Source organism: Styela clava, chromosome 1, assembly GCF_964204865.1.
Source record: "Styela clava chromosome 1, kaStyClav1.hap1.2, whole genome shotgun sequence".
NCBI lineage: Eukaryota > Metazoa > Chordata > Ascidiacea > Stolidobranchia > Styelidae > Styela > Styela clava.
In genome coordinates, this window is record NC_135250.1 from 27709157 (window position 1) to 27781245 (window position 72089).

Below are 72089 nucleotides of genomic sequence, written 5' to 3' on the forward strand. Positions count from 1 at the left end.
AGAGCGCAGGCTAAAGAGATATGGCGAGTGTTCTCCCACAGCTTTTTTATGGAATGATATATATAAAATTGAAGTTACTTTAATAGTGTCTTTTCCCTTTGTTCAAGGTAATAAACAGTAAAGACAATATCGTTTCTATTAAAAATTTTCATTTTATCTTGATCTCTACCCGAACTGGAACCCATGCAACCCGCCTCGCATAGGGTCACACAACAGTTCGGTGGATCACGATTCACGACTCAAACCTATGCCACTTATCGCTCAGTTGCTCGGTCAAATTTTCTAATCATTCCTAACCTCAACTGGATGATTACTAGTCTGTTTTGTTTTATATTGTGGAGGGGGTGTTTTTTCCAATCTCACCTTTTCGCGTTAGTGGCGCGGGCTTTTGTACAAAAGATCTCGGTTTCTTACATAATGCATTGTCTCACTTAGAACTAGTTTGATATGTTGCATCGTATACATCAGGGGTCACCAAACTACGGCCCCCGGGCCGGATCCTGCCCGTGGCGTCATTTTATCCGACCCGCAATAACACGCAAAAATGGCTGAACTTTTTTGATAAGAACTGTAATAAATATGAAAAAATAACACATGTCAATCACTAATATTGAGACTATTTCGGGATTTTATTCTGGCCACGGTCATTGACACCGCCGAAAGATCGTCGCAAATAAACGCTGGAGTTGTGCATGATAGTTTAATTTGCACTACGAATAAAAGGGGGGAGGCGGAATTTTTAAAAGCGTCGAAAGCTGAGAAATGTATGCGCTAATGAAAAAATTAAATACCAGATATGTTGTTTATTTTATCTAAATTATGTCAAAATTTCATGGAATTCCAAGCTACAGCAGGCAGTGCGTAGTCGTTTTTAGCAGTAGCAGTATTCCAACACGGCGTAACAGTACTTAGCAGACGTGAAGCGTACATTATTTTGGCGAGAAATAGCCGATTTTGTAACATTCCATGACAGCAACGTTTTGATAACAGCTAAACTCAGGATAGTTGTCTAGATATAGAAATCTTGTATATTTGTTTTCCTAGGATGTTTTTGATCTATATTCTGCGATATAGATAGAATTAAATATTCAAGTCTTCAGAAATGTAGAATATATATTGTTAAATAAATTGGATGAATTTTCCAACTTTTGTGAATTTATTTTATTGCATTGACAAAAATATTCATCCGGCCCGTTTCAACCCAGTTTGAGTCATATCCGGCCCGCGGTCAAAAAAGTTTGGTGACCCCTGGTATACATCAATATAATGTCACGTTATCACATTGTCATCAGCATAATACAAGTCCAAACGGACAGGGTATTTAAATGTGTCTGCAATAGGCCTGCAGACTTAGTCCTTAGGGAGTTATTATATTAAAATCACAAATGGATGCGGGTGTCGCCCTATACTATAAGAGCAAAATGGTAAATATTGTCAAAAAAATTAAGGTGTATCAACCTGCAACGCACGGTAACAATTTGCTCTTTAGTCAATGGATCACTTGATAAGAAATGTGCTGCACTTCTTATAGCATGGCGTATTACAGGCACGGCGTTCTACCAGGGTTGTGGACTTAGAATTGGCATATTATTTTCACTCGAGTCGAAGTTGTAACTTCAAACTCCTCGGAGTTGGGGTTCGGGGTGGAAATTCTGGATTTCCGGAGTCGGGATTCCTGGATTCAGACTTTCAGTTCCAATGGTTATCAAAGAAGTGAATATTCTTTATGAAACTAAAACAGTATTAGGTCTGGCATATGTTCAGGTGCTTGTGAATAAATTTCGATTTCTCGGAGTCGATTGTAAATTTTCCTTGACTTTGCAAGACCTGCTTTCAATCTTATAAAACAGTTATATTTTGAATGATATTTTCTATTTCTTCGAGTTTCAAACGCCCTTCCAATGTATGTTTATACAATGAACACTCAGTATGATACGGCTTTACTGAATTGCAAATTCGCTTCGTATTATACCCGAGGGAATATTAAATCAACAGACATAATTATCTTTGACCTCACACTCGATTGATATTGGATCTCAAAACTGGTAAGGATTATGATCGACGACCACGCGAACGCTAGGCATAATCTGTTATTTTTAATTAACACGATCACAACTTCAAGATAGCAAAATTTCTTGATATAAAATTGTTCAATCTATGATTATCTGGTACAGAAATGTGAAACTTACCGAAGTGTCCTATGGTATCTTTGTAAACCTACCTACACACAGGTCGACAAACTGGATAACGAAGTAAATAATAATCTATACAAATACTATTATTAATATATATATAATCCAATAAATTTGGATGTATTATTTAAGCGTAAATCCGATTAAAGTCGCCAAATTTCGGAAGAATCCGAATTTGTTTTACTATATATATTATATATAATCACATTTCTCGATCACTACGTATACAGTGGCAATATTACTTTCTATTCCTTTGATCCAATATTTGCATTTCCACACTGCATTGCTTCACTCAGATGTTTGAGCACGCGCACAGGTTCAACATCGTAATTTACCTTCAAATCCCGACCATTCAAAATATGAACTTCGCTTCCAACATTTGACTGGTACAGTACGCTCCCAAGCTTTTCATATTTGTGGGGGTGGGTGGATTCAAAGTTAGGGGGTGATACATATTCTGTTATTAGCGATAAAATTATTTATAACCTAAATAAAAGTGTTATGTATTTGAATGGCCATCTTGCCCTGGTATATACACCGATTTTTGGATATTCAAATAGCCTACAATTATATTTTAGAGGGTTGTTCACCCACTATGAGGAGGGGGTAACTGAACTGGTATATATACATTTGGAGATAAGAAAGGGTAAGCTTCATAATCGCTCATCAAAATTAAACGTAATTCACTTATTTTCTATGCCATGGACACGGTTACAATCCGCAGGTAGTAACTTCTTCGATCTATGGTTTTCCGGCTTCACATTACTGTATTATCTGAGTAAACACAAGACCGACAAACGGTACAGAAGAGGAAATAATGAAAAATATACATAATCCTATCACAGTAATAAACTCATTAGATTGGGGTATCTTATTTTAATGCTAATCCAATTGAAGATCGCGGCAAACTTTAGAATTTTACGAGTTGAAAGATTTTTTTTCATCACCCGACATCAGAAGTACGCAAACACCTAGTTGGCGTAAACCGGATATTTTCATTTGATCAATTATTCAAATAAAGTTGGCAAGGGAGAACGTCCTTTTATGAAGATCTAAAAAACAAAAGGATTCCACAGCAATTTTCGCGCACTATAGAATTTCACACTTACTTTTACAAAATTAAACCTCGAAAAAGTGGAAAGTGTAACACCCTTCTTCAGTGTGAATATTTGGTTATGAGCAACCAAAGCTGCGTGAATCCAGTTCGTTACAGCTAAACTTGCGAGTACCTACAAACAGAGTTGAAGCCAGAGTTTGATATGTCTCCACTGTAGTCGTATTTTCAAAGTGAAACTCTGGAGTAATAGTTCATAAATCCCGAAGTCGAAATTTCACATTTCCAATGGTGGTAAAAGAAGCATTCTAAACATTTCAATAATGTATGAAACTTTCGGTAGCTTACTCCCCTGCACACTCAACAATTGAACCTGTATTTAGCACGAATATCATGCTTGTCAATATGGGCGGTATCAAGGGGTGTCGACTCACCTTCTCTGTAATAAAACTGAAACTTTCAGAATGGATTCGAATATTATTTCTGAATCTTAGGTTATTGGAAGCTATGTAGATATTTTTTTACTGTAATGAATTGCCAGACGCATAAATTATTGAAAATAGAATATATCAATCAGCCAGTTCGCCGAAACATATTACAATAACAACTCACTCAAAAGTGTGGTAAGACGGAAATGCATTTTAAAAATATGTCTCCGATAAAAAAAAATTGATGGATTCAAAATAACAATATGGCGGCAATTCGAATTGTCGTATGAACCAATCCGAATAATTTACTATTCGAATCAAAATGCCCAGCCCTAGTAGTTTCCTTACCCTGACCAAACCTAGAAAAAAAATCCAATTTTCAAATATCGAATTTATTACGATGAAAAAAGTACTGATTGATAAAATTACTAAAAATCTACAGATTTTGTGTTAAAAGACGCTGATGAGCAAAAGTGTTGTAAGAGAAATCAAATTGTTGAAAATGACAATGAAATGGGACGGCGAGATGAGTTATTATAATAAACAAGAGAAAAATGATCGGATGTATGAACACGAAAGTTGAATGACTAATACCGCCACCACACTACTGTTTGATATGATATGGGTACTGCTAAATACCACACTTTCTAGACATTCAAATACAATTATATTCATGTTAGTAATTGAAGTGTGGCGTTGAAGAGGAGATTAATTTTGGATGTGTGGGTTCATCCCCTACCCCTGGGAGTCCAAGACGAATTTAGTTGGATTGAAGAGTTAAAATCTGGCATGGGTTCTTATTGCGTTTGACCATTTTTTTGTGAATGATACAAATAGACACATTCGACTGATTTGCTGAACCTTATTTAAGTGAACACATTATTTCAATGTTTTTTGTTTCGAGTTTCAATTTGATACGTCTATATAAAACATCGGCATTAGAATAGCGGCGAAAAGAATGAAATACCGAAATATGAAAAATAGATTGCAAAGTAAGAATATGCGAAGATATATACATGGCAATTATTGGGGGAGGGGGGGTCTGAATGTTCAAATTGCCAAGTTAGATTGTCAGCGGGCCAGGAAAAGGTGGGTTAAAAAGGGGTTTAGCCACTAAAAATTGCTATGTATGACACGGGGGCAGGGGGTCCTAATTGGGGGTACAAATGTACAATAAATTGCTCCTCCAATTAATTTTTTCATTGAGTTTCTGGGGATTATTGAACATTGTGTGATAGTCTTATGGTCCGTATTATTGATTTGAAAACCCCAAAGTGGCTTACAAAGTAAATCCCATAGTTTATTAACGATATGCGGAGGCCACACAAATAGCGATGTCATATGCGATTCATATTCCTAATTATTGTAAACCAAGGTCATGATTATTACAAAGATGACCAAAGAAAACAACAATCTGTTATTTACTGGAGTCAAATTGCCTTAAAGTCAAATTGCCTTAAATAAAAGCATGAAGATGCCAGTAATGCAACAAATTCTACCAGACGATTATTTTACTGTAGTGGAAAAAATTCATAATGCCTTGATAAAAGTATGAAGGTATATACGACAATAAAAGTGAATGATAAACAATAACTGGGATGGATTTTCACACATAAAATAAGCAATTATAACTGCAGATAGCAATGGTACCTATATAATGTCACAGTACATATATAAATTAGAAAAATATTATTCAATAAAGGCACCAATTTGCTAGTACAAATACCTTACAGAATGCAAAAAATAGCACCGTCTCAAAAATACAGAAATTGAAAATGACAAATTGCCAGCACTCAGGAAATACAATAAACATTGGAAAAAATAACAAATAAATTGATATTAATAATAGTTTAATTATTAATAATAATTTTATTTAACTTAAGATACCTTACATTGTTGGTATATCATACACATGGGCAAATACTCTGAATTGGTTAATAATATTATTTATAACAATTAAATCCTGACATAATTTAACTTCAACTAAATTTCTTAAACATTGCTAATTATAGTAGGTACACATACAACAAACTTCAAAATAATTCATGCCACAAAATATTTGAGAGCAATGAAAGTATTTTTAAAAATTTAAAATTATGAATTGCCTAATCAAAATATAATATGAAGGTATTCGAAAAGACAAAAAATAACAGTTATAGAAACATATCAATTCATGAAGAGCATTCATGATGATATGATGAATACCAGAATTTGGTTCTAGATATTTTTATGAAATTTACACAACCAATGCACAATGGGTTACATTCAATAACAAATCAATAAACTGTTTCCTTTCCCAACATCTTGGAATTTCTTATCAGATAAATGACATTCCAGGAATCAGACAATAAAATGTCTGCATTCTGCAATGCTTCAACCACAATAGGGATGTTATCTGACTTGAATAGACAGTAGCAATGACATCAGACATTACACAGGAAATCAATCTTATGTTATACAGACAAAAACACTTCAGTAAAAGATTAGCAGAAGATTAAAAGTGAGCTGAATGGTCACAGATTCTCCTGGTTTAATTTGTAATAGCTATAAGAGTCCATATTTTTTCATGCTTAATTGAACCAACTAGTGTCTACAGAAAATGATGGCCAACAAATTTAATAAAAAATGAAATCAATAAATTTTATGTAATTAAGGCAATGCCCACCACATCACTAAGGGTATAATTACGGTAATACATGTTTAGGCAATGCCAAAACTGAGAATGTTTTTCCGCTTTCAAAAATAGTTGCTCGTTGCATATCTGCGCTGTTTGTGATTTGGAATAGCTACGAGAGTCCATGTTTTTCATGCTTAATTGAACCAACTAGGGTCTACAGAAATTGATGGCCAGAGATGAAATCTGTGAATTTTATGGAATTAGGACAATGCCCACCTCCTCACTAAGGATATACAGAGTGCCCCTAAAGTCTCGTAACAATTTTAATTTTGTTATGAAGTCAGTTCTCAATATATCTTTAATAACCGGGTTTGTTGTTTTTTAATCAGTGATTGTTCAAGAATTTTTACTTCATTTAATACATCTGTGAGGGCCAATACAATATATGGTATCGATAAATTTCCTTTGCAATTTTGAAAAAAAAGACTTCATGGACGCCCTATAATACATGTTTAGGTAATGCTGAACAGGAAAGATTCTTGCTCCTTCAAAAATATGCCTGTTGCATATCAGTGCTGCTTATATACAGCATAAACTAAATAATAATTCCCTATTAACCAAGAGATGAGTATTATGTCAAATAATCTATCAAATTAGTAGAGCGATAATTGTAAGACTTCAACATGACTGATATTTTGAAATACAGTATTGATAACACCCCAAACTCAACCACATGAATTTAAAAATCAGCAAAAATAAAAGAAACTATCCAAGTTCGAGGACTTTTATGAGTAAGCTGCCTACTTTTCTATCCCAAGTAAATATGGAACAATCTAACACACAACTCAAAGGCATAAAACTGAAAAAAAAGCTGTGTTGAGAAAATGGAGAAAAAGCATATTTTGAATTATTAAATTTCTGCGACATTTTATTGAAATACTGTGGCGAATATAGCTCCAAATTAAAGTTAGGACCAGCTTAGGGCACTTATTTTATTTGTAATATTTTCAAGTAATTATTTACAGCATGAATTTCGGTACTGCAGAAGTGTGTGTACAAGTATGGAGGTAACTAATTTTGTTCGCCGACTTTACATCAAGTTGTGTAAAGGGACTGAAACCTATGGGCAGGGAGTATATTCACTTGGCTATCACAGATAGTCCCAGAACTTGCGTAAATAGAACCCTAAATTGGAATAAAATTTTGGCTTAACCCTAACCTGGTACACACACTACGGGCGTACCTGAATTTCAGCATTTACCAGTTTATCTTGAAAAGTATTCATTATTCAGGGCGATACATCAATCTATTTCCAATTACAACCTAACTACTATAATGGGACCTCTAACAACAGCCTAAACCACTTATTATTATAGATTAGACACACCTTAGTACAACAAGGTATTACAATGTCTAGTGTGTTTTGAAAATTCTCCGAATTCCTTACCGCAGGTCAACCATAAATATTGTAAACAGTTCAATTCAAATCAAAAATAGCTGGCAAATTTGCCTCAAAATAATTAAACCGCGAGGTTGGGATTTGATAGAATATTAAGGATAGTGCACTTCGGAAGTGTGTGTACCAATATGAATGGAGGTAACTGATTTTGTTCGCCTACTTTACAACAAGTTGTGTGACTAAAACTTATGGGCAGGGGGAATATTCACTTGGCTAACACAGACAGTCCCTGAACTCCTAATATAACTGAAATAAGGAAAATCGGAATAAAATTATGGCCCAACTCTAACATGACTCACATACTACGCAAGTACCAAGGATAGGACTACAACTAATATTTAGATTTGACTTGTCTTATTTGGTGTTCATACTGGCCTGTTATCTGATATAATTTTATTTTGAATATTCCAATGTCTAACAGACTCACAGAAAATGGATGTGGTAAAAATTTCAAGACGAATGTGTTGAGAAGGAATGCAACTAATATCCACTTTTGATTAGTTTTATTGGTCAGAGAGCTATATATCCAATATAATGTCTGAAAGGCTCATGCTGAATGCATGTCATTTCTTTTTCGGGATACCTTATTATGTTTGTTTGAGGAAGTCTAACTTTGGTCAAATGTAACGTTACAGAAATATATTTGTGTTAGTGTTCTGCAAGACTCTTATTAAATCCTTCAAAATAGCAAATTTTGGTTTTTGAAATAATATATAAATATTGTTGTGGTGTAAGTTTAAAAGTATAGTTCTTGGCATGGAACAAATCAGTTTCTGTAGTATAGTTTTATTCTTAATCTCCAAACTGCAAAAATCCTCTAATTTAGATTTTAATCAATTGATAATTTTACAAACATGGAATGAGCATCGCTTATTAACCATCTTTGCCACACAACAATAGGTCAAATGGCAATTCCTAAGAGTTTTCTAACGTTCCTTGGGGAGAGAAGATTTCATGGTGCAAACTGTGAATATGAGAGCTTTAAAGGTCTGCCCATGGAGACCATATGTTATTAGATTACAGTGCCAGATATCTCACAAAAACCAGGTCAAATCAGTTCAAATATTTGCAGTCACACCTTTAAATCTAACACATTTACCTTAGAAATCAAAATCCAAAGCTTTGGGAATTTTCTGGTATTAAAGTGATTTCAATCAAATCCAAATCGAGAACTGTTTCGCACAAATATATTACATTCAACAGAAGGCATTTAAACTATTCCAAATACTTGACAAATTATTCTAAAATTGTTTTTTTTGAGTTGATATTAGCACATTATTTTAATTTTTTCATAGGCTTATCATGCCATTTGCTCCAAACAAGGCCATGTACGATATCTGACATCTACCGAATATGTGGAGAGCTACTATTTATTGAAAGGATCCAAAGCTATTTGGTTCGGCATTACTTCAATTTTTGACAAAAGTTGGCCAAGCCCAATTTATTTTCTGACCAATCGACCATTATGATTACGCAATATTTATAAACTATCCAAACCCCTCAAGGCATAATTTCATAAAGGTCATTGGAGTATTAAGCTTGTAAAACTATTTTAAAAATAAAAGTCACATAAATTTGTTGGACATGTAGAATATTCAAGTGAGGTTGGATTTGTTGGGACACTCTGTGTTTAATGTCAAAATTATTATTTTGGAATGTATTCAAAACAGTAAAATGTTCAGTTTTGAACATCCATGCTACTACATAAAGTCAAATTTAATGATAATATACTTAAATAAAATTCGACTAAATGTTATTTTCTCATATCCATGACTTACATCAGATAGGGGAGATTTATCAAAATTAGAATGTCATCCGACACCAATCTATAAAGAAACATTAGCAGTTTAAACCTCAAATATGTAAAGCATTGCCGGTACTTAATCTTGCAAGAAGCCTTTCAAGCAAACAAAACCTAATGAAGCTCATCATTCAAAATCCTTAAAATCAAAGCCTAGCGAATATCGTGGTTGAATCACAATGCAATTCATCATAAGCAATTGCGAGTCGATTTTGGGTTCAGCTCATTTATAGAGCAGTTATTTTACGCCCATAAAAAGCTCTGAAACTCTTTAATAATATTTGTATATTTAATATTGAAATTTAAATAAATCTTGTCGAAACTGAGCTTTAAAATGACGGAAAGAAATAGGCCTATCCGAAATACTTATTAAGAAATTGAAATAAATTTAGATTGTTGAAATATTTAGATTAAAATAGATTCAAATGGGAATTTAAAATTTTAATTTGTGAAAATTATTATTTTAGTGGGGAAATGCATGAATTTTGAATAGGGCAGTTATATCAATTTGTAAAATCATATGGAGTAAATTTTATGATCTTATGCTTCGAAAGTAATCTAACATCGAAATTCTACAATAGAGTATAGTATTACCATAATTTAATATGTCACTACAATGTAACAGAACTTATTTACATAAGCAATGTATATCACCACCACACCATATGCTATCAAAATAGAATTCAGACATATAGGCTGCCTCTCCTTAACCACAATTGCCAATACCAAGAGAGTTTGAATTTATAAAAACTGATAAGAAACTGATGCCATATGTTGCTTCTAAGAAATTGTAAGAGATGACATGATACAAAACCTTCGAAAGCAGGCTAAATTTTAATAACATAGAAATTGTTTAAAAACCAATAAAATCAGGGATAAAATTATCAAATTAGTAAACCAGGCCTCGAAAAAGCTTACATGTAGAATGTACCAATGTAAATTTTAAATGATTTTTTTTTTATAAATACAAAGACCTTAGTAAGCCCATACTCATCAAAAATGAAACCAGAAATATCAGGCTCATAGAAATGCTAGCTGAATTGAATAATGAAATACATTTAAAATAGTTGAATTCACTGTAAGTACTTGATTTTGAACAATAGTGCATCTCACAGCCAGATAAAACTTGACTTGGAATTTACAAAATAATGAACTATCCAAACATAGCCTACTATGTCCTTTACTATGCAATGAGTTGTGAAAATTACTCAGGTATTAAACTTAATCTAAAATAAAACATTAACATATTTCAGACTCAAAAAGACTCTTGGAATGTTCTAAATTAGATTATGTTCAACTTCTTCTCATATATCAATATTGCAAATACCAGTACATTTCTTGTCTTCACTTTTAAACAGTTATATATATAGCGGATTAGCTTGGCCTGAATTGAGTAAATTGACAGATTCTTATAGTATAGCCACCAAGTTCGGGGTACGGTGGTGTGCTTAGGTTCAAAATAATTTGATTTTAAATTAAAATGCCCATAAGAAAAAATCACAACATTGGAAAGTGCTTACCGTATGTGAAGTACCAGTATCTAAATGAATATCAAAAGCTTGCAACGAAAATAATAAACAAATAACTTGAAATATACCTATAATATGATTTCATTATATCTCATATAATTATGGTAAAAAATCATGGTATTATGTATGACTCAGTGGGAAGCCTATAGTAATGAGATGAACTCAAATTCCTTCCGGGAAGAAAATGTATCTAATGTATCGTACAAAGAAAATTACAAAGCTCATGACAAATAGAAAGATCTTTTCATTCCAATAGTGTTAATAAAATGGACTGAATGTGAAATATTTCCAGTATTGGATGAGTCACCTATTTACAGTTTGAACAACTGTTTTAAAATTTCATGAAGTCTTATTTGCGGCGATGGTCTAGCGCTGAAACGACAACTGCGATGATCTAATGCAATTTAATAAATAAATAATGTGTTTGACAATTCTAAGGGTTGGGTTTCTTTGTCCGTTGGATTGTTGTAATTTAGATTGATTTCACAAGGCCCAATGAATGAGATGCTGAAAGAGAACTATATTGCTGCAGTAAAATCAAAACAGCTTGTCACATTTTTCCGAAATTAGAACCAAAGTATTAAAAAAGTGCTATTTTATTAAAATGTTGAAATGTAACATACGTAAGCTGATTTAGTTGTATTGATATTGAATGAACCATAAAAGGAATTGAATTAATTTTAATACCTATTTGTAGACATGATGTGACTCTAAAAAATGTTATTTCATTGCTTTCCTCAACTAGGGAGAATATAGACACGACAGAAAAAAACCATGCACCGAATGTAAATTGACAAAAATATTCTTGATAAATCATTCAATTATGTTTGAAATAAAAAATATAAAACTGAAATGAAGGTTTTAAATTAGCACCACATGTTCCATAAAAATAAGACAAGTGATAGGTGCTAGACTTGTTGCGCAACGGTTTTGAGAATGGCACATATTTGACCTTGATTTACGGTAAGTCAAGTATAGGTATGCTACCAAGGGAAACGTACTCACATGACAGCTGTGAAGTCGGGGTTATACATTCAAATTAAATGACAAGTCGAAATTTCCCGGAGTTGGATATTTAGAAAGCATCAAGTTTACTAAGATGTCTCAATGCAAGTCTATTACGGTAATTGAAGTACCTTGCATATGCGATAGTTTGATATCAAAATTTGATTTTTTGAGCCGAAGTTGGAGTCAAGATTTTACAATCGCGAGTCCACAGCACTGATTTATACATAAAAAGTTTTAATTGCCACAATGATTTTTGCTCACCTTACAGAACACTGACTGAGTAAAATTCTAAATTGATGTGCTGATGCAGAAATGTCTGTGACTCTGTCAATCATTTCCTGCACTGCATTTACAGAAGGCCATTGCTGGGCTGCATTTTTAGTTGCCGCAACAGTTCGTTTTAATGAAGTACATATTTCTGTGCAATGTCCTTTAACTATATCTTGCATTTGTTGATGGTGTAACCGTCGATATAAAGTATCTCCAAAAAAGACAAGTTCGTGGGCGCAAAGAATAACTTGCTTGCTAAGTGCGACAAATGTTTTCGGCGGGTCGTTATTATCCAAACACGAGTAAAATCCTTTTATTGCTGATACAAGGCTTTCAACAAGAATTGGTAAATCTTCAACCATGTCTTGGAGAGTAAATTGGTCATTAGTTATTGAGTTATTCTCGTTTGTTTTACCGTTGATAATCTTGGGGACGCCATGTTGTTTATTACTCATTTCCAAAACTTGTAACACTTCGATATGTCGCGTTTTCACCTTTATTGAAACCTCGTTGATCACGCTTGAATTGCTGTTATTGAATGTACCATCTTGTATGGCTTGACCCTGGTCGTCCAATGCAACATAATCATAATCCTCAAGCCAGGAGTCTTCATCTGGTCTTGTGATAATAGTAGTGGGAGACCGTAGCTTTTGGGGAGGTAGATCTGGTAAAGGCCTTGTTTGAATAATCTGTTGTGCTTTGTAATTCTCAAAAGCAGTTGGAGGCCGTGTCTCCACTTTCTTGAAAAGGTATTGCGAGTGTGTGTGAATGAACGCAGCTATCTGGCGAGCATCGTCTGACACAGCACGGGATGTCATAACGAAGCTATCAATCTCATCAGGGACCCCGAAGTCTGGATCATTTGATACTACTTTACCAAGACTCCAATATGCTTGATCTAATGCAGTAAACGCTTGCTGTAACATTAAATTATCTTCTTCCAGAGGTTGCAAAAGTTTATGCATCCCTGTTATAAGAGCTCGGGGTAAAGTTACAGATAGACCTCGCTGCTGGGCTGCATTAGCATTAGCCATTGCTCCTCTTGCGAATTCAACATATTGCCCAACTGCTGATAGAACGACCTCGAAAACTCCTTTTATCACACCAATTTTGCCAGAAATGTTTTCTTTTAACCTCCAGCCTTCATAGACGTGGGTTAACAGCACCGAAACACTGTCTTCCAGAGACTGTTTCAATTTTATAAGTTGGTCAATGGCTGATGATAACTCCAGATTCAACTCCGTATAGTTGGCGTTCGCTGCAATAATACTAGAAAGAGAATCACTTGATGAAGTTGATTTACGATCATTTTTATATTCCGCTGAACCGACAAGAGATAGACGTTTGATGACGAGATCTAGTGACTCGTTTTCAGTCTGTTGTGAAGTTGATAACGGTTCTCGTGTGATTCGTGGCGGCACATCGTAAACATAGTCTTCAGATTCTTGTTTCAACAAGCTACGATTTCCAGGATGAAATTTTGAGTTTGTGCTAACGCTGCTCAAATTCAAACTCCCATCTGTGACATCACCAGCTGAACGATTAGATGATGGGACATCGTAAATTAAATCCGGTGAATCAAGACGATCGGAGCTAACCACTTTCGATGAAGGAGTTGAAGCTTGATACATTGGAATCAAACCGCTATCGACCGTATCTTGGCCAAACGGACGTGACGGAGGAATATCATATTCTTCTTCGTCTTCCTCTTGTTGTACGAGCATTGCACTGACATCTAGTGGTTCAGGCCCTGACATTTTATTAGACACGGGTACGTCGTATACTTCCTCGGGCTCTAAAGACCGATTTGGTGGCACATCATAAATTTCCGATGGATCATACTCACTGGTTATGTTGCTTATATTCGCAGGAGCGATTAGATTAGAAGGAACATCATAGACTTCTTGTTCAATTGTAACCGTCCGATGTTGAGGTGAAGACGTTAGTAAATTTTCATTGCTCAATTGAATGTTTGATGTATGCAATGTAGCATGAACTGGTGGGACATCATATACCTCATCAGGGTCAAGATCGAGTTCCGGTCGTGACCCGAAATGCCTCGAAACCGGGACATCATAAACATCATTAGGGTCATTATTATTGTTATTCTGATTATAATACTGGTGAGTTGGGATATCGTATTCTTCATCTTCCACATTTATCAAAGGTTTTTCCAAAACAGTTTGTTGCGAAATACCTTGCATTAAGGGCATCAAGCGTAAGCGATTCCCCGGTGCAATGCCTTTCCGGCCATTCAAAGAACAAAGCCACCATCCATCAATTCCTGCAGTATTTTGCTCGATAACTGTAACAATATCTCCGCGATGGAAATTAAGTTCATCCTCTGTCTCTGCCAAATTATCATACAATGCTTTTGCAAGAATGTTGCCAGCAGTCATTTTGCAATTCAAATTTTAAAATGGATAGGATATTAAAACCTATATAATTTACATTTTAGCCAAACTATACAGAAAAAATAAGTTTTGAATCAAGTGTAAACATTTTTTTCTTAGTCCTGTAGACAGGAGTCAAAAATACGGTAACGAAGAGGACAATGAAACACAGCGGTTTTTATTGGTCTATGTTCAGTTTAAAATATGTTTGCCATCCGTAATTTTGAACTAGAATTTAGCATAGACAGTAAGCCACAGTTCTCTGATTCCAAGATGTCCCGGCATTTAGTTTACTAAAACAATCACGGAGAAACAATCATCTCAGGAGATACCGTACCGGTACATGACTTGTGTCGTACCAGTAACATAAGGGGGTGGAGGCTAACTCGCCATGAGGGCTAACTCGCCATGGACCACTCGCCATGCGACGGCGGTTAACGGGTTAGCCTGCAACTGTGTGGAGGCTCTTCTTGTAATGGGAGATGGAAAGGTGGCTGTTTATACTAACAACTTCAATAGTAAGGATAAATATATTAAATTAAATGTGTTTGGTTACAATACCTACTGTGCAAATGGTAACAAAGTGACAAGAAAACGTGCTTATATGTCGGAAGGCATACCGGTACCGTACGGTACTCGACGCGCAAAGGATGTCTCAACTTATCATTTTCATCTAAGCATGCTAAATATATCATCATATTAATTGATTGTATGAGCTCTGAATAACCAACAACGCTAAATATATCAAAAGTTCTATTTTGCTACCGGCAGTCTCATTTTATTCTAACAGCCGTTGATTGCGAGCAGAGAGGGAGAGAGAGAGCTAACTCGCCATGTCTATTTTCTTTATAATTGACGATCGACATCGCGAGTTCGAGAGAGAGAGAGGGCTAACTCGCCATGTCTTTATTCTTTATAATTGACGATCGACATCGCGAGTTCGAGAGGGCTAACTCGCCATGTCTTTATTCTTTATAATTGACCATCGACATCGCCATTTCGAGAGAGAGAGAGAGAGCTAACTCGCCATGTCTTTATTCTTTATAATTGACGATCGACATCGCGAGTTCGAGAGAGAGGGCTAACTCGCCATGTCTTTATTCTTTATAATTGACCATCGACATCGCCATTTCGAGAGAGAGAGAGAGAGGGCTAACTCGCCATGTCTTTATTCTTTATAATTGACGATCGACATCGCGAGTTCGAGAGAGGGCTAACTCGCCATGTCTTTATTCTTTATAATTGACCATTGTTACCATTTGCACAGTAGGTATTGTAACCAAACACATTTAATTTAATATATTTATCCTTACTATTGAAGTTGTTAGTATAAACAGCCACCTTTCCATCTCCCATTACAAGAAGAGCCTCCGCACAGTTGCAGGCTAACCCGTTAACCGCCGTCGCATGGCGAGTGGTCCATGGCGAGTTAGCCCTCATGGCGAGTTAGCCGTCAGCCACATAAGGTACCGTACCGGTACTGGTGGTGAGCGTATTCCTGACACCTAGCACAGTCAGACAGTAGCATGATCCGCCACACCCTGATACTGCTGAGCTTGTACCGTACCGTAAATTATCTCCGACTCAATAGCCCTGGTTTGGAGGGAATATTCATTTTCACGAGGAGGAAGTCTTTACTATATAATCAAACTGTTCACAATCTTTCCACTACTTCCTTTTTTCTCTGGGCAGCTAGGAGGAAGAAGATGAAAAGCCAAATTGACAGCCACCGCCCACCAGACCGGTACCGGTACCGTCAGACCGTACTGGCAGTCTATAAAGAAAAAGTATAAGAACCGATCGGCTGATAGACTAGTGCAGTAAAACAGACAACTAATTCACTTTCTACGGCATTTACATTACGGTACATACTTATATTCAGGCTACCGGTGTCTACTAACAGACTAACACACCAAAGGCGTGAATCTGTCCTAGACTGCTAAAAAGTGCACGAAAGTAGGAGGAAAAGCAGGCGGCCAGCGTTACTGAAATCAGCGTACAAAATCAGACTTTTAAGACTGCTCTTTAGCGAAGCCTAACGGCGACTACCTTTAATTCACTCTGGGAAAGAGAGGTCAAATCTTGTGACGGGTACGGTAACTTTTATTTACAAGGATGTTATTTTTTCTATGGCATAAATATCGCACTCAAGATTAACAACATGTTCAATTTTGGTTTTACTACAAAGACTTTCAACCAAGTAGCACTACTCAGTAAACCTCGGTGACAGCAATCTAAGTTTGGTCCACACAATCTGTGAACCATTCTAGTAAAGTGTTGTTGCTAACCAAAAAAATGTTGCTTAGCGCTTCAACCTTTCAAACTTTTTATATATGATAAAAAGTGTTTATAACTGTGAAAAAACTATTGCAACTAGAAAATGTAAATTGTCGAACCACTTAAAGAGGTGGCAAGTTATCATAAACTCATATTTTTAAGTGCAATTGGATTTATGTGTTATCGTGTGTGAAAAAGTGATGTTTTTATTAAAAAAAAACTCAAACTATATATAGAGTATACTACAATTCAGCTACTGAACAGTGTTAGCATACAACATTAAAATTGTGGAGAAGTGGAAATGAATGATTTACTTATTTGGCACGGTTGACAATTACCGACTTTCATACGACTCATCAGGGCATGACGACTGCTGCCAGGACCACTTTTTGGGGGGATGCTGCGATTTTGCAGTGTATTCTCATGTGGTTGGGCGGTAGATGATCCAAGAGATGCTGTACTAGAGATGCTGTAGGTTTTTTGTAATATGTCAGTGTTTTAAGGTACACGATAGACTAGTTTGACACGATATCCGTCCTCTGACGATACTGCAGTACCGGTATGAGTGCACCACTAGCAGGTACGGTACCGGTACTCAACCCAAACGACAAATAGACCGTGGTACTGTGCATGCAACTTAACATAAGTTAAGTAAGTATTAGATTTATAATAATAAAAAGACTGTTGAAGCAACATTTACGCACAGCGAACTTTTCGAAGCAGGTACAATGGTTGAGACTACGGGAAATCCCGGGATTTGGACTGTTTTTTTCAATCCGCATTCCGCAATCATTTCCAAAAAATCCCGGGATTATAAGATTTTGTTATCCACATATAGATATTCTCACAAATGGTTGGGTATACCATTTTATTTAATACTTATTTTGAAAAATAACCATTCACGCTTACAGTTTGAGTGGAAGTGGAATTATTGTGCGAAATTTTTCGCAAATTGTACAAAGAAATTATTATTTGACTAGTAGAATTGCCATTATTGCCGACTTATTTAATCATAATTTGAACTCAAAATAGCATTCAGTATTCACGCAATGACTTTGCTGGGCTTTTATTCTTTATTTAATACGTAAATAAAGCAATCACACTTTAGAAAAGTAAAATCAAAAAGGTGAACTATCGTCTTCATAAATATCCGCATTCCGCCGTCAGAAATGATAATATATTTAGCTTAAAATTGGGAAGGTTAATTTACAAACGATGACAAGAAAGATCAAAGGCGACTCAGAAGTTAAAAATCGGAATAAAACCCCCAATTCAACCCGATTTTCGACAATTATTCGATTTCGACAAATTATTCGATTCAATGAAAATATACTATTTTGACCACCCTTGTGATCTGTAATCATGCCAGTAATCTGGCGAAACGCGAGGTAATCCAAACACTGATGCAATGAAACTTAATAAAACCTTCATAAATGTAGTAAATTGCACTACTTCACGAAAGCGTGGTGGAATGGACAATTATTTCATATATCGAACACAAAAATGGTTATCTTTTTCGGATAGTTTTTGCGGTCTGTAAAGTCGAAAAAGCGTTTCGACATAGTAAATGATATGATCTTTGCCATCAAATTATGCTTGGGCCTTGCACACGAAATTCATAACGTGAAATGATACGTATAGCTGTGAAAATTGTTTATAACAACTTTAAACCTATTTAGTATTTTAAGGCTTTAAGCGATAATAATTAATTGTTGTAATGAAATACAGTTTGTTTGCCACTTTCATTTCTCTCGCGACTGCCGACAATAACACGAAAATAATTTTGGCAATGGGAGAAACATTGAATTGTAACAAAAATGAATTAGGTTGTGAAAAAGTGAGAACACATGCGATAATAATAAGGGCGTAACGTTGAAGGGCGTGCAAAACCGAAGCGCGTGGTTAGCGGTGCGTTAGAAGAGACCGTATTATAAGTACGGCCGCGCAACTTTTACAATAATGTGAGGTGCTCCGAAGACGCTCTCGTTTACATTAATGTAAGAAAACAGTTCTAATATCGGTAACTATTAACCATTTTTCGCGTTCGACTATCGCACTCTTAATGGCTAGTAAATATTCGAGTTTTGTGATAGGTGTGCCGCTAATGTTCAAAGAGCTAAATAGTGTGCCACGATAAGAAAAAAGGGTTGGGAACTGTCCTAGATGCTCTAATACTTCTGCTTCGATATTACATGAAATAAATACCGGTACGTGATTTTATTGTCATGCAAGTTGTTTAAATTTTGATTGCGGTAATTGCCAACATTGTCTCCGAAATGAAGATTTCCATCATAAAATTACGACGTAGAAGAATACGTCACAGATATACCATTTTGAACACTTACAATTCAAACACACAGAAAAACTGACAAAGTAAAACACCACCGATTTTGTGGATGTAGGATATATTTGTACCAATTCAAGCATTTAAAAGAGGCACAAGTAAAACATCTACTTTCACGAAAAACTGAAATTGTTTTGTTGCTCATCCCAGTCGTCGTCATCTTCGTTTCCCTCCATATTGTCTGCAAAAGTATAGTTAAAACAAACATATAAGTAGCCTACTTAGTCATGTGTGGCGTGACCTAATGTTAACATTTGTATTGCTTTTTCGTGTTATGTAGGATTAAAGGTAACGTGCACTGGAGTGGGCGGCATAAAAACCTTGAATGCACATAAATATATTTCAATTCGATAAGTTCCAATTCTTTGAATTGACTCCCAGCACCACTGCGTAATAGACCACGATGCAGGTCACTTTACTGCTGTTCCGCTGCGGAGTTTGATTGCACTATTTTTTACCGGCTTTAATCCGTTTCTCATAGCCATGGTATGGAAATATTCACAGTAGTTATTTAACTTAAACCTCATGTATGGCATAGCAGCATATGGAATCTTCTGAAAGTGGTATTAACTTGGATATCATCAAACGGTTTCGATGTGTATGGCCGTGCCCGTACCACTCATGTTACTGAGCGACACTGGAGTCAGAACAAAACTCTTCCAAATAAGACGAATAGAATACTCTTTTCGCGCGAGTTGAAAATATTCTTACTTCGACTGTCGACTCAGCGTTGGCGAAATTTACCACATGTCTATTTATTGATGTTATCGCGTTTAAATATTTTGTACGATGCACAGTCAACACATTTAAAAAAAGTTTCTTTAATAAATTTATTTTTATAACCCTCAACTAATTCGTGATTATGATATTGCCCTTGACATATTTTACACACTTGTTTACAAAATCTTGAGATGTCACATGATCACATTGTGCATTTTGGGAATTTCGTTTCGTCGTTTCGAATTTCTGTGCAAAAAACTTCATGCTTCAAAATTCAATATATATATTATATATATATAATCATAGACAAGCATCCAAATTGGCTATTGCCGTACATACAAATTATATTTTACCACCAATACGACGGCGAAGCCAAGCTTTTAGCTCCTTCTCAGGTACATTTCTAATCCTCGCTAGCCATTTCAGCCACGATCCGCTATTCTTGTCCTTTGCTCGGGATCTGGAATGAATTAAATAATATGCAATTGAACAATGTTAAAATTCATTTGTACTGTTTGATCAGTTTGAAATAAGATAGCATGATATGGCGACATTTCCCATATTCAACTCTAAGAACTCGACGGTTCGTTGACTCATTTCAGGTAAACGTAGATGTCCAACTGGATAATTTCAATACAATTCCTTATATTTAGAACCTTTCCAATAGATATAAGATTGGAACTAGTGAATGGACTAAAAAGCTATGGTTCGCCATGTATTTGAGCCGCTCAGTGAATTCCCTTCTTTGTGATGAAAAATGGAATATCCGTCTCTCTCCCTACCTGTCCTATCAATACCTCAATGGGTCCCTAACATACCAAATCGTGTCATCAGCTCAATAATAACAACTAAAAATGTGGGCAATGATTTATCGACGAAGTTTGTTCAGCATTCGAGAGTCAATTAAACATGTCTACCATCAGTGTCCAGAGAAGATACTTAGGCCATAATTTTATTCCATTTTTTTTTTTCTTATTTTATTTCTATTACGAGTTCGGGGACCGCCATCTTGGTTCACGTACTACGGGAATACCCCCAGGAAAACCTGTAACAACTGGTGTTAGATGTTCACGATTCGTATACATGGTTAACCATGGACAAACTAGGATATCATCTTCTATTATATTTTAAAGCAAAGTCACTTGCCCTTGCATAGGAGCAATGGAGTATAGGAACAAGACCCCTGTGTTTCTATTTATTTTGCTGTCTTGTTTTTATCGAACTTATTCTGTATCACTGTTATTGTAGCATATATATATTACAATGCACTTACCGCCACAGGGAAGTCGTCGGAGTCACGACGTATAGAAGGATGAAAAGCAACAAGGTCAGCTTAAACATAACGAAAGCTGAGGAGTTACAATCTGCAAGTGAAACGTAAGTTAAATTTCAACCAACTGATCTACCGTGAGGTTTGGCTGTTTGTAAATATCTATTATTTTATTTAATAATCTCATCGAACTAGACTAGACTATAGATATAGTACGTTACATTCCTGATCATATATGTAATTGACATTCTAATACTATTTTCGATGTTGCATTTTGTTTTTATATGCTTGCTTGAAAGTTGCTGGATTTGGGCTCAAGCCTGTTAGCCACATCACCACTAATTTTCCGGTTTGTTTTCTTTTTTAGGGGTTTGAATAATCTTGCTAATCCAAAGGTAAGATGAACAGATCAGAAAATTAGTGTTAGATAATTAATCATAGGTTCTAGTAGGGATAGTGCTATTTGTTTTTTATATACCGTCACTACCGTTTCTCAAAATTCGATCAATAATTTGGCCCTTCATTATCGACAACTCTGAGAGCAATACATTTTCAAGCGAAGTGCCCCGATTTAAGTAACCATACATACAAGTTAAGCAAGGCTTACAATACTTAACTCCCACGCTGCTTAAAGCTTACCGCGATTAACTCCAACCAAAAGACTTCACGTAATACCTGTTGGCGAAATCAATTTGAGCGATACATTATGATAGCAGTATGCTATTACTCAATGCTTTTACCTGCTCTGTTATGTCACGCATATTCTATAACAACAACATTTTGCAGGTCTGGGAACTAGGTGCAAAGTGTTATATCAAGTTATTCATGTACTGACTTTCTGATCGGTTTTATTCCAGCTCTGTTGAGAATAAAAGCCGACGAAAATGGGATTAAAAGATGTGTCTTTTCTGTAGCCTTGTTTAGGGTGAAATCGTAAAAATAAATGAAATTGATAATGAGCCAGAATTGAATATAAAGTATATTTATTCACAGAACGCTTAAATTCAGTTGCAGCTTGCAAGCAATTAATATTTAGTATATATATCAAGCCCACCTTCTGAAAGATATTCGGGCTATTTCCTCAACGTTTGTGAGTAGCCCACTGGAAGTAAAAACAAGACTAATGGTTGTAATTTATACATTTGGCTGATTAGTGGCAATATTTAGGCAACTTTGATAAATGCATTAGAATATTTCAAAACCTATTTGTATGCCGGTTTTAACTCGAGCCTGAAGCTAGTGCGAGTATTATCTTAACTAAGTATGGATCGACGCGCTACTGTGGTTGACGATTTGAGTGTCTTCCATTGCATTCTCTCTTGGCCAGGCCTGCCCAACCTTCTCAGTGGCGGGGACACTTTCACATGAAGAAATTCATTGCGGTCACAACGATTTACCAAACTCGAATACCAGCTGATTCACATCGGTTGCGCGTCCCTGAATTAAACGCTTGGATTGCACAACGCACTGGCTGATTTCAGACGAGCACACGAGAACACACTTCCGTCAACTAAGACGTCAAAATTGAGTGTTATTTTTGCGTCATGATATTTTTTTTATCTAAATACTTCCAGGGACAATGATACTGTTTCAACTTTTAATGAACGTGACGTGCGCTAATATCGCGTGAGTTTTGACAACTTTTTAGTTTTGTAAATTTCGAAACAATAATACAAGCACCTAATTAAGTAACTATGATTTCGTAGTGGATATATTAATTTGAATAAGTAGAAATGTTATTAGTCAATGCGGAATTTAACAGATACGCTGTGACGACATTTAAGAAGTTTTATATAACGAAAAAAAATAACATAGACACGATGGAAAAATACAAACAGAAAAAGAGACGGCGAATCCCAGATCCAGTAGCAAAGACTTTTTATTTTACAGGGGCGATCAAATCGGACACGATGGATATTAATCAGAATAAATTAATTCGGCTGCTTTCGTCAGCCACTCGCCGCCAACTATCGTGAAATAGCTTTAGAATTTGCGGGCCTGCAAGAAATGAAACGAACTTTATCATCAATGTTCACCAGAACGCAAGACTTGATACGTGATAATAATAAGAAGACCCAACAATTGGATGTAGATGGCCCGAACAGTAACACCAAAATCGCAAAACATATTTTAGATTGTAAAAAATACTAATAATTTAAAGTCTGCTTATAAACTCATTATATAGCGGTCCGCAATAGACAGCTTGGCGTACCACATGCTGCCGACGGTTGGACAGCCTTGCTTTAGGTATTGTAAAGCAGCAAATACTCTCTTATTTGATCTATATCGTATAATAGAGGCTGACATTAAGAAACAGCATTTTTGAAGTATTTGTATGTATATTGCAGTAATGAATATATTTCTAAATGTAAACGTTAGAGAAGAGACTATAAGTATGCACACTTGATATAACACACTTTTGCAGTCATTTTAATTTAATAGCAGTAGGCTACTTTAATAATTGGCTACACTGTTTACATTTCTTTCAAAGTGGCGTCAACTGATGTTTCAGTCTCTTATTCGAAAGAAAACTCTTCCAAATCTTCGTCTGTAAAACCACTTTGTGGGTGCCATTGAGGTTGAAATCCTAAAAGAACAAGTTCAATCGTGAGATACATGTTCCACATTGATTGAGTTTATCAGTACTCCCGTAGTATGTGTACCAGGTTAGGGTTGGGCCTTAATTTTATTCCAATTTTCCCTATTTTAGTTCTATTACTAGTTCGGTGACTGTCTTGTGTTAGCCAAGTGAATATACCCCCTGCCCATAGGCTTCCGTCCCTTTACACAACTTGTGTGAAGTAGTCGAAAAAAATAAGTTACCTCCATATTGGTACACACACTCCTTGAGCGCCAGTTTAGCTAACTCAGGCATAAAATACTTTACCGGTATAAGAAAGGATATATTTCATTCATGTGTATATATATTTATTCACAACAGCAATATTCCTCGTTTAGTTTTCATTTTCAATATTATGAATGCTTAATATCTTTTGTACGAGTATTTTTAAAAGAACAAGATGGGCACTCGCTACTCCGAGTTTTCCAATTGCAGACTCACAGTTATATAAAGTTCCTCTATTAAAATAACTTACTAGTAAAATGTAGCAGTGGCTAAAACATGGTTCCAATTTAATTTGACTTAACAGTTTTGAAGTCTGACTAAATTACCGATACCTTGGAGTTCAAAATGATGTTTTCGGGGGTATAAATAATGTCTTCAACACCAGCTTGCAACAACAGATTTCAAATCTATATTTCTGGTCTAAATACCATTTAAAACTTTTTTTAGCGAATGTTTTAAATTTCAATAAAAACGAAATATTCTCACTTTTTGTGCCCCATTTCATTGGACGAAAGAAAGTTGTGCGAACTATTCCGCCACGAATTGTTTCACGAGGTCTTTGAAATGTGTGTCTAAATGGTCGATAAGTTTCTGTTCTTTTGCTGAAAAATTAGAGAAATATAAAATACAGATACGGCAGAATGAATTAAATTAGCTCATTATTAGAAACCTCATTCTTTTCATCTTCAAAACGAAATGTGCTATTTTAAATTCACAGTTTTCACCGTGATTACGCCTTTGTTTTTTGAAAACATTAGAAAATAACTAAAATTTCGTATTTCGTGCAAATTAAAAATATATATGAAACCAATAGATATAAAAACTTAAGAGATGTCGACCTACCTCCACCACGAAGTTGATGTTTGGATTAGAAGTCCAACAATGCAAATGAATAAAATCATTCCATGCATTATTTGGGTTATAATCTAGTTAACAAAAGAAACCACTTTTATAAGCTAGTCGTACGGTGCTAAACAATAACATGAAAAATGCATTAGTTTTACCATTGTTTTAACTTCTCAATAATCACTTCTCAATTCGCCATAATACTTCATTACTCGTCAACTTTCTCATTTTAAAGTATAAGAAACTAAATATTACTGACCACAACATATTGAATGCGTGCAACACCTCCGAATGTCGATGTTTATTAAACATACTCGAACTTTGGGGGCAGGATGACCAAACTTTTTTTTTCCATGTTTTGGTTTCATCGCCTAATATCACGAAGTCTGCGATACTTTTGTCTCAGTTTCGTTTGTTATGGAACGTTCTTCATCAATCATGTTGTGAATCGATACAAGCTCATCTCTGTCTTATGTTAGTTGAGAATAATATTGAGTCATTTCACGCGCCGTCATTTTACAATATGAACTACATGAAAATTCTGATGTTTTTGTATTCATAAGCAAAGAGTATGACAGAGTCTATTTTTCTTTGTCGATATCAAAAGCAATGCAATAGTCATAAAACATTACACTTACATCGGCATGGCTTTGGTATCTTTCAAAAAACATCTAAAAACTTTAAAACCTATCTTGTGCAAAAAAATATAAAAGACAGTATTCATATACTCCTTCAATCAACGATAGTTACAATCTATTATTCGTGATTGACATTATTTATAGTTTTTAAAGGGTGAAATGATTCTTTAGAACAGTTTTCAAACGTGCTCTATTTTTAGAACTTTTCAAGTCTCGCGCCCTACCTCGAAAATAACTAGATATTACTAGAATAACAGCTGGTATGTCGAAAGTGTGGTTTATTCCAGAAAATACGTTGAAAATGCGTGGGTGGAACGTAAATATATATAAAATATCCAAAATAAGGTGGAAGATCAAATCTAACAAATATTTTAATAATTTCACGCCCTTTCAAAAAATTGTTCACGCCCCTTTTTGGTTGGACGCGCCTCACCGTTTGAGAACCACTGCTTTAGAATGTCGGATTGTCATGTTGGAGAGGTGTTGAGGGAGTACTATGTACCAAGAAGCCATTGAGAGTGTTATATCAACCTTGTGTGACACTTGATTTATCTGGCGCTAACAGCGACATTTTAGGGTAAATATCGAATGATAATCTAGTCTTGTGGAACTATTTTTGTACAAAAATAAAAGCAATACTTCATGATGTTTGGAATATTTCATTGAATAATATTGACTATTGCATATGCTGAACAAACTATTCCGGTATTTTAGAAACACGTATGCGTATTTCAAGCAAGGTGTGAAATACCAACGGTAATTCAGGTGTTCACAGAATCCAGTACTTTGAGATATCACATGATTGCATTGTGCCCGTTGCGGTGTAAGAGGGTCCGACGTTCCCAATTCCGGTGCAAAAAAAAACTCGTTTGATAACGAATTTCTATACAGAGACAAACTTCAGCGGATGAAGTCGGCAAATTACATTGTTTTGTTAACATGGTTGAGGTCCCTATCCTCGAAACGAATTTGCCCAGCTTTAGCTAAAATGAGATCTTCATGTGGCGGAGTCTTCATGTGTATTCAGTTTATTATATTGTTACTTATCGATCTTTAGATCGGTAAGTATGTTGATAGGTGTTTGTTTGTCTGTTAGATGCACGCGATATCTCACGAACGCGTGGTTGATTCTGCTCCAAATTTTGCATGTGCATTCATCATATCTCGGACCAGAAGCCTATTAATTTTGGATTTATTAATTATGTCGTATAATTAGCGAGTTATTAATTAATTAGTGATGGGACACGCGGTGTCACTATAGAGTCATGAATCGAAACCGCAGTTTCGATCGATAAGTCTTCAGTCTCCGACCGATATTCTTTTCTAAGTATTATCAAGTTACCGTATTTGATCAGTTTTTGGTGACCTGACTAATTTTCATTCCATTCCTTGGCATTGTAATTAAGTAACTTCTCTTCTGATTTGGTATTTATGCAATTTGCATTTGAATAACGAATGTTTCAGTAATGAATGTAATTCCATATTAAACGTTACACAGAGAAGAGACTAAGAATACACAAATGCATAAGAAACACGCACTAGCATTTTGTGTGTCAACAAAAATCTACTTCAATTTGGATACCAGGTCATTTTGAGTGGCTGCAATTAGTGTTTTAGCTTCTTATTCGAATAAAAAATCTTCCAAATCTTCGTCTGCAGAATCACCTTGGACGTCCCACCTAGATAGGAATCCTGTGTATACAAACGTCAATCGTGAGATACATGTTCTACATTGACTGTCTTTTGCCAACTAGCTCCGGCCCGAAACACTTTGACAATATGAACATAACATTCCATAGGGGTATATAAATAATGACTATATTAATATTTCTAAGTTCGTTTCTCTATGGGTTTTCGACTTTATAAATAATGTTTTCCATGAGTATTTTCAAAAGCACAAGATCTATCGAGATGTGCACTCGCTACTTCGACTCCAGATTACTAGGTGATATATATGTAACACTGCCTCAATCTCGTAGCTAAAATTATTTATCACTGCACATTAATCCCGTGAAAAGCATTGTTTCAATTTGATTCAACTTCGAAGTTAAACATCTGACTAAACAAATCTGTTCCGCCCCGCACCCTACATCAGGGGAATAAAATTGATACTTTATGAAAATATAAATAAAGACTTTAACACCAGCTAGCAACAGACTCTAAATCCAATGTCTGTTAAGAATAGAAAATTGGAATTTTTTTGAGCGACTGTTGTCAATTATCACATTTAACGGATTGTTCTTACCCTTTACATCCCATTTCCATGAATGGTAATTGGTTGTCTTTACCCCCCATTTACTTGGACGGAAATAGGTTGTTCTGGAAAAAAAAAAACGGTATGAAATACAGATATGGTTCGTTTGTAGAATACATAATTAAGTCTGTCGTGGACAGTGTCGTCTTTACCATTGACCTAGAGGCATCTAGCTCTCTCAATTGTAAAGGTTTCTTCCAGAATGAAGCCGGTATAAAATGTTACAAAACTGATATTTGTTTAATGTTTTGGGCGGGTTATTATATTTTGTCCCAAATTTTTTAGCGTCCAAAAGATTAAAACAGAATACGACCGAATCAATAAATTTGTCCAGTTTTAAAAATCGCTACCTCTTCAATCTTGATAACGTAATATGCTATTTTAAAATACCAGTTTACCGTAATAATGCCATTACGTTTTTGAAAAAAAGAGAAAATATCTCAGCAACAACGAATCTAATACTTGATATATTTATTACTAGTTCGTATCGGTAGACGTATTTCATGCAAGTTAAAATAAATTCAATACGTCATATGCAAGAAATGTATATGATGAAGTCACAAGGGTTTCATGACGTCAATATTACTCGAGTTACAAAGACTGATTTCTCTGACTGATTTGCGTTTTCATTGTAAGCCACAGTTGAATAATTACAAAAGCTTTCAACCGTTACTAACAAAAATTAGGAAATACATGGATTCGACAAAAATATTAAAACTTTAAATACTGTCCTCATAACCCCGATAAGATATCGACCTACCTATACCATGCCGAAGTTGATGTTTGGATTAGAAGTTCAACAATGCAAATGAGTAAAATCATTCTATTCATTATGTAGCTTTGGATCTATAAGTTCCTGCAAAATAATCCACTACTTATTTATCTCAACTTTTATAAGCTAGTCGAATGTAGCTGGACAATTACATAAAAAAATACACTGGTTTTACCACTGATTCTACTGCTTATTAATCAACTCCCAATTTGCCATATATTTTTTTTAATTCAGTTATCTACTTAGAAGTATACGCATACGAAACAAAATATTACTGGCTACAACATATCTGATGCCTGCAACGCCTCCGAATGTGGATGTTTATTAAACATAATCGAACTTTAAATCGGGGGCAGAATGATGGAATCGTGTTATTTTTCATGTTTTTGTTTCATTGCGTAATATCCCGAAGTTTACGATACTATCATGTCAGTTTCGTTTGTTATGGCAATTACTTCATTAAGCATGTTGTGTATCGATACAAGTTCATCTCTGTCTTATGTTAGTTGGAAGTAATAATGGCGAGTCATTCCACGCACCGTTATTTTACAATACGAGCGATGGGAAAATCCTGATATTTATGTCTCATTAAGAAAACAGTAGGACAAAAAGTCTATTTATTGTGCTTTGCCGATATCAAAGGCAATGCAATAGCAATAAAACGTTACGCTTACTTGGGGGAAATATTTCTTTAGAACAGTTCTGAAACTTTTGAAGCCGTGCTCTCTTTTTTAGAATTTGTCAATTCTAAATAAATATAAATATTTAAAATAAAGAGGTTAAGATAAAATCTAACAAATAATTTAAGTTTATTTTGCTTAACGTCCCCTCAAAAACGCCAATTTGTATGGCGTGCCCACCGTTTGAGAACCAAAACTGCTTTAGAATGTCAACATAAATAAGTGCCTTTAACGAATGAATAGTAAGCAATTGCGTAGTCATGCGAAGACGATTTTGCTGATGAGCTGGTTTGGATCTACACAAAAACGTTGGAGAAATATTGGTAGAGTACCATGCACGAAGCAGCTATTGAGAGTGCTTTATATCATCTTCACTGGACTCACCTATCTACCCATTGTGAAACTTATCCGGCGTTATCAACGACATTTTAAGTTTAATATCGTATACCAAACTGATCTCGTAGAGTCAATGATTTTTAAATTAAAATATACTTCATGAATGTTGATGTTTAAAATAAAATAATTATATGGAACAATTGGTATGCATATATTTGTTCGTAAGTACTTGGTATGTTGGCAAGCTTGCTTGGCCTAACGTGCAGCTGAGAAATCACAGACATCGTCACATCCCATCCCCCATGTTGTAAAATATTGACTAGCATATTATGCTCAACCATCGATTCCGGTATTTCGGAAACACGTATGCGTACTTAGAGCAAGGTGAGAAATCTCAACGGTAAGTAAGGCGTTCACAAAAGCCAGTACTTCGAGATGTCACATGATTACATTGTGCCTGTTGCAGTGTAACTTGCAGACGTTTCAAATCTTTGCCAAAAAAAAAATTTGTTTGTTGTCGGATTTCTAAACGGGATTTGACTTTAGCTGATGAAGTCGGCAATTACATTATTTTGGTCACACCGGTTGTGGTCTATATCCTCGACACGAATATACTCAGTGGCAATCGTGCGCCATGTGTTTAGCTTAAATGGAATCTTCATGTGGCAGAGATACTTCATGTGTGTTCATTATATTATATTGTCTAATTATTATCAAGTCAACTCATAAAGCCTGCACCGACATGTATCCTATCGCGGTTGGTGACCTGACTAATTTTCATTCCATTCCTTGGCATTGTAATGAAGTAACTTCTCTTCTGATTTGGTATCTATGCAATTTGCATTTGAATATCGGATGTTTCAGTAATGAATGTATTTCCATATTAAAACATTACACTGAGAAGAGGCTAAGAATTCACATTGATATAAAAATCCTCCATCAGTATATTCCAGGTCAATGTATTGTCCATACTTTTAATTAGACACAAATTTTTCAGTTCTCTTGGAATGGCTGCAATTGGTGCTTTAGCTTCTTATTTGAAAGCGAACTTTTCCAAATCTTCGGCTGCAGAATCACCTTGGCTTCCTGTGTAATAAAATGTCAATTATGAGTTACTTGTTCGACGATTACTGTGTTTGGCCAGTTCCTACCCTAAAACACATTCCCAGTAGGAGAAATAATTTCTTTTATTGATATATATATATAAATATTCACACTATACGTTCATTTCGCCATTTGTTTTCGACATTGTAAATGCTAAGAATTTTTTAATTAAAGGAGTATTCCCAAAAGTTCGGGATCAAATGAGATGGGCACTCGCTTCTTGGAGTTTTTAACTGCATATTGCAGGTGATATATATACCCCTATCTCTTAGCTAAAATTATTCATCCCTGCAAATTAGTGGTATAAAAAGCATTGTTTTATTTCAATTTAACGTGAAAAAACAGAGTATAATAAAATGAATCTATTCCTACATATACATCAGTTAGACCCCGACATACATCAGTTATAATTGATAATTGGTGCCTCAAGGGCGTATAAATAATGTCTTAAATACCAGCTAGTAACAATAGATTTAATTCCCAGTGTTTCTAGTCAATATTCGTGAGCGCAGGTTGTTGTTTATCAAATTCAGCGGAATGTTCTTACCTTTCCCAACCCATTTCATCGAACGGGCGGGGGCTTTACGGGTAGAAAGTGTTCTTATGATGAACTTATCATTCTCATGTGTTTGAAATATGCGCCTGCATGGACGATAAAACTTTGTTCTTGTTCTTTTGCTGAAAAGAAAAACGCTATGAAATACAAATATTGTTCAGTGTAGAAAACATAATGTAATCTGTCGTACAAAGTGCCGAATTCACGCTTAGCCTAGGGCAGGGGTCACTAAATTTTTTTGACCACGGCCGGGGTATGACTCAAAACTGTATTTAAACGGGATGGATGAATATTTTTGTCAGTGCAGTACAATAAAGTCACAAAAGTTGGGAAATCCGTTCAATTTATTCAACAATATATATTCTACATTTCTGAAGACTCGAATATTAAATTCTATCTAATTCGCGGAATATAGATCGAGAACATCCTAGGAAACAAATATATATACAAGATTTCTATATCTAGACAAATATCCTGAGTTTAGCTGTTATCAAAACGTTGCTGTCATGAATTAGGAATGTTACAAAATCCGCTTTTTTGCGCAAAAAAATGTTCGCATCACGTCTGCTGAGTACCGTTACGCCGTGTTGGAATACCGCTCCTAAAAAACGACTACGCACTGCCTGCTGTAGCTTGGAATTCCATGAAATTTTAACACAATTTAGATAAATTAAACAACTATTATCTATCTATTTAATTTTTTGCATTAGCGCATAAATTTCCCAACATTCGGAGCTTTTAAAAAGTACGCTCCAGTTATACGTAGTGCAAATTAATTATATTGTCCATGGACACCAATAAAATATTTATTTGCGACGTTCTTTCAGTGGTGTCAATGACCGTTGTCAGAATAAAATCCTGAAATAGTCTCAATATTCTATAGATGTGACGCACATGGAAAGATTAGTGATTGATATGTGTTCTTTTTTCTTATTTATTACAGTTCTTATCAAATAAGTAATACAATCCTTATGGAAAAAATTGACCTGTCGGGCGGTTCTAAAATTCCGATATCTCCGTTGGTAACTTGGTATGAAGTTTAATTTTATTGTAACATACCTTACGCTTTCAGATTACAGTACTGTTAGCGCAAAATGCACATTCCGCGTTCATTTTAGCCCAATGAACGTAAACAGTTTCGTCGAAAGTGTCTGAGCGGATGCGAAAATGCCCATTATTACGTCACTTTTGTTGCAGTAGTTTGGTGATCCCTGGCCTAGGGAATCCACGCCTTCTAACTTGTAAAAGTTAGTTCCAGAATAGAGCCGTTTCAAAATGTCACAAATCTGATATTTGTTCAATGGCCCAGTCAAATTAAAAATTCTTGTTTCAAGTTATTTACCGTTTGAGAGATTAAAACAAAAAACGTCCAATAAATAAATTTGTCTAATTTGGAGAAATTCTCTTCTCAATCATAAAATCGGAATATTCCATTATAAATCTACAGTTTTTGGACACCCCGATCGTTTTGCATTTTTGGACACCTTGTTGAAAAGTCGCTTTTCTCTTTGATTACTGAGCCAAAAATTTTAAAATTTCATTTTTAAAATTTTCAGTTGTTAAAGATGAATTTTCTCTCTAGAAGGCTATTTACTTTTATTCTTTTCAAATATTTCCGTTAGCTCTGTGAGATTCGCCGCCGTAGGACGACTTCACCAATAAGTCAATGCACGTGAAACAAATAACTGGCTAATTAATCCAATACCCGACATGGACTTATGGCAGGACGAGTGGCCTTGGTTCGCCATATGATTAAGTGACCTTATCGACTTTCCTCGACTTATGTAAAAACTTAACCTATCCTATTTCTAATAACTCAATAAACATTTTTAGTATTAGTAATTTTGTCAAATATATCGACCTACCTCCACCACCATGAAGTTGGTGTTTTGATTAGAAGTCCAACAATGCAAATGAGTAAAATCATTCTGTGCAATATGAATTATATCCACCTGTATAAGCTAGTTGTATGGTGCTAAACAAGGACATGAAAAAATATTATAGTTTTATCACTGCCCTACCTCAGTAATATTTATTAAACCTAATCGAATTATAATCGGGACCAAATGGCCGAATCGCGTTATTTTTTTTCATCTGTTTTGGTTTCCTTGCCTAAAGTTGGTATTGTGACCACAAGGTTTGGCTCAATTTGCTTCTAAGAAATCACAGGCGCCGTCTCGCCAAGGTTGTAATATATTCACTAGCATATGCTTGACAAAAAATTCCGGTATTTTCAAAACATAGCATTGGTTAATTTAATAAGTCATTTTCCAATGACATATGGCGCTGTTTGAGCGCGTCTCCGTCCTATTTGCAGGATATTTGTAGGCATGTTTACTCTATTTTTAATAGAATATCTTTAAAAGAATAAAAATTGCTATCATTGCGGGCAATGCTATCGATATATGCTTGTCGCTATTTAGCAACAAGGGTAGCATGCAGCATAATGAAGGGGAACAACAACAACAACGGATTTTCCAATTTATAGCGCTCACTGCACCAATGGTAATAATTTAGGTGTCTTGATGATGATAAACCATTTTACACGGACATATGGGGGCTGGTTGATCGGCCATTCAAAGCAAGGTGGGAAATATCAATGGTATTTTTGGATGTCTTGATGTCTGATAAAGCCTTTTCCACTGACATATGGGCGCTGATTCGAAGCAAGGTGGGAAATACCAATGGTATTTTGGATGTCTTGATGATGATAAAACATTTTCAACTGACATATGGGCGCCTGTTGATCGCGTCATTGTCGTATTTGTAGGCATTTTTACTTCATTTTTTATTAGAATATTTTTGATAGAATATAATTTGGATGGAATATTCTACGGGCAATGCTTACAACATGTTTTTTTCTCTATTTAACAACAAGGGCGGCATGCACTATAATGAAGGGTTACAACAACACATATTCTTCAATAAAATACGATAATCACAAAAGAGCTTCATCCACAAACTGTTCAAATTCGAATATTTGTTAACCAGCCATTACATGATTAATCAGTCACTGGAGCAAATATGATGAATCATGCTGTTTATTCACTTTGTGATTATAACATATTTCTGCGTCCCAGTTTGCGTTAATAAGTGATTGTACAAGAATTATTCAGAAAATTGGAATTATTCCCAGAATAAGTTTCATATGGAAACCGATCCTTGAGCAAAAGAAAACTCATTCATACGTCCCTTACATGCAAATATAATATACAAATATAAGTACAAATATTAAACAAATATAAGTACAAATTGAAGCCTAACTATGTATAAAAATATCTAGGAAAAAAATAGTGTTACATTCAAAAGTTTTTGAAAATTTAGTTCGAAAAGATTTTGTGAAATATAAAAAACGCGTATACATCGGTTGGGCTAAATATTAAGATGCACGCTCCTCGTTTTCCGTAGTTTTATTGTTAAATTAAAGTGTTTTTGAGATAGGATGAATGCTATTGAATCTGCGCTTCGCTTCGTTCTCTTACCCCATTTCGTCCTCTTGCTGCGGTTCATGTTGCGGACAAATTTTCGAGCTTGTCGATACTAACTGACGATGATATGCCAGTTTATGGAGAAATCTAAAACACAAGAGCCAGAGATAAAGGCCAGCTAAACGAAATCCGAACGATTAGTAGTCTACAGCAGGGCTCTCCAAACTAGGGGCCGCGGCCCCGCACGGGGCCGCGAAACGAATTTCAGGGGCCGCAAGGAGAACCCCTATTTTACACACAAAGTACTACGGGCTGTTGGTATTCTGGGTAAAGTTCGCAAGCTTCTTCCCACACAAGTTCTGCGCATGATATACTTTTCCCTCTTTCAAACTCACATTCAGTATGGTCTTGTTGCATAGGGATACTCAAGTACCAGCAAATAGTCTAGAAGAATAGAAGTTTTGCAAAATAAAGCTTTAGGAATATTATCCAATTCTACACCTCGTACTAGTTGTACCCCTCTATTTGCCACAAAGTTCAAAGACTTATGCTTTTTTGAAGTTGCAAAAATAATGCACCAATTCTCATCAAATTTATTACCAAGGGCTTTTGATAACTTTTTCACAGCTCAGTATTTTATACATAGCCATCGCACTCGATCATTATCTCAAGGGTCCCTTTTTGTCCCCAGATGTCAATCGAAGCGGGCCCAAGACACTCTCAGATTCACTGGTGTAAAAAGTTGGAATGATCTACCTTCCAGCCTTAAAGACTTGACATATCCCAATTTTAAAAAACAGTTACGCAATCACTTATTCTCATTGTACTCTTTATAAACATGTATTACTTTACCCCTATTTCATGCTTCAGTACATTTATGACTTCAGTGTCTCATGGACATGATTGTGATCCTATTTTGTTTGATATATCGTTACACTTATGAAATGTGTTTCCTACTCAGATATCAGTATGAGTATTCCTCTACTGATCTACAGGTAAATCTAGTATAAGTATATTTTATATTACTCAACTTCCTCCATGAATTCTCCTTCAAAAACTTTTAACTGCTAGAACAGCATTGCGTCAAAATAATAATATATAGGGGAAATCCCTAATTCGGAAAAAAAACATGGCAACCTATTGCCTTGTAGCGCCATCTCGAGGCAATGCTGTCTTCGTATAAAAGCGTTTACCTGTGTCCGTTTCTTAAATTTTAATTAATACAGCTATTGCAAGGTAGCCGCTGACAAGTAGACCGAATGGTCATTTTGCGGCCATCCTGTTCGTTCTGGGCAAAGGCATGTATATTTTTTTCAATTTTGCTTCAATTTTTTTTTGTGCCCGTTTGCCTGGACGGCTAATAAAAAAACGACTTGATTGATTTGATTGATCTATTGCACATTTTTGGACTCTTGATTCGAAATATAATTATATAGCAAAACTGGTGTAAAACAAAAAATCACGATTACTAGTGAATACATCATCATATTGTGTTTCCCAGAAAATAAGACAGTGTCTTCAATTAAAATATAAATATGTATGGCTTATTTTGGGGGATGTCTTTTATTTTCATTTTTCAAGAAGACAATTACGAGACTTTTAAATATACAAAATAAGAGAACCAAATTCTATTTACTTTTAAAAAACACGTTTTTATTTAAAATAACTACCAGTCATAGATTATTAATTATTTAAACGATTTCTTGATATCGACTAGGTAGAAAAAAGATTTGCAAATAGGTCATATTTTAAAGAAAAGGGCTTATATTAGGATAATTTTTAAACTTCAGGCTAGACCGCATTTTCAGGCTAGGTCTTATTTTCGGGGAAACACGGTAGAAACACCACGCTTGCATATAACAAATAATGAGGGCTTAAATTGTTTTGTCTCAGTCTCGTTTGTTATGAAACGTGCTTCATCAAGCATGTTGTGTATCGATACAAGGTCATCTCTGTCTTATCTTAGTTGGAAATAATAATGGCGAGTGACTCCACGCGCCGTCATTTTACAATACGAACGATGGGAAAATGGGAAGTTATAATTGATAAGTTATGATTGGTGCCTCAAGGGGGTATAAATAATGTCTTCAACACCAGCTAGTAAAAATAGATTCGGATTCCCAATTTCTGGTCAAAATGAAATGTAATTATCGTGAGAGTAAGTTGTTATTTACCAAATTGAGCAGATTTTTCTTACCTGTTGAAACCCATGTCATTGATTGGGAGGAGGAGGCTGTTCTGGTAAATCCATACCCCTATTCCCGGGATGTGTTTGAAATCTGTACCGGCATGCACGATAAAACGTTTTGAACTTTTTGCTGAAGAATAAAAACGTTATGATATACAGATATTGTTCATTGTAGAACACATTATGAAGTCTGTCGTGAACAGTGCCTGATTTACCCTTAGGCTGGGGGAATCCACGCCCTCTAAATTGTAAAGGTTCGTTCCAGAGTATCGCCGGTTTAAAATGTAAAATGTAAATAAAACTAATATTCGTTTTATGTTTTAGTCAGGTTAGGAATTCTTGTCATGAAATACTCAACGCTCAAAAAATTAAAACAAAAATACGATCAAATAAATAATTTTGTGAAACGATACTTTTTGAATCTTGATAACCTAATCTGCTATTTTAAATTGACAGTTTTTACCGTTATATTGTTATTTTTTATTTTGCCTTAATTTTTTTTTTTAAATATGGAAAAATATATCGGCGATAGAGTATCTAAAAATTAGTATATTCATTGCTATATCTGATCTATAAATCCGTTTATTTCTAATAATGCAAAGAACGGGTAATATTGACATCAGGTTTTCTGGTGATGTTTTTTTTACATTTTCGATTTTTGGCGGTTTTTAAATTCAACTTGCTATCAAATCTTCTTGTGTGATAATGGTATTATCATGCTTGTAAAATTCCGCGAGTTAAAATTAAATTTATGACGCCATATAAAGATGTAATTTTTCTGACGTCATTTTCAACCAAGCTATTCGTAAATATAGCGACGGGTTCGACACCAATATGAAATTTTTATTACTGGCTTCATAACCCCGATAAGATATCGACCTACCTCCATCATGAAGTTGATGTTTGGATTAGAAGTCCAATGTAAATGAATAAAATTATTCTATGCATTATGTATACTATGATCCAATCTTGTTCGTGCAAGATAATTCACAACTAATTTATATCCACTCTAATAAGCTAATGAAATAGTGCTAAAAGAAAAATACACTAGTTTCACCATTTCTTCGAGTTAATATTAACATTTCAATTTGCCGTAATATTTTGAAATTAGATTTAAAATTCGCCTATAGTTTGAGCTTCACTATATTTTTATATTCTGGCTTTCGTTATGAACAACTCTGATATCAAGGCATATGAATGCAAGAAGTGTTCCCAAATTTGAGTAATCATATAAACTAGTTAGGCGAGGCTCATACAATGCTTAACGCCAACACGGTTCAAACTTTACTGCGATAAACACCAACCCAAAGACTTACACGTTATACCTGACTATCTTACACTTGAGCGATACATTAAGCTATAGTCGTGTGATATTACTCATTTCCCTGCATTGTTGTCAGGTAAAGTGAATAACATCGTGAGTTTCTATAACATTTTAAAATTAGGGGCAAAGTCGGGGAACGAAATGCAAGGTAAAAAAAACACCTAATATTGATCCAAAATTGAATAAAATTATATAAATATATATATATATATATATATATATACCGTATATATACATACACGGAACGCTCAAATTCAGCTGTTTCAATACTTACGTTTTTATTTTTAAAAAGAAAAAATTTTTCTTGTACGAAACACGTTAGTCTGCCAGTAACAAGTTTTTAAGTTCCAAAGTTCATCACATTGAACCATGAATGATGATGAATGCGATTATACTGCGTAACATACTAATTTACAAATTTCAAGCAATTATTATTCGGTACATCAAGCCCAACTAGGTTCTGGAACGTTTTCGGTCTCTTCGCTAACGTCGACGAATTTTGGTAGAAATAAACAGGATTAATAGCATAATAGTCGTAATTTAGAACTGTGCCGAGCTCGAATGAGTACGTCGTGACCTGAACATGACGCGAAAATTGGTAAATGACATATATAAATGTATTGTATATTGTATTTCTAAATGTAAACGTTACAGAGAAGAGATTGTGCACACGAACATAACACACACTTGCATTTTTTTTGCCTACTTTACTGTTTACATCAAGTTGTGTAAAGGGACTGAAACCTATGGGTAAGGGGTATATTCACTTGGCTAACACAGATAGTCCCAAACTCGTAATAGAACTAAAATAAGGAAAATCAGAATGAAATTATGGCCTAACTTTAGCCTGGTACATATCCTACGGAAATGCCTGAAACGTCTCTGACTGTCTGCGATCGTAATCCGAGACTGAATTATAGGAGTATAGATTTGGAATAGAATATAACAGATAGTGTGCCTGATCGGAGCACAGTTGACTTTCTCTCGGTTAGGATGTTATGCCTATGACTAAATAGGTTTCTTTTTTGATGATGTCTTTGGCAATAAATGACTTGTGAAAGAAGAACGTCAATGTGATATCATAATGCAGGGTCTCCTAACCTGGAAGATATTCCTCTCCGCAGAAAAAAATATTTTCTTTGGAGGAGAAAATATTCTCTTCGGAGGAGAAAACATTACTTGGTATTTTGAGTAGTTACACCAATATTGTTTATTTATTTAGTATCATTGTAATACATATATTTAAACAGGTTATGAAACATCCAAACTGTGCAGAAACCAGGGTGTGAAGATACTTCAAAGTTTGAAAAATAACTGAAACACATTTTTTTATGTATAATGAGGGAGGAATAATAATGTCTGAATAGCTAAAGGGAGCTCAGCGGCTCGCGCATTGTGCTTAGTGTTATAGGAATACGCCTGCCATCGCGCCTCTAATCACACTGTGTATGTTCGCTTGTTTGAATCCTGTGGAAAATTACTATATGCGCCAGGATCCCTGGACTCATACCCGCCGTATGGTGACAGCCTGTTTCGCCATTAAGTCCAAGTATCTGAAACAAATAACTAACTAGCATAACTAAAAATAGGTCGATTTGGCATTCTTGCATATTTTGTGTATTGCTAGTATCCAACCATGGATCCTGCACTGTCCGGACTCAATAACCGCAATGATCAAGATCAACCAAAAACAAACTATTCTTTTCACCAATTACGGAAACTGTGAATCAAAAGAACAAAACTACTACATCATGAAAAGAACTTGGCACAATACACAAAATTGGGGATCATACCAAAAGGACTATCGATCACGGAGAAAACTTGTGCAATATCAATCTATAGGAAGGAAAAATGGGAAAACATTCACATTGAATTTTCCAAACAACTCACACAACAGTCACTCAGAGAAGCAACACCTACTCTCCTCGGGGGTCTCTCATAAATGTCGTGTCCCACTGTTTTTACGTGTCACACTTGACCCACTTGTCCCGGAAAATGGGAGAAGTAGGACACGTGGTACAGGAGGGCAAGTGGAACACGACATTTCTGAGATACCGATCCCTGGGGAAAATATGAAATTTTATCCTAAGTAACGAAAACGTTTGGAAACCCGTATCTCATTGCAAAACAATGGCAAAAACGTAATAAACATTTAATTTATTTACAACTTAAAATTAACTCGTTCGTCAATAATGTATTTCTGCAATCAAATATAAGAAATATTTAACAAAAATTTCGAGCAATCTAACTCTCTGAAGATCCGAAAGCAAGTTTGATTTTTATATCAACGAAAGCAGCCATGTCTGCAAGCTGGCGAGTCCCAGTTCATGGTTGAAACTGAAAAAGAGTGAACATAGATTAAAGTTACTGTAAGGAAAATATGATCAAAATTTTGGGGTTCTGATGAAAATATTAACTCATATGTGATGAATATGAACAGATGTTCCGAAAGTGTTATTGGCGCCAAAAATACTCTATTGCAATATTATGCAATGCAAAAAGGTATTGTAGTTGTTTTAGTTGTCTTTATATAATTGTATATTGTAAGGTGCGATACCCCACTAGCTTTTCTGTTGAACATACCAGGTTGATGCTGTAGGATGTAATGTGAATGTCTCAAAAGATCTTTTTTATTAAATACATACAGGTGCCAACGAAACTCTTTACAATATCACGCAACACAAAACTGTGACGTTACTTATAGAGTCCTATTTGGCGCAGAGTTTGAAACGTTTAGATCGGGAGTATGTAACGTTTATTACACTCGGTCCAGATAAAAATGATTATGTGAAACCGCAGGCGCCACCTTTATTTGACATAAGCGTTCTAGTTGTTGCAGGCACAAAAGCGTTTTAACATTATATGCATAGATAATAAATTTAAATTGGGTTTATGCTCTGCAACGCAAAGGAATTGAAAGTACTCGCGAGATTAAACTAAATCCAAAACTTGTTACTGCCAGGCGAAATTGGCATTACCCGCGGGCCGCACTATTTTTCCTGCGGGCCGCAGGTTGCACACCCCTGGTTTAGATGGTATTATTTAAGCAACGTTTATAAGTGATCAATGTCAATGATACCTTCATGGAAATTAGCATACCCGCCTTGGGCCTGTAAACGGACAATCCGTTATGAGCAATTGTCTCATTTTGAATATACATGGAATCTTATTCCAAATCATAAGTATAGTTTTAGTCAAATATACGCAATTCGGAAGCATATTACCTTTGTAAAGATTGAACTTGGTTGCATAGTCCAGATCTGAAAGCAGAAACGAGATGTTTAAAAAACTATCTCACGTAAAGCCATGTGTAATAGATACATACTTTCGACATGAAATGAACTTATAAATCGTTTTTTTATTATTCCGCTGTTATAAAAATCGCTTTTTTCTTGAATTACTGGACCAGTTGCTTGGTAAATATCAGTGGTTAAAGCTTGTTGTTTTTAACAACAAAGGCTATAACTCTGGGTTCCGTGCGATCGCATTTTCTCTTCGAAGTTTTGTGTGATGACGTCATCAAGATTAAAAAAAATGCGTTCATGGTTTACTGATTATATCACAGTGATCGGGTGGTTAGACTACTGGTACTGTAAAAGATTTGTTGCTACCACGGTTTGGCTTTCGTGTTCATTTTAAGTATTTATGTATTGCTTTCTTGTTTTGATCTATCTATAAGTCAGTAGCCTTTCATCGTTTGTTTGCTTTATTTTGATGCAACGGCCAAGATTTGTTCCATTTTGCTTTACGACTGTAGAACACAACTAAATTAGGGTTAGGCCATAATTTCGGGAATACTGCGGAAGTCACTTGGCTGGTCCCCGAACTCGTAATAGAATTAAAATAAAGAAAATTGGAATAAACTTAGGGCCTAACTATAACCTGGAACACATACTACGTGTCCGTCATCTTGGTCCGCATACTACAGGAGTACCCTAAATTTTTAGGAATTCAACACTATTCTGAGTAAACTGATTAGAAAGTCTAAAATCACTGACTCGACTCCCCGTCCGTCAAACACTCGAAGTGACTCGAGTCATCCAAACAAAATGATTCGGACTCGTCACCAATTAACCGCCATTTAGACTTAACCCGATCATTGTCCAACTTTAAACTTTGGACTCGAGACTCGGAGGACTTATGACTAGGGCTGGGCATTTTCGAATACTTGATGATTTCAGAATCGAATCTCGAATACCTGGAAGGTATGAAATTGTATGTAACTTTCTTATTATTTTAGGTCCTCCAGACACATAAATTACTGGAAACATAGAATACATCACTGACAATAAAAAATAAAAAAACGTTTTCATCAATACCTCAATACAGAAAAGAGTCATATGTCAGAATTGTGTTGAAAATATATGGCTTCAATGATAAAAAATTGAGAAATTTACCTCGACCATTGGCGGAAAGAGTAAAACAAGATGGCGGCGATTCGAAAATTTGCTCTCAACCGATTCGAATAATTTACTATTCGATTCGATTCGAATATTCTATTCGAAATGCCCAGCCCTACTTATGACTCGCTAATCGCGGTTTAAGGAATTCTACCCAACATTATTAACATTATGTTTCACGTTTTCTGATATCATGGCGGTTTATTACCCCTTTAAGCTTCTCAATTTCCTTTTAAATTCGAGTTACTAAATTTACTCGCGTTATTAGCGTATGCATTTATTATAAATGTGCAAATTTGTATTTTGGATGCAAAAGTAAACATTTATTATGAGGTCATATACTTACAATTATTAATCGCCCCTCCCAACTTAATCCAGATAACGCCACTGGTGACATTTATACATCAAATAAGAAGTGTGATTCTTAATTTCTTTGAAGCACCCTTTCATTTATAAAATGATTTAAATCATTGTTAAAAATTTTAAATAATAGAAACAATTTTGAATATTATAAAATTATTCTCACCATTCGTACTTTTTTCCCAATTGCCAGTTTTCATTGCTGGGAAAATCACAAAAAAAAAAATTTAGGTCATAATGATTTTGTTTTTACATGTATATATATATGTGTGCTGATCAACGAACAGTATAAATGTTCGGTTGTGAGTTCGAGAAAAATTTACAATCGACAATCACTCTCGACTCTAAATAAAACGTTGATTCTAGAAACATCCAATAGAAACATATATCAGACTTTAGAATAATTACCTGCCTTGCCCGCTATAGCGTAGGCAACAGTAACTGTGTACGCTGAAGCTACCTGCTAAAATATATAAATGTACAGTAATTTAACTATATTTTATAATGTATATTATAGCTAATCTTGGTAAGTATAACTAGAATTCTAACTCATGTTTTAGTTCTGGGTATACATACTAAATGTATAAACCATGTTATTGAAAGCCTTCACGAAACAGCTTTTCTCTATTGTGTTTTTGGTCATTCATGAAATGATGTTACTTGATTTTCTATTACTTGATTGATATTAGATTTTATTTAACATGGCCTTTGTCCAAACAAGAAGCGTATTATCTTCATGGAAAGGCACAATGCACCAACCCGTATTTATCCAATATCTATACTTGAATAATTTTTCTTAATTGTGTGTACTTATTGTCAAGCTTTACTAGGCACATTACATTTGTCGAACAGTGTGTGCAAACTAAGGCCCACGGGCCAAATTCGGCACGTAAGAAAAATTGTGCGGCCCGCGAGAAGTGCCAATTTTGAATGGTGTGTCCGCGAAACGAGTTTTTAGTTTAGTTAGTACGTGCGAGCAATTCCAATCTCTATGCGTCGCAAAGCTTATGCCAGTACTTGAGTGCCACTGTCATATTAGCATAAATATTAGCTAGCAAAAATCTGTTGCAGAATACATAGCAGTTTTCTTTAGACAATTTATGCGTTTTAACTCACCATTTCCGCAAGAACCCCTAACAATTCCGTGAAATCAATAACAAAAAAAAACAATTTGTTGTGCTAGCAACTACTAAAAATGCTATCCTAAATAAAGGGGCGGCCGGCGGCTTCACCCACTTACTTGTATCTGGCCCTACTGTAATAAAGGTTGCACACCCCTGTATTATACTGAACAGTACAAGAATAATGTACCTGTGTCACCACGACTCTGTAACCTCCCCATGCATCAGCAGGTAGTATACAAACAGACATAAATGTGAGCAACAGTATAATGTGAGCAAATACCGCCATTCCTAATTATTGCTCTGCGCTTGTATGCAACGCATAGAGCATTTAACAATTACATACTTCCTTTCTACTAATCAACGCATGGGATTCTGTGACGATATTCCGCTCGTTAATTTGCAGATAGGTGAAGAAATATTTCGGATTTGCGGAAATGCGAGACAAACATACACGCTAACTCAGAAATATGAACACGAACAGAGAATATACTTTTAAACCTATTAGAAATTAGATTAGGTATCTATCGTAGTGATTTTTATATTTTGACTGATGCATCTGATTAAAATATTCAATAAACTAAACTAGCAAAGCGTTTGTTCTCAACTATTAGTTCTGCTTTGTCAGATTTGTAATAATAATACGTTTGTTTTGTTTATTTATCCAAATTAAGATACAATCAGTTTAAAACAGTTTAACACCAAAGACACACTGACTAAAATAAGGACAACAAGATTCAAGAACTAACAGCTTCTTTATGACTATCAATGTGTGGTGTGATCGGCCTAAACATGAATAAGTCACACACAATATGTGGACTTACAAAGAAGCCAATCAAAATGTTGTTTGCTTGACACGTTATAAAAGTCACAACGCATGACAAGATTTATTGGACGTGAGGTGTACATATGGATCGTTCTGTTACTATGTTGTTTTCAAAATACTTTTCTTATTTTTTTCTTGTTATGATAAATCGCCTTTTTCTTCAATTACTAGACCAATTGCTTTAAAATTTCAAATACCTGCAGATTTTATTTTTGCTAACAATAAAAGAGCGTTGAAGTAAATATATAATTTGTGAATGTAAAAAGCGCTTTTCCGACGAAAGTTTGGCAACAAAAATCACGAATGGCTGCGCCATGTCAATAAAATTAAAAAGCTTACGTTTTAGCATTATCGTTTTATAATTTCATAAACTTTCTCTTAAATATCATAAGGTCGTAATCAGGTAAATTTCGATAATTTTGATTCCTGCAAACGAATGTTACATTCAGCATTAAACGTGTGCAATTATTTTTCGTGATTAAGCAACATTATGGAGTCAATTCGACATCTCGACCTGATTGTCTGAAGACACTTCCAGAACAGCCAGGTATCTGTTACAATCCCCAATATACCATATTTACCAATTATTCATCGCCGTTAAAGGTACATTTGGACTTCATACACTGGTGTGATATTTATTCATACGCAATCACGTATGAATAATTGCATTGTAGATATTTTATTATTTCTAATGCCAAGTGAATACGTCATGAAAAATTCGCGATGAATCTACATTTAAATTCGACTCGTTCATACTCAAGTTTCCAATTCCCATTTGAGTTCGAGGTATTCATGATTTAAAAATGTGATCTACAGCAACTCGTAGGGTTATCAAGAGGTTAACGATATAAGTCTATCGACTCGAAAATATATAAAACTTTTCAAGCAGGTTTTGATATAGGATACAAAATTCTATGATCAGAATAGTCTTTGTCAGTGATAATGTACTAGAAAGACAATACCCATAAAAATGAACAAATCGGAAAGACCAGAGGTCTTCAGGTCATGCGCTACGTCCTACGACATGGAATTGATTGGTAACAGGTTCATATTTCAAGCTCAATTACTCAAAAATGATGCAAATATTAAAAACTTTCATGTGTTACTTAATGAATGTTGATGTTCAAAACATTTAATTGGCTTTAAAATAATTTTAATGGAATATTTATTGAATAATTTTATTGGAAAAATGAAACATATAATAGAACAAATAGTAAACCTACATTTGTTTAGTAATAGTTGGTATAGTGGTGAGATCGTTTGGCTCAACGTACACCTTAGAATTCACAGGCACCGTCAAAACTTGGTTGTAAAATATACAGCAGGCTTCAGTATGTTTTCAGCATATTATTCTTAAGCAAGTTTCCGGTATAGCACAAACATAGCAGCTCGCTGTGTATAAGCAAGGTTGGAAATGCCAACGGTAATTTAGGCGTTTGCAAAATTACAGGTTTCGAGATGCCGCATGATGTCGTTGGGAATATATCATGGCACGGTCTCTTCTACTTTATTTCCCCGAAAATAAGACCTAGCCCGAATTATAAAATCGATTTTAATATAAGCCCCCCGACGACAAATGTGCAAAAAAATTTCATCATTTGACGTCGAATTTTTAAGCAAACAAACTTCAGCCCAAATGCCTCATGTGTATTTATTATATCTGTATTCGTATTAAACCCCTCATCTCAGGCAATGTTCAAACAATTTCCTACATTTGGGACAAATAACTTATGAACTTTCCCAATATCTGACTTGGACCGGTCTTGAGAGGCTTGAGAGGCCGTGGTTAGTTATATATTCATTCTGGCTTGGTGACTTCCTATTCTTGTGATACGTTTGAGTTAGTCTTAGGTCTTATGATTAAAGATTATAATTTGCCCGATGTTTTTTTGCTGGCTGATTTTATAATCAAGCCTGGGCTTTGTCTGATTGTTATCAAGTCAATTCAGAAAGCCTGGACCGGCTTGCTACTGTAGTTGGTGACGTGAATGTCTTCCATTACATTCCTTCTAGACATTGTATGATGTAAATTTTCTTCTTATTTGATATCTATGGAATGTGCGTTTGAATAGCGAATGTTGCAGTAATTTTCAAGATGTTTTACTGGTTGGTTTTAAAATCGAGCCTGGGCTGTAGCTGTATATTTATTATCAAGTCAACTCGTAAAGCCTGGACGGACATGCATGCTATTGGATTTGATGAGCTGATTGTCTTCCCTTACATTTCTTCTAGGCATTATCTATGCAATTTGCGTTCAAATGCCGAACGTTTCAGTAATGAATGTATTTCCAAATTTAAACGTTACACAGAGGAGAGGCTAAGAATTCACATTGGTATAAAGATCATCCATCAGTGTATTGAATGTCACTGTATTGTCCATATTTTTATTAATCAGCCACAAAATTTTATGTTCTCTTGGAGTGACTGTAATTGGTGTCTCGGCTTCTTATTCAAAAGAAAAATCTTTCCAATCTTCGTCTGCAGTATCACTTTGGACATCCCACCAAGATAGGCCGAGACCGTCGTCACCTGTGTAAATAAACGTCAATCATTGGGACTCGCTACTTCGTACTTCGACTCCGAAGTGATATATAAGTAACACTGCTTCAATCTCTCAGCTAAAATTATTTATCACTGTTCATTATTCATGTGACTTTTCATTGTTTTAATTTAACTAAACAAATCTGTTCCGCCCCGGACCCGACATCCCGGGAGTAAAATTGATACTTTATATAAATATAAACAATGTCATCAACACCAGCTAGCAACAACAGACTTTAAATCGAATCTAAATGTCTGGTAAAAATAAAATATGGCATTTTCTGAGCGACTGTTGTCAATTATTAAATTTAGCCGTTTGTTATTACCTTTTACATCCCATCCCATTAAACGGGTATAGGTTGTCACGGGGGGTCCGCTGAAAAATAAAAACATTTTGAAATACAGATATATAATGCTCGTTTTTAGAACACATAATGAAGTCTGTCGTGGACAGTGTCGGATTTAAAACATAACAACCTGGTGGCCCACACCTTCTAAATTGTAAAGGTTCCTTCCAGAATGAAGCCGGTTTAAAATGTTACAAAATGATATTTGTTTAATGTTTTAGTCAAGTTTTTAATTCTTGTCCCAAATTATTGAGCGTTCAGAAAATTGAAACAAAAATATGGCCAAATGAATAAATTTGTCTAATTTTGAGAACGCCCCTTCTTTGATCTTATTAACGTTACTTGCTATTATAAAATCACAGTTCACCGTCATTTTTTTGAAAAGATAAGAGAATATCTCAGCAACAACCAATCTAGGAATTAGTATATTTAAATTTAATACTATTTCTATTGCACCACTGATTACCCTGCTCGGGATCGCACGTTCAATTCCCTCGGGGAATAAATTTGTACAAGTGGATTGCTGGATTTCTCGCCGTCATAGCGTCGTGCGGTTCATCAACAAGTCCATATTCATAAAACAAATAAATGCCTGGCTGATTAAATAATACCCGACATGGACAGGTAACCAGACGAGTGGCGTGGTTCGTCATATGCCTGAGCCGCCTTTAGGAAATACAGCAATGGAATCAACAAAAATATCAATACTTCAAATAATGGTCTCATTAATGGTCACCCCGATGAGATATCGACCTACCTAAACCATAAATTTGATGTTCGGATTAGAAGTCCAACAATGCAAATGAGTAAAATCCTTCCATGCATTATGTAGATTATGATCTATAAGTTCTTGCAAAAGAATCCACAACTGATTTATCTATACTTTTATAAGCTAGACGTAAGTCGCTAAACAAGAACATGAAAAATTACAATAGTTTTACTACTGCTTTTACCAATTTAATTATTTATTTAATATTTTATAAATATTCATTTATTATTATTATTATTTGTTTATTTAATTTATCAATTTTTTGGTAATGATAATTTAGGTGACTTGATGATGATAAACTATCTTCCACTGATATATGGGCGCTGTTTGAGCGATGATTCAAAGCAAGGTGGAAATTTTAAAGGCAATTAAGAGGTCTTGATGATGATAAACCATTTTCCACTGACATATGGGCGCTGGTGGATCGCGCCTTCGTCGTATTTGTACGTAATTTGTAGGCATTTATACTCAATTTTTATTAGATGATAGTAATTGATGGATCAAAATTTGGTGTGTATTGGATATGCTATCGTCATATAATTTTTTCGCTATTTAATAGCAACAATGATGCAGTTTAATAAAGGGGAACAACAACATCGTATTTTCATATCATAGCAGCTCGCTGCGTATTCCAAGCAAGATGGGAAATACCAATGATTATTAAGTTGACTTAATGGTGATAAATCATTTTCCACTGACATATGGTGCCTGATTCGAAGCAATGAGGGAAATATCAATGGTATTTTGGGTGACTTAATGACGATAAAACATTTTCAACTGACATATGGACGCTGATTCGAAGCAAGGTGGGAAATATCAATGGTATTTTGGGTGACTTAATGATGATAAAACATTTTCAACTGACATATGGGCGCCTGTTGATCGCGTCATCGTCGTATTTGTAGGCATTTTTACTTCATTTTTTATTAGAATATTTTCGATAGAATATAATTTGGATTGAATATTCTACGGGCAATGCTTACAATATGTTTTTTTCTCTATTTAACAACAAGGGTGGCATGCAATATAATGAAGAGTTACAACAGCACATATTCTTCAATAAAATACGATAATCACAAAAGAGCTTCACCCAAAAACAGTTCAAATTTGAATATTTGTTATGGCCATAACCAGCCATTATATGATTAATCAGTCACTTGAGCAAATATGATGAATCATGCTGTTCATTCACTTTGTGATTATGACATATTTCTGCGTCACAATTTGCGTTAATAAGTGATTGTACAAGAATTACTCTGAAAATTGGAATCATTCCCAGAATAAGTTTCTTTAAAGGTTCATATGGAAACCGATCCTTGAACAAAAGAAAACTCATTTATACGTCACTTACATGCAAATATAATATACAAATATAAGTACAAATAATAAGCAAATATAAGTACAAATTAAAGTCTAACTATGTATAAAAAATATTTAGGAAAAAAATAGTGTTACATTCAAAAGTTTTTGAAAATTTAGTTTGAAAAGATTTTGTGAAATATGAAAAACGCGTATACATCGGTTGGGCTAAATATTAAGATGCACGCTTCTCGTTTTCCGTAGTTGTATTGGTAAATTAAAGTGTTTTTGAGATAGGATGAATGCTATTGAATGATAAAATACAGTATATATAAGTCACTTATATAACACGCGAAAAGAAAACCTAGATATATGTACAATAGTGTTCAAAGAATAAAATAATAATTTGATAAAAGAAAACAGTGTAACAGATCAAAGTCTTCAGCATTCTGTAAATTGATAAAATTTGCTGTTACGCTAGGAACACTATATATTATAAGCCCGTTTTGTGTTGTCCGAAGTAATAATCAAACCTGAGGGTTTTGAGACAAAATGAATGTATCTACATATTATAAAGCACGTTGTCTATCATTTCTCTTTCCGACTCAGCGTTTTTTTGAAGTTTTTTCGTTTTTGTTTACCACGCTATACATATCTTCAATGTTTTCGGAGTTGTTTGATTCCTGGGCCTCGTCGTTCTCTTGCTGCAATTCGTTTTCTTGCTGCACTTCGTTCTCTTGCTGCGCTTCCTTCTCTTGCCGCGGTTCAGAATCCAGAGACATTTTTGAGGTTGTAGACAATAATTGACGATAGTTTGCCAGTTTGTGATAAAATCTGAAACACATATGACAGAGATAACAAAGAGCTTAGATAAGAACGAGTTGTACTACTGTTTGGACTTCAATATTTGGCTTGAAAGGGGTTCAAAAGTGGGAACTGAACTATACTTTCTACCATTTATAAAAGGGTCATTTACCAAGTTACTACAATTTCCTTAAAAGAATTCAGCCCTACATGTAAAAACTTGAGACTGAAACCATGCAGAATTGATAAAAAATCAAGAATTGCAGATTACCTCAATGTTAGGGTGATTATGAGAAGTACTGCTAAACCAAGCAAGACTGCCGGAACAATTATCAAAATTGATTTATCCTTTGTATTACAGTTTCCATCATAACCATTGGAATCCCTCATTGTTGCCGTAATCGGAATTGAGGTTATATCACTCTGTGTATTGTTTATCAAATAACCAGATTGAGTTGCCGTCGGTTCATTCTCTGAATATGTTTTGTGATAGTTAGATGTGGTGGGAACGCTATTCCTTTCCGTAGTTTGTTGAAGTTCTACAAATAGGTACAGTTCACTTATTATTGGCGGGAACCCTCTTTAAATTCAAGCGTATATATCAAAAATCGCCCCTCAATTAAAGATTTTTATAAGAAATTATGGTATCAAATATTTGAAAATTTTCATTTGAAAAGTGCGTTTGTTTCGTTAAAACTAAAATTACATTCCCTAATGTATAAGAGATTATTGACTAGTTGAGTACAGTGTGCTAATGTACTGTATATTTAAAATAATGTATATACTGTACTATTCTACAGAATTAGCCTATTATAATATCGTTGCAGCTCAGCAAGCATACAAATTACTTCATTAAGTAATATTAGGTTTACACTTTTTGCAGTTATAATATTTTCTCCTTAAGATTACTGCAGAATATAATACGAAGAATTTAAGTTGAAGAGACTTATTAAATTCGCTTATACTTAATTTGTTGCTTTTACCTGTGTTGTTTAATATCCGGTGTATTAACAGGATTTTGAATTCTTGAAGTTCATGAGAGTAACCATCCCCTGTCTTATATGTCAAACTAATTGGAAAAACATTATCTTCAATATTATGCTGGTATATTCCATTACATCCGTCAGTAATAGATTTATCAGATACAGCTTTTGAGGCGAAAAGGAAACAGTCGTTGAGTTTGGAATCACACAGTTCTGTATCCACTAATCCAGCTAAAACATAGTGATCAATTGATGCCTTTACCTGATAGTACATGTAATACCCACTATAATTTACCATATACGGCACTAATGTGAGTATCGGGTCCTAATTTCAAATATTATATCCGATATATTGGTTACCTACGTAGAGATCTCGGCAAAAAACAGCACAACTGAGACATTTGTAATTCTTAATTAACGCAACAGGAAATCATAAAGACAACTATCAAACTACTAAAAACTAGATAATATGCAACGTATAACACATAAACATGTTTCGAGTGAAATAACCCCATGGTGGAATAAAAAAACTAGAACACAAATTAATCGAAACAAGCCTTGAAGGTGGATACAAAACTATATTTTTATAATTAATAGAAGTTTTTTAATTGTTACAAATTAACACGAAAAATGTATTCACTTTGATTGCCAGTAATTTTCAGAGATCCAATGCACTGACTGTTTTGATAGAGTTTATTTTCAGTAATATTAACTAACAAGGCGGTGTTAACAGATATGCAACTATCGGCTTTTAATTCCCAAATAGTGTGAATATCCCCTGTTCTTCTGAAAAATACAAATTGAAAATAACTATTTAAACTATATTTTCATGTTCATATACGGCTGGTTGATCATGAAATTTCATTTCATCATTTTTAAAAGTTTATCAAAAAAAAATTTTCCTATATTTTACATCGTTCTGTTAATTATTATTCATGTTAAAATTATTTTTTATTGGATTATATATATGCTTTATTTGTATCAATTTTCATTAAAACCTAATAAAAAATAGAGAAATGTTTTACCTTACACTTGAGCCTTGTTCAGGTTTAGAACATAAATCAAGGTTAAACTGACTCAGAACGATAGATTGGCAAAATGTTGCTGACACTATAAGTGAACAAAAAAGAATATTTGTTGCGTTGAATATTTTTCATAAAGTCATAAATCCGCTCTAGGGGTGAGTTTCAAATACTCGATAATATTATTGTAGATAACTTCGTTAAGTATACGTACCGTACATTTATTTGCAGTGCAAGTGTCAATTATCTCACTTATTACTAATTAGTTACGTACTTGTTAATAAAAGTCAAGTTATGAAACGTTGAAGTCCTGAATTTCTAAAAGACTCAAACCCTCGATGGATTTCTAGAATTCATATGACTCACTCTAAAAAGTTTCGGAAATATTCAAATTTGAATGAGGCATTTTAACTCAACAAATTCATTCCCTATACGTAGTGAAGTAAACAACACATATCCACTTATATACAGTTTGAGAGTCACTGATGAAAAATGATACGAACAAATTACTCACCTATAAGTAACAATACCCGCGCAAGTAAATACATGTTTTTCAAATATTTCAGCTCGTCTCTTGCAACTACGTCTCTTGCAACCCGTCTCTTGCAGCCCGTCTCTTGCAACTACACCGAAGAACTTATATGGTAATCCCAAGGTATCAATTTGAAAACGTAAATGTCGGGCAAGGCAACAGTTGTTACGTTGCATTCATCAGAGTACCCATGTATCTATACTCTTTATTACGTGTACTAAAGCGATGAATTTTACTTGCCAAATGCAGATTAGTAATTGTAAAGTACGCTCTATGTTGATTGGTAATATGTCGAATCACTTCCTCGTGCACAAACGATCACCTTCAACAGTTTACTAAGGTTCGTTATTTGAAATCATGATCTGACTAATGTAATTCAATGATTGAGATCGAATCTTCCAACAAAATTTTGAATTGGAAGTATTGCTCATTTAGTTCCTGAACGCTTTGGATATTTTTAATTTGGTTCCATTACACTTGAACCCACGTAAATTTGAACCCATGACAATTGCACCTGTATGCTATTGCACCTATGGAATTTTTTTTGTTTCACGGATAGTTAAACCCATACTAACCCTAACCCATGGGTTTTAGCACCCGCATATAGATTGAACCCGTGGATATACGCATGGGTTCAAATGTACATGGGTTCAAATGTACGGTCACCTTTTAATTTACTTAGATTACTCTCCACGAATTATGTACTTTAAAAGTGAAGTGGTCAAATCATGAACAATTCTATGTATATATAATGAGAGAGCGATCCAATATATGGATACGCAGTGATATTGGTCAGAGCTGCCATACCGGCACTATATCGCAGCTGAGCACAATATTTTAATTGCAAAAGCGGAACCACCACAAGTAGGTCAATTTTTAATTTTTATGACGTCATCGCACAAAAAAGGAATCTCATAAAGGCATACACATATTTTTGATATAAAAAAATATAATCGACTTCTAGATAAAAACACAATCTCTAACCACTGAAAATCTCAAAGCTATTGGTCTAGTAATTAAAGGGAAAGACGTTTTTTCACAAAAAGAAGAAGAAAAGAAAACCTAACATGATGATTATCAAGTACAACAATACAATGATAAAACGATCCCTATGTACACTTTAACCAGGACCAACCAATCAACAAGAGAGAGCAATGATCAAATATATGGACGCAAAGGTCATGCATCGGCACCAGTACGGTTAGTCTTGAGTTAAGCAGCACATTTACAGCAACGAATGTAGAGTTCCAGTAAATAACTGGAGTAATCCTCTCCTGAAAAATATTTCCACTTTCATGTCCCCAAGATTTGAAATCGATTGGTGTATTAGTTTTGTTCACAACAATTTCAGGTGTAAATATTTCTTACAATTTGTTTCAGTCTTGATTCTGCATTTTAATTTGGGTGCGTATCGACCGACGCATATATTTGATAATTATTTTTTTATCTTATTCAATGTTTTCAAACGCAAGTATTTCGGAGTTTTCTGTATTGAACTATTTTCAATGCTATACGAATTCCTTTTCCATTTGCAGATTTTTCCATTTCTTAAAAAAGGAACATTGGTAAACTTGTGTTTGCTTAATAAGAATATGACCATTGGTTTAACGTCTAGGACAAAATCCCGAGGTAAAAATCGTTAGCAAACGATCTTTCTCTGCAGGTGTGATCTTGTTTCAACTTTGGAAGCCTAATCATTCACGCCGACAAAAATTATAGTTGTACATCTAAGAACATACCTACAGATACATTAGTTAAATGATAATGATTTTTGCCATAAACTAACACTAATATATTTTAACATTTTTTTTGATCCGTACAGTTATACCTTGTCTCGTTTTTTAATTAAATTCTATCTAAAAGAATAGCATATTTAAGCAGAATTTCACAAATGACATATTATTGAATGTTCACGGAGATCACTAAATAGCCGTTTTAATTGTACTGCATGCGTGTGATACCTAAAGATATAAATATCCTTTTTATAACCTGAAATTTTGCACCTCAATTTCCTCGTCAAATTTATCAGAAACCGAAACCATGATAACAAAATACTTTAACGTAAATTGAGAAGTCACGCGAGAATATTAAACGATCCATTGCATCCTGTTTGTTGCACTCTTGAATTTCTCATCACAAATTTCTATTGATACAATTTATCCCTTAATAAATTATGTCCATGCTTTCTAATAATTGTTTGTTATAAAGTTGTTCTTTAGATTTCCATAAATTTTATTTCAGATCTGGAAGAAAAAGGACGTTATGCCACACTATTATTCCAGGTTGAATATAAATATCGCTTTGCAACTTGAATGTTTTCCACATTTATAATTGAGTCAGTATTCGATCCTGCAAACCCACAAGATTCCAGATCGCTAATACATATTTTCAATAGTTGTCGCATACAAGCATTTAATTAATATGCGATTAGCAATAATCTAAATGTTATAGTTTGATATTACATCTAAGATTAGAATTTATATTTTATTTTTTCAATATCTACTTCATATAGATGAATTTATTTATAAAAAAAAAAAAATTTAAATTAAATTGAAAATGTATACAGTTTTTTTGTAACTTATTTAAAAAAGAAATTATTTAAGCCAAAACTCGTTTTTTCTACAGATATATCAAATATATATTGATAAAATACACGAAAGAGTACATGGAACATCTAAATAGTGTTTGAAATACGTCTTGAGAAAAAAAAAAAAATAAGAAGTCTTAACCCAGGTCGCTAAAGTTATCTGTTAAATATATGTATGATTATTTTGTATTTCTATATATACTCTATTATAGCAAGATCTGATTTTTTAATCAGGAGTGACTATACCCAATCATGTCTAGTTACAACCAGTCAATAACATGAAGAAGAATTGAAATTAATGTTTAACAAATAAACAGGAATAAGGTAAAGTCAATATTCAATATCATGATACGGGTGAAAATTTGTCGGTTCGTATCCAGATGATTCGTCAGGTTGTTGCAATGAATCACTCGTCAAGAATTTAATCTGATGTCTTGGATCGGGATGAGAGGTCATTGCAGAATGCTCGTGACAAATAGGCAATTCGTATCCACAAGTTTCAGTAGAGCTGGTTGTCTTTGATTGTTTAATAGTGTTGTTTTCGTAGATTTCGTGTTCACATCCAAACTGAGCTTTTGATATATTTTTCATACTTGGTTTCTCATTATTCCGGATAGCAGTTGTATTTCTGTTGTTTTTCAACCTAAAATAAAAATAAAGTGTAGATTTTCAAACTTTGGTAGTATCTCAAATTCTTGCAGGTCTAACTATTTTGGCGCCTAAGCCAGGGTCGGCCAACCTTTTTAGCCGACGGGCCACATTTAGTTTACTAATAATTGCGCGGGCCACTTAACATGGTAATTATTTTCCAGTTTTGCTACACTGACTAAAAGTTAATGAAAGAGCATAGAAAACCCTCGCATCAAACTTTCTCAATAATAAGAACAATAAAAAAAACGAAGATACTGTAAAGTCAACAAAGGTATTTCTACGCGTAGATATTTTGGTGTGAAGTTTGAAAAAATTTCAATATTCGCTGAAATGAACGATGTAGCAATGTGAAGCCAATTTTTCCTATGACTGTCAGAAATTAGTGATTTCACAGGGGATTCAAAGCGTAAAGGCAATCCAAAGTTGTCAACTCATCAATATTTTGCTTCATTGCCAAAACATCAAGGATTTTATGCATGCACATACCACGCCTAAACACACAGCATTGGCAATTATCATTTATGCCCCCAGCAGGTTTGACCAAGTAATATTTGGTTGGTGCTACATTTGAACGAGAGACCACGTGATAAAATAAAAGAAGATTGTCTCACAGATGAGATAACGTTAAAGAAGTAGTAGAAGACCCAAGTGTGTAAGCGACTATTTAAGTATCGATATCTTCCAGTTGGTTTCGATTCCAAATGGTACTCATCGCTCGTTTGAAAGGGCTAGCAGAGCGCATTTCAGGATCATGAACAAATTTTTTGTATCAAATCTTTATATTAACTACATCACTTGAAAATTAGAAATTTTTCCCATTTTTTTTTATTTATTTTCGAAAATACAGCGCAGGCCACTCGAAACTCCCCGGTGGGCCACATGTGGCCCGCGGGCTAAGGTTTGGACGATCCTGGACGAAGCCTTGTAGATACAACAGTGATGACAACATTTCGACAATGCTAACGAAAGCAAATTCGACAATTAATGAATTTAATGTTTCTTGATTATGATTTTGACCTACTTCTACCGATCCCCGATGTCGTACTAACGACTCAACCACTTTTGAATCAGCTAAAAATAATACCTCTCTAACACAGTTTATATTATTCAAAATAGAAAATCCATTTTTTTAAAACTGCTTTGTTGATATGTGATACGAATACCCATATGGACATCTGAAAGCCGGCAGATTCCGAGAGTTTCCAGATTTGAAAACAATAGATAATAAATTGGATGCTAGCTCTTTTAAATCAATGCCCTTGTCTATGCAATGTTTATTCAACATCCAATAGTTATTTTAATCTTACCTGGTAACAAGGACAATAATGATGATCACTGCAATAACGAGAAGAATGCCAAGTACAATAGTGGAGATGACGATGATTTTCCCAGTTTCTTTGCCAAAGTCGTCACTACTTGTACTTGATTTTGTTATTTTCTTAACTCCAGTTTGTTCAAACGACGAAGTTGTTGCTTTATTTGTGAGCAGGTCCCAGTTGCCTTCAGTAGTTGCATTTTTATCATTTTTAAAATCTGCAAAGTTTATATAATTCACCATATTTGAACAATAACATTCATTACAACATTCTCAATTCTGATATTGACGGCATTAAAGTTTAGGAGATAAAATTCACACGAATTTTAATTTTGTTCTATTTAATTTTTTTCTTAAAATATTTCGTCGATTTTAGTAAAGCCTAAAAATTTGTTTGTCATTTTGTTTATATTATACAAAAGCAATAACTAAGTCGTGCTAATGAATGATGGCTCAAAAGGCCATAACTATTCAGTTCGGTCTAAATTAGAATAAATTCCTTGTTTATCATTGGCTCATTCGTTTTACCTTTGCTGCTTGTTTTTACATAAATTGAGGGAATGCGAAAATCTTGGAAATGATCATAGAAACCATCCTCTGTCTTATAAGTAATATTTATTGTAAATATATTGCCTTCAATGATGATATAAGGAAATATTCTTGCACATCCGTCAGTAATAGAATCATTAGATACATTTTTGAAGTAAAAATGAAACAGTCGTTTGGTTGGGAATCACGAAGTTCTGTGCTAATTTGATAAAAAAATTGCTATTTGCTGTACGGAGCATTTTATATAGATAGATTGATAAAAATTGAATACAATAGGGAGAACTTAAGTTGAAAGAGACTAATTATATCTGCTTTTACCCGTGTTGTTTAATATCCGGTGTATTAACTGGATTTTGAATTTTTGAAATTCATGAGTGTAACCATCTCCTGTCTTATATGTCAAATTAATTGGAAAAACATTATCTCCAATGATATGCTGGTGTATCCTATTACATCCGTCAGTAATAGATTCATCCGATACGGTTTTTGAGGCGAAAAGGAAACAGTCGTTGAGATTGGAATCACACAGTTCTGTATCCACTAATCCGGCTGAAACATATTGAAATTGGTTCTTTTACATGATAATGCATGATATTACCTCCCATAAATTACCATATACGGTATTGTATATTAAATAAAAGTTGTTTAATTGTTACAAATAAACACAAAAAATGTATTCACTTTGATTACCAGTAATTTTCAGAGATCCAATGCACTGAGTGTTTTGATTGAGATTATTTTCAATAATTTTAACTATCAAGACGCTGTTAACAGATGTGCAACTATCGGTATTTAATTCCCAAATAGTGTGAATATCCGCTGCTCTTCTGAAAAATACAATTTAAAAATGACTATTTAAACTATATTTTCATGTTCATATACGGCTGGATGATCATGAAACTTCATTTCATCATTTTTAAAAAGTTTATCAAAATCAGAATTTTCTTATATTTTACATCATTCTGTTGATTATTATTCATGTTGAAATTATTTTTCATTGTATTGGATGCTTTATTTGTATCAATTTTTTTTTAATTTAATCAAAGGATATAGAAATGTTTACCTTACACTTGCTCGAAGTTCGGGTTTGGAACAAGAATCAACATTAAACTGACCCAGACCGATAGCTTGGTGAAGTATTGCTGTCACTATCGGTGAACAAAAATGAAGATTAGTTACGTTGAAAATTTTTCCCGGAACTGACAAGCCGTAAATCCGTTTTGAGGGGTTTGAGTTTCGAATACGCGATATATAATATTAAAGATGACTTCGTTAAGTATATGTACAATTATATGCATTTCAAAAGTCAACTATCTCACTTAGTACTAATTAGTTAGATCCTCGTTAAAAAAAGGCAAGTTATAAAACGTTGAAGTCCCGAATTTCTAAAAGACTAAACCCTCGATGAATTTCTATAATTCATATCACTCACTCGTAAAAGTTTTGGAATTATATAAATTTGAAAGAACTCAACGAATTTATTCCTTGTACGTAGTGAAGTAAACAACATCTATCCACTGATATACATTATTGAAAATCCCTAATAAAAACGATATGAACAAATTACTCACCGATAAGTGACAATAACCGCGCGAAGAGATGCATGTTTTCTCAAATATGTCAGCTCCCGTCCTTTGCAACTACACCGAAGAACTATATGGTTATCCCAAGGTATAAAATTTGAAAACGTGAAACTTTGCCAAGCCAACAGTTGTTAACGCATGCGTTCATCAGAGTATTTATGTATCTACTCTTTTATTACGTGTACTGAAGCGATGAATATGTCTTGCCAAATGCAGATACGTAATTGTAAAGTACGCTTTTTGTTAATCGGCAATGTGTGATATCATTTCCTTGTGCACAGACGATCACCTGCAACAGTTTACTAAGGTTGTTAATTTGTAATCAGGATCTGACTAATGTAATTCAATGATTGAGATCGAATCTTCCGAACAAAATTTTGAATTGGAAATATTGCTAATTTAGTTCCTGAACACTTAGGATATTTTTAATTTACTCAGATTACTCTTCACCCATTATGTATTTTGAAAGTGAATTGGCCAAATTATGAACAATGCTATGAAACAAGAGAGCGATGGTCAAATATATGGTCACGAAATTGTACGGGTATGCAATTTGTCACATTTCGGCACGGTATTGCAGTTGAGCACAAATTTTAACTTACGCAAAGGTGAAACCACCACAACGAGCGCAATTTTTAATTTCGATGACGTCATTGCACACAAAAAAACAAATCTCTTAGAGGCCACACATATTTTTGAGAAAGAGCATAGCCCAAATATGTGGACGCAAAGGTCGGGCATTGGTACTGGTACTGAAAGGCTCAAGCTTAGCAGGGTATTGACTGGAAGATCGCCGGACAAGCGTGGCGGAATGAAGTCTCACTAGCACAACCATCTGTTCGATGTTTGGGCATATCCACTTGGTATATCACCTTCATAAAACGAATATATAGATACAATTACTAACTGCAGTACCTATGCAAACTAAACTAAAATTAGCATTCAGCTGAACAGTGAACATCAGCGGTGTCAAATGCCACGTGGTCGCGCAATATTTGTGATAATAAAGAGACATTGGATGAAATGTGGAACCTAACAAGGCTCGAAGGATATTTGAAAAAATGTAAAAGTAATTCTCTCCTGGAAACTACTACCACCTTTATGTCATCAAGATTTGAAATTGATTGGTCCATTGGTTTTGTTCATAATAATTTCAGGTGTAAATATTTCTTACGATTTGTTTTAGTCTTGTTGCTGCATTTTGATTTGTGTCTGTATCAGGCAACGCATTTTCTGATGAGACTCGGTAGTGTTTTAATTTTGATTATTTGTTTAATATTTACTCATCTTATTGATATTCAAACAAAAGAATTCCGAAGTTTTTTTGGGTTTATTGGTATTGAATTATTTTTCAATCCTATACGATATTTCTTTTCCAACCGCAGACTTTCCCATTTTATAAAAATTAAACGTTGGTGAACTTGTGTTTGCGATGTTACACCATAGATTTAGACGTCTAGGACCACATGCCGTATGCCAAATCGTTAGCAAACGATCTTTCTCTGGTGGTGTAATCTTGTTTAAACTTTGGAAGCCTAATCAATCAAGCCAACAAAAATTATAATTCTATATCTAAGAACATACCTACAGACACATTAGTTAATTGATAATGATTTTGCCATGAACCCACACTAATATGTTTCAATATTTTTTTTTAATTTATACATTTATAACTTGTCTCAGAAATTCTATCAGAAAGAATAGCACATTTAAGCAGAATTTTACAAATAACATGCTAATAAGATAAAAAGATAAAAAACCTGTCTTTATAACCTGTAATTTTGTCATTATGTTCTGAGCAATAAGCACCTCAATTGTCTCGTCAACGTAATCAGAAATTGAAACCATGACAACAAAAAACTTTATCGTAAATTGAGAAGTCACGCAGGAAAAATAAACGATCTATTACATCCTGTTTGCTGTACTCTTGTATTTCTCATCCTCAATTTCTATTAATAAAATTAATTCCTTAATAAATTATGTCCATGCTTTCCAATAATTGTTTATTATAAAGTTGCTCTTTAAGTATCTATAAATTTTAATTCAGATCCGGGAAAGAAAGGACGATATGCCGCACTATTATTTCATATCAAATATAAAAATCGCTTTGCAACTAGAACTCCACAATTGTAGTTAAGTCAGCATTGCAGACAAGCATTTAATATGCGATTGAAATAATCTTAATCTGAACGTTATAGTTTGGTCTTACAATAGCGATTACAAGTTATATTTCATTCTTTCAGTATCTATTTCATATAGATGAATCTATATAAAAAAAAATAAAAAAGTTTGAATTAAATTGAAAATGTATACAGCAATTTACTTAAAAAATTGTTTAGGCCTAAACCCGTTTTTTCTTGATGTATATCAAATATATATTGATAACCCACTATACTTTCCTAAAATCTCTCTATGTCTACTTTAGACATTTAACTTGGCTCATTTAAATTTCATGTTGAATGAGAACAAATATTGAATAAAAAGGCCAAATAAAATACACGAAATAGTAAATGAACATCAAATAGACTCTAAAATTCGTATTAAGAAAAAAGGGGGTACTACCGTAGTATGTGCATCAATATGGCGTACACCGGAACGTAGTATGTGTATAAAGTTAGGGTCAGTTCATAATTTCAGGTACAAATACTACGGGAGTCACTTGGCTAGTCCCCGAACTCATAATAGAACTGAAATAAGAGAAATCGGAATAAAATTATGGCCTAACCCTAACCTGTTACACATACTATGTTCAGGTGTCCACCATATTGTTGCACATACCACAGGAAAGCCAAAAATGGAGTCTTAACTCAGGTTGCTAAAGTTATCTGTTAAATATATGTGCTGGTATCAGTGGGCCACCCTCTATTGTCGTTAAATATAACGTCACTTAAGCGTGCAAATACCGCGTCATTGGAGCCTGTAGTGTCAACCTTAATTAAATCGACTGAACAGATGATGCGAGTGCGACAACATCAAGAGTGGTAACGATTTGACACTTATGAAGCACCATCTGTTCTGTCGAATATATAAGTCCATAAACCGAAAAAGTGACGTTATATTAAACGACAATAGAGGGTGGCCCACTGATACCAGCATATGTATGCTCATTTTTTTGTTATACTCTATTATAGCAAGGTATGACCACTTAATCAGGAATGACTATACTCTATCCTGTTTAGTCACGAGTAGTCAGTGACATGAAGAGGAACTGAAATTAATGTTCAACAAATAAACAGGAATAAGGTGAAGTCAATATTCAATATCATGATACGGGTGAAAATTTGTCGGTTCTTATCCAGATGATCCATCTAGTTGTTGCAATGAATCGCTCGTCAAGTATTTAATCTGATCTCTTGGATCGGGATGAGAAGTCATTGCAGAATGCTCGAGACGAATAGGCAATTCGTATCCAGAGGTTGCGGTTTGTATTGCTATTTGTATTTCACCGTTCACGACGTTGTTCTCATATATTCCGAGATCACATTCAAACTGAGCTTTTGGCATATTTTTCATACTCGGTTTCATATTCTTCGGGGTAGTAGTTGTATTCCTGTTGTTTTTCATTCTAAAATTAAAAAAAAATGTATGCATTTTCAAGCTTCGGTAGTATCTCAATTTCTTGCAGGTAGCTATTACGGCGCCTGAGCCTTGGAGATACAACGCTGATGCAAATATTTAAAATATGCACACGGAAGCAAAATAGACAAGAAAGGAATTTGATGTCTTTTGATACTTGGAATGATTTTGACCCACTGCTACCGATCCCTGTCGTCGTACTAACAACTCAACTATTTTCAAATCAGCCTAAGATAATTAGTCTTCAACACAGTTGATATTGATCAAAACAGAAAATACAATTTTTAAAACTGCTATGCCGATATGTAATACCAATCATCATATGGGCATCAGAAAGCGGGCAGAGTCCGAGAAATGTCCATGTTTGTGCAATGTTTATTCAGCATCCAATAGGTATTTGAATCTTACCTGGTAACAAGGACAATAATGATGATCACTGCAACAACGAGAAAAATGCCAAGTACAATAGTGGAGATGAAGAAGAATTTCTCATTTTCTTTGCAAAAGTCGTCACTACTTGTAGTTGGTTTTGTTATTTTCTCAACTCCAGTTTGTTCAAACGACGCAGTTGTGGCTTCATTTGTGAGCAGGTGCCTGTTGCCTTCAGTAGTTGTATTTTTATCATCTTGATGAGCTTAAAATTTCTATAATTCACTATATTTAAATAACAACAATCATTACAACATTCACAATTCCAATATTGACAGCATTAACGTTTATGAAATAAAAACCACACGACATTCAATTTTAATTTTGTTCTAATTAATTGTTTTTCTAAAATATGTCGGAATTTAATATAGCTCAAAAATGTGCCAAGTTATTTTGTTTATATTGTATAAAAGCAATAACTAGGTCTTGCTAATGAATGACCGCTCATAAGATCATAACTATGCAGTTCGATCCAAATTACAATAAATTCCAAATTTATCATTGGCGTATTTGTTTTAACTTTGTTGCTTGTTTTCGCATAAATTGAGCAAATGCAAAATGATCATAGAAACCATCCGCTGTCCCATAAGTTATATTTATTGTAAATATATTGCCTTCGATGATATCCTAGCACGTCCATTGGTAATAGAATCATTACATTTATTTTTTGAAGTAAAAAGGAAACAGTTGTTTGTTTGGGAATCACAAAATTCTGTGCTGATTGAATAAGCATTTTGTACAAATAAATTGATAAACATTGAATACAATACGAAGAACTTAAGTCGAACGAGACTAATTTCTTTTGCATATACCTAATTTGTTGCTTTTACCCGTGTTGTTAAATATCTCGTATAACTGTTTCAATATCTGACTAGGACCGGTGATGGGACTACGAGGCCGTGGTTAGTCATATAGTCAAAAACTGGCTCCGTGCCTTCTTATTTTTGAGACATAAATATGAAATACCTTGTCTCTTTCATGTCGTATCCATGCCTCCAATGAATCCAAGCCAAATAGGCTATTTGAATAGTAAACTGCAGATATTTGAATATTTTGCTAGCACTAATCAGTAACCAGTAAATAATTATTAACTTGATTAATTTTATGTTACCGAAATAATATTGCGTTTTAGGTAATATGTAAATTCTTTTGAAATCAGCTTGGCTGGTATTAAAGTTTGGTACAAACGTTTCCGACCCGTAATGAATTTCATCATGTGGAAGTGGCCCGTGAGACGAAAAAGGTTGGGCAGGCCTGTTGTGAGGAGTTGCTAGAAGGGTATTTTCTGAAATTTTGTTGAGCTCTGTGGTTGGGCTCGAATTTGTTATGCTTTGAATATGAAACCTCCGTGTCATCTGAGCATTGAATTTTAGTTTTTATAGAATCTTATTGTTGATGCAAAAAATATTACAATACACGTACTAAGGTAACTAAGCCATATTGCTAAGTACTGTAATGGCAAAACAATAGTGATGAGGCTGTATATGGAGTTTGTCGGCTTGGCTGATGGCGACATTTAGGTAACCGTGATAAAAATGTTATGAAATTAAATGAATTAAGATGATCAATTTAGAAAGCTTGGACCGACTTGCTAATGTAGGTGACGACGTGAATGTCTTCCATTACATTCCTTCTAGGCATTGTATGATGTAAATTCTCTTCTTATTTGATATCTATGAAATGTGCGTTTGAATAGCGAATGTTGCAGTAATTTGCAAGATGTTTTACAGGTTGGTTTTAAAATCTAGCCTGGGCTGTAGCTGTATAATTATTATCAAGTCAACTCATAGAGCCTGCACGGACATGTATGCTATTTCAATTGATGAGCTGATTGTCTTCCCTTACATTCCCTCTAGGCATCATCTATGCAATTTGCGTTCGAATACCAATTGTTTCAGTAATGAATGTATTTCCAAATTTAAACGTTACACAGAAAAGAGGCTAAGAATTCGCATTTCCATCAGTATATCAAATGTCAATGTATTGTACATATTTTTATTAATTAGACACAAAATTTTCAGTTCTTTTGGAGTGGCTGCAATTGGTGTCTCAGCTTCTTATTCAAAAGAAAAATCTTTCAAATCTTCGTCTGCAGTATCACCTTGGACGTTCCACCGAGATAGGCCGAGACCGTCCACACCTGTGTATATAAACGTCAATCATGTGGACTCGCTATCTCGTACTTCGACTCCAGATTATTAGGTGATATATATGTAACACTGCCTCAATCTCGTAGCTAAAATTATTTATCACTGCACATTAATCACGTGAAAAGCATTGTTTCAATTTGATTCAACTTCGAAGTTAAACATCTGACTAAACAAATCTGTTCCGCCCCGCACCCCACATCAGGGGAATAAAATTGATACTTTATGGAAATACAAATAAATAATTTAACACCAGCTAGCAACAGCAACAGACTCTAAATCCAATCTAAATGTCTGTTAAGAATAAAACAATTGGAATTTCACTGAGCGACTGTTGTCAATTATCACATTTTGCGGATTTTTCTTACCCTTTACACCCCATTTCCATGGATGGTCTTTGGTTGTCTTTACCCCCCATTTACTTGGACGGTAATAGGTTGTTCTGAAAAATAAAAACGCTATGAAATACAGATATGGCTCGTTTGTAGAACGCATAATGAAGTCTGTCGTGGACAGTGGCGGATTTAACATTAGCCTGGTGGCCCACACCTTCTAAATTGTAAAGGTTTCTTCCAGAATGAAGCCGGTAATTAAAATGTTACAAAAATGTTATTTGTTTAATGTTTTAGTCAGGTTTTTAATTCTTGTCCCAAATTATAGAGCGTTCAAAAAATTGAAACAAAAATATGGCCAAATGGATAAATTTGTCTAATTTTGAGAACGTTCCCTCTTTGATCTTAATAACGTAACTTGCCATATTAAAATCACAGTTCACAGTTCACCGTAGAATATCTCAGCAACAACGAATCTAGGAATTAGTATATTTATCACTATTACTATCGCGCCACTGATTACCCTGCTTGGGATCGCAGGTTCGATTCCGTCGGGGAATAAATTTGTACAAGTGGATTGCTGGATTTCTCGCCGTCGTAGCGTCGTACGGTTCATCAACAAGTCCATACCGATAAAACAAATAAATGCCTGGCTGATTGAATAATACCCGACATGGACAGGTAACCAGACGAGTGGCGTGGTTCGCCATATGCTTGAGCCTCATTAGGGAAATACAGCAAGCGAATCAACAAAAATATCAAAACTTTAAATAATGGTCTCATACCCCCGATGAGATATCGACCTACCTATACCATGAAGTTGATGTTCGGATTAGAAGTCCAACGATGCAAATGAGTAAAATCCTTCCTTGCATTATGTAGATTATGATATATAAGTTCTTGCAAAAGAATCCACAACTGATTTATCTATACTTTTATAAGCTAGACGTAAGTCGCTAAACAAGAACATAAAAAATACAAAAGTTTTACTACTGCTTTTACCAAATTAATTATTTATTTATTATTTTATTAATATTTATTTATTATTATTATTTATTTATTTAATTTATCAATTTTTGAGTATTTATGTCTAATTTGCCTTACGTTGGAATGATAGCCTGCTTGTTTGGCCTAACGTGCAACTAAGAAATCACAGGCGCCGTCTCACCAAGGTTGTAATATATATTCATTAGCATATGCTTGACAAAAAATTCCGGAATTTTTAAAACATAGCAGATCGCTGCGTATTACAAGCAAGATGGAAAATACCAATGGTAATTTAGGTGTCTTGATGATGATAGTCATTTTTCATCGACATATGGGCGCTGTTTTAGCGCTGATTTAAAGCAACGTGCGAAATATCAATGATATTTTTGGGGTGACTTGATGATGATAAACCATTCTCCACTGACATATGGGCACTGGTTAATCGCTGATTCAAAGCAAGGTGGGAAATACTGGTGCTAAATCAGGTGTCTTGATAATGATAAGTCATTTTCCACTGACATATGGGCGCTGGTTGATCGCGCCTCCGTCGTATTTGTACGTAATTTGTAGGCATTTTCACTAGAACACAAATTTTATTAGAACAATTTTTACAATTTTTATTAGAACATTTATTAATAAATCAAAATTTGGTGTGGATTGAACATGATACGGCAATGCTATCGTCATATGATTTTTTCGCTATTTAATAGCAACAAGGATGCAGTTTAATAAAGGGGAACAACAACATCGTATTTTTATATCACAGCAGCTCGCTGCGTATTCTAAGCAAGATGGGAAATACCAATGATAATTAGGTTGACTTAATGGTGATAAATCATTTTCCACTGACATATGGGGGCTGATTCGAAGCGAGGTTGGAAATATCAAAGGTATTTTGGGTGACTTAATGACGATAAAACATTTAAAACTGTCATATGGACGCTGATTCGAAGCAAGGTGGAAAATATCTATGGTATTTTTGGGTGTCTTGATGTCTGATAAAGCATTTTCCACTGACATATGGGCGTTGATTCGAAGCAAGGTGGAAAATAACAATGGTATTTTTGTGTGACTTATTGATGATAAAACATTTTCAACTGACATATGGGCGCCTGTTGATCGCTTCATCGCCGTATTTGTAGGCATTTTTACTTCATTTTTTACTTTCAGTTTTCATTTTCATCACATCACATATTCTTCAATAAAATACGATAATCACAAAAGAGCTTCACCCACAAACAGTTCAAATTCGAATATTTGTTAACCAGCCATTATATGATTAATCACTCACTGGAGCAAATATGATGAATCATGATGTTTATTCACTTTGTGATTATAACATATTTCTGCGTCACAGTTTGCGTTAATAAGTGATTGTACAAGAAATATTCTGAAAATTGAAATCATTCCCAGAATAAGTTTCTTTGAAGGTTCATATAGAAACCGATCCTTGAACAAAAGAAAACTCATTTATATGTCACTTACATGCAAATATAATAAGTACAAGTTAAAGCCTAACTATGTATAAAAATATTTAGGAAAAAAATAGTGTTACATTCAAAAGTTTTTGAAAATTTAGTTCGAAAAGATTTTGTGAAATATAAAAAACGCGTATACATCGGTTGGGCTAAATATTAAGATGCACGCTCCTCGTTTTCCGTAGTTGTATTGTTAAATTAAAGTATTTTTGAGATAGAATGAATGCTATTGAATGATAAAATTCAGTATATGTACGTCACTTATATAACACGTGAAAAGAAAACCTAGATATATATATGTACAATAGTGTTCAAAGAGAGAAAAAGCCATTGGATAAAAGAAAACAGTGTAACAGATCAAAGTCTTCAGGATTCTGTAAATTGATAAAGTTTGCTGTTACGCTAGTAACACTATATATTAAAAACACGTTTTTAGTTGTTCGAAGTAATATTATCAAATCTGAGTGTTTTGAGATACAATGAATGCATCTACATATTATAAAGCACGTTGTCTACCATTTCTATTTCAGACTCAGCGTTTTTGGAAGTTTTTGCGTTTTTGTTGACGACGCTATACATATCTTCAATGTTTTCGGGGTTGTTTGCTTCCTTTGTCTCCTCGTTCTCTTGCTGCATTTCGTTCTCTTGCTGCATTTCGTTCTCTTGTTGCATTTCGTTCTCTAGCTGCGGTTCCTTCTCTTGCTGCGGTTCAGATTCCAGAGACATTTTCGAGGTTGTAGACAATAATTGACGATACTTTGCCAGTTTGCGGTGAAATCTGCAACATATAAAGCAGAGATAACGACGAGCCTAAAGACGTACGAATGAGTGGTAGACTACTACTATTTATACTAACGTTGATATCAATTTTTGCTTGGAAGTGGTTCAAAAGTCGTTTATACATCACACACTTGAAATTTATCTTGTATCATTGGTATGAACTGAACTATACTTCCTACAATTTGTAAAAAGGTTACCAAGTTATTAAAAAATTTTTAAAAGAATTCAGCGCTGTTTGTAAAAATTTGAGGCTGGAACCAAGCAGAATTGAAAAAACTCAAGGATGGCTGATTACCTCAATGTTAGGGTGATTATGAGAAGTACTGCTAAACCAAGCAAGACTGTTGGAACAATGATCAAAATTGTGTTATTCTTTGTATTACAGTTTCCATCAAAACCGTTGGATGTTTTTAAACTTTCTTCACCCGTAGACACTGGAATTAATGTTATGTCATTTTGTGTATTGTTCATCAAATAAACAGGTTGAGTTTCCGTCGGCCCATTCTCTGAATTTGTTGTGTGATAGTTAGGTGTGGTGGGAACATTATTCCTTGCCGTAGTTTGTTGATGTTCTGCAAATAGGTACCGTTCAGTTTTATTGGTGGTAACTCTTTTTTATATTCAAGTATGTGCATATATCAAAAATCGCCTCTAAATTTAAGATTTATATAAGAAATTATGGTATCAAATATTTAAAAGTTTTCTTTTGAAAAGTGCGTTTGTCTCGTTTTCATTAATCTAAAATTACATTCCCTAATGTAATTATTGACTAGTTGAGTATGCTAATGTACTGTATATTTAAAATATTGTATATACTTTACTATTCTACAGAATTAGCAAATTATATTATTGTTGCAGCTCCGCAAGCATACAAGTTACTTCCCTAAAAAATATATGTTTTTAGTTTTCGCGGTTATAATATTTTCTACTTCAGATTACTGCAGAAGTTGAAAGAGGCTAATTAAATTTGCTTATACCTAATTTGTTGCTTTTACCTGTGTTGTTTAATATTCCGTATATTGAAAAGATGGAGAATTCTTGAAACTTATGAGAGTATCCATTCTCTGTTGTATATGTTAAATTAAGTGGAAAAACTTTATTTTTAATAATATGATGGTGTATCCCATTACATCCGTCAGTAATAATTTCATCAGATACAGTTTTTGTGGCAAAAAGGAAACAGCCGTTGAGTTTGGAATCACACAGTTCTGTATCGACTAATCCAGCTGAAACATAGTGCTTAGTTGTTGCCTTTACATGATAACACCTCCTATAATTTACCATATACGGCACTAATGTGAGTATCGGGTCTTAATTTCACATATTGTATCCGATATATTGGTTACCTATGTAGAGATATCGACAATAAAACAGCATATCGCAAGCAACGTTCGTTGTATTAAACAAATAAAGTGATACATTCTATGACTGCTAATATGATGAATGGCGGGAACATTATCACTTGTAATTTTGAGGGAAATAATTTATTCTTTCGAAGTTTGAAATACGTAACTGAGACTAACACATTTGTAATTCCTAATTAACGCAACAGGAGGTCATAAAGACAACTATTAAACTATTAAAAACTAGAAAAGTAGTGCATTTCAGCAACGTATAACACATAAACATGTTTCGAGAGAAATAACCACATGATGAAACAAAATTACCTGGAGACAAATTAATCGAAACAAGCCTTGAAGGCGAATACAAAACAATATTTTTATATTAAATAAAAGTTGCTTAATTGTTACAAATAAACACAAAAAATATATTCACTTTGAATACCAGTAATTTTCAGAGATCCAATGCACTGACTGGTTTGACTGAGATTATTTTTAGTAATTTTAACTAACAAGAAGCTGTTAACAGATGTGCAACTATCGGTTTTGAATTCCCAAATACTGTGAATATCCCCTACTCTTCTGAAAAATAAATTTTTAAAATGACTATTCAAACTATATTTTCATGTTCATATAAAGCTGAGTAATCATAAAATTTTATTTCATCATTTTTTAAAGTTTTTCTAAGTTTTACATCATTATGTTGATTATTATTCATGTTGATTTTTTTATAGAACTGGATGCTTTATTTGCATCAATTTTCATCAAAACTTAATCAAAAATAGAGAAATGTTTACTTTACACTTGCTCCTACTTCAGGTGTAGAACATAAATCAACGTTAATCTGACTCAGACCAATAGATTGGTGAAGAATTGCTGCCACTATCGGATAACAAAAAGGAATATTAATTGCGTTGAATATTTTTTCTCAGACCAACAAGTCATAAATCCGATCTGAGTGTTTGGGTTTTAAATACGGGGTTTGAGCTTTAATTAAA

At 34.4% G+C, this 72089-nt stretch overlaps 2 protein-coding genes and 6 long non-coding RNA genes across 8 annotated transcripts; all 8 read right to left on the bottom strand.

The window, feature by feature from the left end:
• Positions 1-4050: 4050 nt before the first annotated feature.
• On the bottom strand, positions 4051-14851 carry LOC120326516 (enhancer of filamentation 1-like). The gene has a single exon (XM_039392836.2). The coding sequence runs from the start codon at positions 14755-14757 to the stop codon at positions 12346-12348; it is 2412 nt and encodes an 803-aa protein (XP_039248770.2). The 5' UTR covers positions 14758-14851; the 3' UTR covers positions 4051-12345.
• Positions 14852-19422: 4571 nt separating this feature from the next.
• LOC144420962 (uncharacterized) lies at positions 19423-21499 on the bottom strand. Its single transcript, XR_013474804.1, has 3 exons — positions 21366-21499; positions 20446-20552; positions 19423-19553 (listed from the first exon to the last, which is right to left on the bottom strand). It is a non-coding gene; the product is annotated as an uncharacterized LOC144420962 (long non-coding RNA).
• Positions 21500-23710: 2211 nt separating this feature from the next.
• LOC144420814 (uncharacterized) lies at positions 23711-25362 on the bottom strand. Its single transcript, XR_013474744.1, has 3 exons — positions 25051-25362; positions 24694-24809; positions 23711-23949 (listed from the first exon to the last, which is right to left on the bottom strand). It is a non-coding gene; the product is annotated as an uncharacterized LOC144420814 (long non-coding RNA).
• A 1884-nt stretch (positions 25363-27246) lies between these two features.
• Positions 27247-28803, bottom strand: LOC120326551 (uncharacterized). Its single transcript, XR_013476715.1, has 3 exons — positions 28706-28803; positions 27937-28010; positions 27247-27383 (listed from the first exon to the last, which is right to left on the bottom strand). It is a non-coding gene; the product is annotated as an uncharacterized LOC120326551 (long non-coding RNA).
• A 1819-nt stretch (positions 28804-30622) lies between these two features.
• Positions 30623-33687, bottom strand: LOC144424370 (uncharacterized). The gene is made up of 3 exons (XR_013476663.1): positions 33259-33687; positions 31385-31515; positions 30623-30819 (listed from the first exon to the last, which is right to left on the bottom strand). It is a non-coding gene; the product is annotated as an uncharacterized LOC144424370 (long non-coding RNA).
• Positions 33688-34173: 486 nt separating this feature from the next.
• LOC144419201 (uncharacterized) lies at positions 34174-38044 on the bottom strand. The gene is made up of 3 exons (XR_013473937.1): positions 37893-38044; positions 37019-37139; positions 34174-34968 (listed from the first exon to the last, which is right to left on the bottom strand). It is a non-coding gene; the product is annotated as an uncharacterized LOC144419201 (long non-coding RNA).
• Positions 38045-47108: 9064 nt separating this feature from the next.
• Positions 47109-48829, bottom strand: LOC120326296 (uncharacterized). Its single transcript, XR_005567420.2, has 3 exons — positions 48686-48829; positions 47908-47957; positions 47109-47569 (listed from the first exon to the last, which is right to left on the bottom strand). It is a non-coding gene; the product is annotated as an uncharacterized LOC120326296 (long non-coding RNA).
• Positions 48830-50251: 1422 nt separating this feature from the next.
• Positions 50252-53353, bottom strand: LOC144425764 (uncharacterized). The gene is made up of 6 exons (XM_078115411.1): positions 53320-53353; positions 52809-52893; positions 52424-52569; positions 51784-52014; positions 51072-51339; positions 50252-50830 (listed from the first exon to the last, which is right to left on the bottom strand). The coding sequence occupies exons 1-6, from the start codon at positions 53351-53353 to the stop codon at positions 50602-50604; spliced, it is 993 nt and encodes a 330-aa protein (XP_077971537.1). The 3' UTR covers positions 50252-50601.
• Between the last annotated feature and the right edge of the window lie 18736 nt (positions 53354-72089).

Excerpts from the sequence above, each read along its gene's own strand:
- LOC120326516 (XM_039392836.2), bottom strand. The coding sequence starts at position 14,757 with ATGACTGCTGGCAACATTCTTGCAAAAGCATTGTATGATAATTTGGCA.
- LOC144425764 (XM_078115411.1), bottom strand. The coding sequence starts at position 53,353 with ATGTATTTACTTGCGCGGGTATTGTTACTTATAG. Across the intron at positions 52,015-52,423 it reads GAAAATTACTGGCAATCAAA|CTGGATTAGTGGATACAGAA; the intron begins GTGAATACATTT and ends ACTATGTTTTAG. Across the intron at positions 50,831-51,071 it reads ATAATCACCCTAACATTGAG|ATTTTATCACAAACTGGCAA; the intron begins GTAATCTGCAAT and ends TATGTGTTTCAG.